We start from the raw sequence: 72,089 nt of genomic DNA on the forward strand, positions 1-72,089 counted from the left end.
TCATCCTATTATGATCGGCCACTTCACAATACCCCATGACCGCAGGTCCATTAGCCGAGAGTCCATGTTGAACTGATACGTCTTCCTACGTTTATCGTGCACTCCCCACATGAAATATGGAATATATGGGTCTCTGGGCATCATCATTCCACACTGACAGATATTAAATACGACCTTAAGTAAAAAATCTCAATGAATATCATTGTGCCAAACTCAGTGCCATTCAAGTATGGTATAATCCTATGGTCAGGAAAATATCTCGGAGCATGGAGTCGAGGCCTCAAGACTGAAGACCCAATACCCGTACTGTACATATTTTAAGTTTCATAATTAATGAATAATTATTTTTTTAAAGATATTGACTTCAAAAACATTTTTAAAAAATAAATTATGTTGTTTTATTTAAAATTGACTTGGACCACATTTATCGACTCGTTATCATAAGTGTTGTGTGGTTGGTAGCTCGGATAAGAAAACTCATTCCGATTTCTGTATAAATGTCAATTAAATTATCAATCATCATACAAAATAACGACAAATAATTGAACAAATCATTCAAATGAACAACATGCTAAATTACCTTAAAACTTCAATTTTAATACACGGAAAAAAAATGCAAAAAAGAATCTAGTGAGTGGTCGGCCGATCGGTGGTAGGTGATGGTGGATGGGTGGGGGACCATTGGCGCGCGCGGTCGTGCACACACACACACATATATAGTGGGGAAGAAAGAAGAAGAAAATGAGAAAGAAAGGGGAAAAAAAAGTTGGATGAACAGTACTGCAGTGGCCATTAGGTCAAATTGGCATCAAGTGACATTATTTAATAATATAGCTTTTCAATTAATAGATTTGTTTAGCAATATTTAATACGATTTTTCCGTTACTTGAATATTTGTTTAATATTATAGTTCGTATTTATAAAAAAATAACAACATTTTGTATATTATTAGTTTTTAACCATTTTTTATATTTTTAAAAACATTACGTCATAATTTTTTTATTATTCTCGATTTTATATCAATTTGGCTACTGATAAAATTTATGAACTTATGAACAATAAAATTTTTTATAACTTAAAAACAGCACCTTCCGTTTTATCATACTAACATTTACATTAAAATTTACTCAAAATTTTATTTACCTCTACTATTGTCGTTGTTTTATAAAATTTGCCTAACTAATTTCATAATTTATGAAAATTATCCAGGTACAGTAATGCTAACTAAATTTGGATTTATCAAGCTACACGGTTTGCTAATGTATTTTAAAAGTATTTTTTTCAGCAAATTCATATTCTGTTAGAATTAGGTCTACCGTTGTATTTAGTAATATTAAGTTCGACCGCCTTCTATCAAATACATCTATGTTGCTTACTTTTATTATTAATTGTGTTGAAATCGCAATAACTTCTATTATCCGATCTTCCGACCAAACAACGCTAAGTTGATCTTTAAATGGCTCCATCGAGAATCTTCTACCCCAAGTTTGGGGTTCTCGTGATACAAGGTTTGGTCCATGAAAACTGCCACCTACTCGTGTAAACTGTAACTGGCAGCTTCGCCCCTTAACATCATAACATTTGTGGATCTCGTGACAGTATATAATTCAACCTCGTCAACGCATGACTACCAATATATAATAGAAATCTCTAGTTGATGTTACACTCCCCAAAAAGATGAAAAAAACTTCAATCTCTCTCTCTCTCTTCCTATTTTTTTCTCTTCATTTTTTTCTTTAGTAGGACAAGCTCAATTTTTTTTCCCACTTCCCTTTTTATCAAAAACCCAAAGTGCATCCATGGTTGGTATATATAGCCTATTGGTGCTGGCCATTACAAACACAACACCAAGAAAAATTATTTTTTACTGCCATGGGTGTCGGCCACCATAGTGTCGACAATAAAAAATACAAAAAAATTATATTTTTACTGTTGCTTGCCACTACAATCACGAGATAAAATATTTTTTTAGTGACATAGTGTCGACCATTACAGTGTTGGCACCAAAAAATACTGATTATTTTTTGCTATATTGACCACCTAATAAAAAATTATTATTTTTTGGACCGAAGAATATCTATATGTTACAAAATAAGGGAAAAAAATACATATAAATGTCGCCAATTACAGTGGTAGAACAAAAAATATATTTTTTAAACCCCAGCAATCAGTAGACAATGATGAGAGAATAATTGACTTGGGTGCCGACCACCGCCCTCTACTATTCATTTTAAGTAACTTCCGTCGTTGTTTTTAAAATTGAGTTATTATTGTAAATATTTATTTTTTTAGGGTTAATTGAGTAAAAAACCAATACTATAGTAAGACATTAAATAAGGTTGTCTTATCATCGTCATTTACGACATCAGCAATGCCGGTATTTTGGGTCAGTAGCCACAATTTAATTCAACCACATTTATATCTACATTTTAGCATATGTTACAATTATACTTTATAATAAATTAATCTGAATATTAATTTAATTAAGAAATGATTTTTATAAATAAGTCGTATTATTTTTATATAAAATTAATAAAACTCACCTATAATTAAACATGAATTTAACTCATCATGCTTTTCTTAACGTTTAATTCTCCTATTTTAATTAAAGTTTTATTTGATTTTCGTGTAATTTTTAATAAATGTATTTTTATATAATTTTTACATACACATAATGTGTCATAAGTTAAACGTAAAGTAATATATAGACACACGTATATATATATATACAGATATTATGATATTTACATTAAAATAAGGTTTTACTGCTAAAGTTTTTTTCCATTTAAATTTTCTTATAATGAATTATTTAACTGCAGATCCATTTTTGTTGTAAGTAGCTAAGTGATAGGTTTTACTTTAAAAATCCTTTTATTGATTATTAATTGTAAATATTCTGTCCTAATTACTTAAAAAAACGATTGACTTTCATAAAAGTACTATTGATTTTTATTTATTATATTTTTGAAAATATTATGTTTGATAAATGTGTCAAATCCTAATACTTCCCCCCAAAAGAACAGTGTAACGAATATAGAGAAATGGTAGTGATAGTTAATCAACTGAAAGACTTGACTACTGATAAAGATACATCAATTGAAAGAGGATTGAAGTTATTGTAGTTTTGGGTAAAAGGTTGCTACTTACTCAAAATATCCCATTCCGTGTTTTCGTTCCTTATACAGTCTGAGCATAGTTATGTTGAAGTAGAACTTATAATATTTTTAATTTGATTAATTTATATTCTAAAAATATCATCAATGATCATTCAATTTTATGCATGGTATTGACGGGACTATGCATTTAGCTTATTAATTGAAAAATTTATATGCAACAAGCAAGATCATTATTTAGGGTAACAGAAAAAAGAAAAGAAAAGAGGTTAATGCATGACAAGTGAGTTCTTAAACTAAACATCAATTAATAATGTATGAAAAAGAAAACGTTAAAGAAAAAGAAATTAACCGTGACACAACGCAAAGAAATTCCTTCACAATCATTAAATTAAAAGAAAAGAAAATTTAAAATTTATGACGAAACACAATCAATCAATGTTATGATCTTCTTTTTTGTCTGATACAAGTTAATTTTCTTACAGAAGTTCTGAGGAACTGATTACAACACAGTTGATTAAACAAAGTAAATGACAAATACACACACAAAAAATTGCTATTATTAGTACTTTTGGTTAGGGGTAGCTTCTTCTGAGTTTCAGGGGGCTCAGAAAACCCTAAAACTCTCCTTTTTGTTTCATGGAGAATTCGTTATACTGCATTATTTAGCATCGCTTTCTTTTTTGGAACTAGAACAGCAACCCCTTGTTTCTTTCCGTGTCTGCTACGTTGCATTTCTTTTCTTTTTTTTTCTGACATTTTTTTTATTGAAAAGATCTTTTGTTCCATAGTTGAGTTTAGCATAATTTAGTTTTTTGTTTCAAAGGAATGAGCTGGGTTTGAAGGCAATTATCCATGGATAATCAAGGAAGATAATAAAGAGAGAAACAGGAAAAGAAAATAGTGCCGTGTAATTAATGAAGATTCAGGCTTTAATTACCGAGTGGTGACTGGTGAGCAAAAAGGGCTGCTTTCGAGCAATAGTTTTTAATGCTTCTTTAAAGAAATATTATTTTGAGTCGAGCTATCTAAATCTCCAGTAGTTTCCCTGTAAATTACCATATTCAATATTGCCAAGTTATTAATCTGGCTTCATCTTTATATATACTCCTTATAAAATATCAGAAGCTGCTTTTTCTTTTCCATGCATGTGATCGGAATTTTTGAAAACATTTTTTGATTTCAACTGCTAAGGAATAAAACCGAACATGCATCAGAATTTCTTCTTCTTGGGAATGACTACTGTAAACCGCTTTAAATGACATATAGCAATATAGGTTCTTTAGTTTTCAGAATATACGTATATATATATTGTCAAAAACCATAAGATGCCACTTGTTACGTAATAATTATATTATTTTAATTTATTAATTATGTGTTTTAATCTGATTAATTCACAATATATGAATTTATTCATCATTAGTGCTTCAATACAAATCCAAATCTAAAGATTTATACAAAATTAGACGATATGAAATAAATTTATCGTCTTTGACAGTTGTCTGAACTTGTTCTAATAACCGGTCATAGCTCATTTCAATGTAGCTATAGAAGGTACAGTACTAAATTTTATTTTTAAATGCTAATGTTTCATTTTAATGCTTTAAACTGATGAATCTCTCTCTATATACATATATTAATAATTAATATATATTATATAAGCTATATCCCACTGGCTTTGATGAAATACGTAACTCAAATAATAGCAAATAGCAGGTTTACCGTTCTGGTGTTGCTCTTCATCCCCTACGGCAGTTTTAGGGGCATTTCTGCGGATATTTATGATCTTCTGTCTCCATACTGAGCCTATCGGTCCTACAAGTTTGATGTATGCGTCACTACGACGGATGCTCATAAATTCAGGCTAATACTAAGAGTAAATATGAAATACATATACGTTATGGAGCTGCAAAATGTTACTCGCCTGTGCCACACCAACAGGATTGCATGCCAGTAATGGGCTAGTTTCCGGGACCTCACAACGGAGGGTATCCATGGAAACAGACAGCTTCGGTGGGGATTGGCCAATGGATGGACATATACGTGAAACCCAGTTTCTGTACAGATTTTGCCCTGCCTATGTTACTTCACCATTTTAGGCGATAGGACCATACTTTGGGGTGACCTGCCAATTTGCCAAGCTTGACAAGGAAGTTTCCGTCATCTGTCGATGAATAATAATGAGCGAGTAGAGTGACAAAGCAACAATTTTAGTTAATGCGGATACTTTGGTAAACATAAGAAATTGATATGTTAAATTGCAGGAGAGATTCAATTACCGACAAGTGGAGGCCCAAATGTCTGTGATGCCTTACACAATAAATGGACCCTCAAAATATAACTGCTCTGCAAAAAAGGCGTTTTGAAATGATATGGTATGATGTCGTCACCATGAATTACATGTACATATAGATACTAAATTCAATGCTGAATTGAATTTACTGCCTCTTACCTTATATATATATATATTAGTCTGACAGGACATACTTGTGCAGTTTAATCAATGCAGCTTCCAGCGATGAACTTTTCTTCTGCATACCCTTACGACAGTTGAAGCTAATGCTGTTTACGTGGTTAAATATAAGGAAAATTATATTTATATATTTTATAATTAAATTTAAATTAAAATATTTTTTTATTATTTTTAAATAGTGAAATGGATTATTTAAGTGTCAAGTGATAAGGGGTTAGTTGTTATTTGAATTCATTTCACATTTCATGTTAGGTTGTTTCGAGGTAAAATTATTAATATTTCTATTGGTTTTAGGATCTTAGTATCTTATGCTGAATGTTGGTCTATTTAGCTACTTTTAAGTATCTTTATGTTTAATGTGGTATAAACTATCTGTTAATAAGGTTGAAGTATTGAGAATATTGAGATTGCAAGTTTGAGTTTTCTTGTAGATGAATGGGTTTCCTTTTAGATGTATTCTAGTTATAGTGATTTAGTATTGTAGTTTAGTAATTGTAATAATTCATTTTAATTGAAACCGTTGGTATAGTTGTAACTTCAAATATTTTTACTTTAATATATATTAAGATTATGATACACTCACGATTTAGATGAAAAATCTTATATAATAATTTTTAAAAATATTAACATACAAAACAAATGTAGTCTTGGTTGAAATGGTAAATGAGGGTTGATATATTGAGTTTAAATCCTATTATATGTACATAATTTTTAGGTTTTATATAAAAATAAAATACCCTCAAAACGATATTAGTTACTTTATAATAATATTAGATCTTTAGTAATTTCACAATTAAATTGAGACCCGATTGATGGGTGACCCTAATTCAATTAAACTCTTAGATGTAATACTAGATACTAGATTATGAATTACACTCACTATGTGAATAAAAAAAAACATAATCATGTAATAAACTGTGTTGTTTGAACCGGGCCAACTGAGAGACCAGTTCGAAAAGTGGCTTTGAACTGGTTAGATCTAGAATTTATATGAATTGATTGAATTAATTTTTTTTTAAAAAATTATTTTATTAAAAAAATTAATAATATTTTAAATGAATTGGTTGGACTAACCGGGCGATCACTTATTTAGATTAAAAAACATGAGTAATAAATACATCAATAGAAAATTTATATGAAAATTAAATGTGATTAGTTGGAATGCTGAAGTAGATATGTTAAAAACTTTAATATTGGTCAGATTATATTGTGTGTGTCTTTCTAATTTTATATAAAAGATAAAAAGATAAAACACCATGAACTTTGTAAAGCAATAATATTTAATATTACTACATCAACTTTCATATATAGTGACATATAGATAGATATAATTAATACAGCCAGAATGTGTCCAAAAGGACCATTTGAATGCGGTTTAGACAGGGTTTTTGGGCCTTCTTCTTTTAGCAACTTGTTTGAGGAGTTGTTGGCCCATATCCTTCTTGGCTTTTCTAGCTCTTAATTTAAATTAAAATGGGTTGAATTTATTTATTAATTTTAATAATATTATATAAATATACATATTAATCTTAAAAAAAAAAATACCAACTCTTTTTACCTTTGGAGATGAGATTTAATCTAACAAATTTAAATATTAAAAAAGGATATATTCTTCAAAATTTGGAACCCATCAATTAGCAACTTGGTACAAGAAGGAAATTTGATTGCCTGTATTGTAATCAAGCTTTGTCTGTTGATGCTGATATCTTTGCTTCAGGCATGTTGCCTCCATTGAGGTTTCTATAAGTATCATGTTCCTTAAAATTTTAAAAACATTTGTATAAACTAAATAAACTGATCTCAGTTTCTATATAAATTTAAATACATGAAATGAACTTAAACTATGCATCTTACACTTGTTGCCTTTAGTAGAATTGCTGATGTTTTAAATATTCACAAAAGCATATACTTGGAAAGTATATCTGATAATTATATCAAAATTTAGCTTTCGAGGAAATTTTGATATTGACACTTTCTACTTCGAGGGTTGTGGTTATGAATGAGATTTAAAGATGATAAGTAGCCGCAAAGATATTTTACCTGCAAATATAATAGTAGAAATTTCTTGTTCAGTTGGTACTAATTATTCATCCCATTTTATTTTACTTGGCTAAAAGCATGTGTTTGACAGAAATATATTTAATTTATTAAATATCTAAATATTATTCGAAAGGTTAAAACTCTAAATATGTATTGAACATGAAAATTGGAAACAGTTAAAATAGGAACGGAAAATTTAAGCAAGTTAATGATTTGAATTGTAAGACTTTACAGAGTCAAAATGTAACATCAACATAAAGCAAACAATAACTAAAATTAGAGTTATTTAAGGAACAAAGGCCAGGTATGCCTGCTTAGTTTCAAGTTCAAAAGTTAGCGATGTTTGCTATATTTATTAATTGCTCTCAGAAAGTAAGTTAGTATTATTAGTTTCTACACAAAGCCGAAGTTGTGAGTTGAAAAAGAAAGGAGACCAAATAAATTGTTTATCTTTGACGGCACTCCCCCAAGTCGAAGTCTAAGCCGCCTGCTCTCTGATCCATATACGTCTATTCAAGCTGTAGTTTAAGCTTTAAAGTCTCTTAAGACATAAATAGTATGGCTGCTGTTTATAATTCAACAGCATTTGTGGGTGTCTTTGTCTTCACATTTGTCACTTTATGTCTTTTTCCACTGCCTGTAGCTGGGATCACCAGATATTACAAGTTTGATGTATGTATCCCATTCCCATCGACCACTTTAAAGTCATTGAACAGTATAAAAGAGAAGTCACTTTCATTTTTGTAGATCAAGCTGCAAAACGTGGCTCGTTTGTGCCATGCCAAGAGCATCGTAACCGTAAGTGGGCAGTTTCCTGGTCCTTGTCTCATGGTAAGGGAAGGCAACCACCTTTCAGTAAAAGTGGTTAACCATGTGCCCAACAACATCACCATTCACTGGTATGGAAGTTCTTCACTTAAACACATTGTTTATATAGTCTAGGAGGTTCCCTCAACTGTAAGTTACTACCCTTTTAGGCATGGTGTTCGACAGCTTCGAACTGGATGGGCGGACGGACCGGCATATGTGACTCAGTGTCCCATACAAAAAGGCCAAAGTTGTGTGTACAAATTCAGAATTGTAGGCCAAAGGGGAACTCTCTTCTGGCATGCCCATATATCATGGTTAAGAGCAACTGTTTATGGTCCCTTGATCATTCTTCCTAGGCTTGGTGTTCCTTACCCATTTCCCAAGCCTTACAAAGAAGTTCCCATCATTTTAGGTAATAATTCTAAATCAAGGGACATAAAGTTCCATCTATTTGTTTCTTTAAGTGACCTTACTTTTGCTGACATAAATCGTCATGGATTATGATTAAACTGCAGGTGAATGGTTCAATGCAGATACAGAAGCAATTATTAGCCAAGCTCTTCAAACAGGTGGAGGACCAAATGTCTCTGATGCTTACACCATCAATGGACATCCAGGACCATTCTACAACTGTTCTGCCAAAGGTACAAAAAGGCTAGTACTACAATATGATGAGCTAACTGAGTCATTTAACTCAGCTGGAGAACTTATTATCATCCATGACAGATACTTTCAAGCTGAAGGTGAAGCCTGGCAAGACATACCTTCTCCGCCTTATCAATGCGGCTCTCAACGATCAACTCTTCTTCGGCATAGCTAACCATACCCTTACAGTGGTTGAAGCTGATGCCGTTTACGTTAAACCATTTGAGACCGAAGCAATCCTCCTCGCCTCTGGCCAGACCACGAATGTGCTTCTGAAGACCAAACCAACATATCCAAATGCCTCATTCTTCATGGCCGCTCGACCGTATGTGACAGGGTCAGCCACATTTAATAATTCAACAGTTGCTGGCATTTTAGAAAATAAATTATCACCCAATAGCTTACCTTCAAGCATCTCAGTTAAGAACCTTTCTCCGTTTAAACCAAAATTACCTGCTCTAAGTAACACTTCCTTCGTAGCAAATTTCGCGAACAAGTTGCGCGGCTTAGCTACTGTACATTCCCCGGCCAGCGTACCCCAAAACGTAGATAAGCAGTTTTTGTTCACAGTTGGCCTTGGAACTAGCCAATGTTGGCAAAACCGAACCTGCCAGGGACCTAATGGAACCAAGTTTGCAGCTGCAGTCAATAACGTATCTTTCACAATGCCAACCACAGCATTACTCCAGGCACACTTCTTCGGAAAATCACATGGGGTTTACAAAACTGATTTTCCAAGAGAACCTAAAATCCGATTTGATTATACAGGCACTCCACCCGATAACACTATGGTAAATAATGGAACAAAACTACTAGTCCTTCCTTTTAACACAAATGTGGAGCTAATCATGCAAGACACCAGCATACTGGGAGCTGAAAGCCACCCTCTTCATTTGCATGGCTACAATTTCTTCGTTGTTGGCCAAGGTTTTGGGAATTTTGATCCACAAAAGGACCCTAATAACTTTAATCTCATTGACCCTGTTGAAAGGAACACTGTTGGTGTGCCAGCAGGAGGTTGGATAGTTATTCGTTTCGTAGCTGACAACCCAGGTGAGGAGAAATAGCAGCTTAGTGCAATTGCTTCATTTTTAGTGTATGTATATTGTACCCTAAATTGCTTATTGGTGATAACTGACGACAGGGGTATGGTTCATGCATTGCCACGTTGACGCCCACCAAAGTTGGGGCCTGAAGATGGCTTGGATTGTGTTGGATGGAGATCTACCCAATCAGAAGTTGAGTCCACCCGCAGATGATCTTCCCATGTGTTGACAATCCTCAATGTCTTGGACTTCATTCACTAGGCAGAGAAACATTGGTGAGGGAATATTTTTGATAGTTTCAGATTCAAGAGGCAGGTTCCATAACATATAAAATAAGGGATGTTTAGCTTTTTCTTTTTTAAATTATTAGAGATGATTAGTGTTTAAAATTAAAAATGTTAATATCATACTAATGAACGTACGTATCGTTATTATATTGATGGACGTATTGTTTTCATTTTAATAATGATACGCATCAGTATTAGTGTGTTTTGACCATACATAAAATTTCATTTCTTTTATAGTTATTATGTCTATAAATATAAATTTTGAAGAAACATTATAATCATCACTTGATTAATAAAATCTCTTTGCTCACTAATTTTTTTTTTTTTGTTCTTTCTCTATATTTGATAACAATATATATCTACATAACCTAGCATTGACCGGGGTTATTGACTAAAGGGGCCAAGAGGCCACGAGGCCCTAGAAAGAGCCCGTTTTACTGTAAAGTCTTCTCCCCTGAAGTTGGGTAGTTAGTCTAGAAACAGAGAATTACAGCATGATCTATAAACCCACCCATTCATCAAAGGCAGTTCCTACTTCGTTCATAATCATGCATATGCATCTTTCTTTGGTGTGATGTGATGATATAAAATCGATAGAGAAGTAGAAGCAGATACTCCAAACTCCACCATTCATTATAGGCTACAAACTAAGATCTTTCCTCTGCATTACAATGGCCAAAATTGATTGTGCATTTTTAGCCTTCTGCCATTAAAACCAACAGTCAGAATCTCGCTAAAATGCCTCAAACCAATCATTTCTCAACTTCATTTTTAGCGTCCTCCTTTTTGTGGCACTGACCAAGAGTTATTTTCACTTCATTTTCATGTAAATTTTCAATCTGTTTGCCACTTTTCTCCTTATTATCTTATGCTTCATGAAGTATTATCTTTCTTCCCCATATGTACCCTCAATTCTTTTTTTTTTTCTTCTTCTTGTTAACTTGTGGTGCAAAAAAGAAAATTTAAGAGAAATAAGATATAAATTTGGCATGGTCCACTATCTTTTAAGACTTTAATTTTGCTTCTAAGACTTGAAACAACGAAAATAGAATAGAAAAAATAATATTCTTGAGTTTTATATAAGCACATTGTCTTTTTCATCAAAGAAAATGTCACTTACTATATAACTTATAGTACAAGTTAACATAGTAGCTTTCCATAAAAGGAAAGTCATGTTTATTAGAATAAATTTTTTCAAATGCACCATCATTTACGAATTTCTTTTGGAAAGTTATATTTATTCGAATAATTTGCACCACCAAATTCAAGTTAAGTGTCTATCTTTTTTAAGATTTGGGGTTATTTGATTGTCATTAGTGAATGTTTTAGTTGAGGTAATGCCATCAAGATGTCAAATATCTTGTGTTCATGCATTAACATTTTTATTTGAGCTTTCTATATGGTGTTATGTTGGTGAGTAATGGGACTAAATTGAACAATAGTAATTATAAATGTTGAATTATCTACTTTGACAATAAGAGTAATGGCCATTTTAAAGAAAAGGAAAAAAAAAATGTTTTATTCGTGAGAAACTTTTTTTAGGCATATCAATAAAGTAAATCCTAAAGAAATAGCTATATAACAAGCTAGTGCTGATTTTATATATGAGCATAAAATCTAATGCTAAATACATTACAAAAAGTTATTTATTTAATTCTTTATACTATATATTTATTAGCAATGTTAGATTACAAACATTTTAAATTAATAACACTTTTTTTGCTATCCATTTTAATTATCACCAACATCTCTAAATTCATTCACCTATTTCTTCTTATTGTTTGTATGTTTATTTCTACCAATATCATTATCTTTACAATCTGTGACTCGCCTCCTCGTTAGTAAAATAATTATGAAATTATTTTCTTAAAATTGATTTATACTCAAAAGCATTTAATGATTTAATTACTATGTGCTTATTAGCTTTTAGGGCTTAACAAAATGTTACTTCATTATAGTGAATTTTTATATATTTAATATATTTTACTAATTAAAAGAAACGATTAAATATTGTTATAAATATTATCTTATTCAAAGCTTCTGAAGTGTGAACACTAATTAATATATTTTTATAGTTTGAGTGATTAAAAAAAATCTATACTTGTAGAATAACACAAAATATACATGCAGCTGCAAGCCAATCAATCTCAGAAAATATTTGTCTGTAAATCTTGTAGTTGAAGGTGTGAAAGTTGATCTTCCTTGAGAGCTCCAGGAACATCAAGCTGAGGCGGATTCTGTGGCATTAATAAATCAAAACTTATATCCTTATATAAGAAATACGAATTTGCTTAGAGGAGTTGAAGGGATTGGATATAATAAATGTACCATGCAGCGCACAAGAGCCCAATTTACACCTTTGAAGAACGGGTGTCGCTTGATTTCATTCGCACCTTCACGCCAACCTAATCTGCTTTTCGGATCTCTACCTAATAATCGAAATATTAACTGCTTTGCATGCAGACTTACCTGCACTCATCCAACATATATATATGTGTGTGTCAAATCTCCCGTAATACGATGTGATATTATAGTTCTAAACATTTCTTCAATCTTACTTTTTATCATATTTATGGATTACTTTGTCTCATATAACTACCAAAAGAAGCACAAGGAATGAAGTGCTTCAAGATTGATTCATGCTGTCAGCTGGAAGGTTTAAAATTTGAATCCATAACTCGCTATATTATATGCTACCCTTTTTAAGTCAAAAGGTAGTAAATGCAAAAGAGAAAGAAGAGAAGGTACTTGTGTGCTTCTTGGAAATTTAAGATCTTTTCGAAGAACATTGGCAAAAGTCTTCTGTCTTGTCCTTCCCCTGAATGGTGAATATCCATACAACATTTCATAGACAAGAATGCCTGAAAAATACACAAATAAATAAAGGCTTATTTTGCATCCTAAATGTTCCTTATCCCCCGTATTTATCATTAGCAAACAACCAAAATGCGTTTATTTCTAATTAGACAAAGGACATGGTTTCTGATTTTCTCTTTTATTATTTTTATCTGCAGAGGAAATGAATTTTCACAAACATCTGGACCATGTTACTCCAACTCCTACAATATTCATAGCTTTCCGATTATGTTACTACTTTATAGGAAAATGAAATCTTACCAAGTGCCCACCAGTCCACTGCACTGGTATGGCCTGCACCAGTGATAATTTCCTGCAAACAACACCATAAAAATGAGCACTCAATAGCAAAATATTACCGGGAAACACGCATTTGTTTAGCAATTTAAAAATTAATAAATAAGTTAACCGGGGCAATATACTCTTCAGTCCCCACAAAAGAATTCGATGCACGCATAGGTTCTGCCATAAATACTGGTTTTGGCTGACCTTTCTGGCGTTTTATCTTTTCATCTGCTGCTGGAATCAGCAGCTATAAAACAACACTAAAATTTATCAGATCAATTTCCCAAACTTCAACTACTCTGGTGAACAGTAAGAACAACTTCCTTAGAAACAAAATCAGAAAATAGCAATTATAAATAAAGCTTTAGATTACCTGGGGTTTGCAAGATGTCAGGCAAGATAAGTCAAAATCGGTCAAGGCAACATGTCCATTGTCCTGGAGAAGAACATTTTCAGGCTTTAAATCTCTGTATATAATTCCTGTGAGAAGATCAATAGATTAACTCAATGACTTATTCATCACTTAAATGACATACTGATTAACAAGTTTTGGTTATTGACTTTAACCTACCTTGACAGTGAAGGTACTCCAATGCAACAACAACCTCCGCAGCATAAAATCTACATTTTAAGAGGTTTTATGTTAATTCCAACCCAGATTTGGCAGTAAACTGAAAACCCCACAAATTTTGTCTGAAGAGTTATTAGATGATTAGAGATTTTTCCGAACAAAGTTAAGGTAGAGTTCAGTTATGGTTAGAAGATAATTAATTACCTTACAGCATCTTCCTTCATGACCTTCATCGGTTGTCTGTCCAAAAGCATGAAAAGTTCTCCGCCAGGACAGTAATCCATAATCAGACAAATATGTGTTTTGGTCTGCAAAGCACCATGACAGTTAGAATTTTGATGTCTTCACATTAAGAAAGCAAGTCAAAGAATGAGGATTGAATCTGCAATGGCCTTCACAATTAGAAGAAAGGCAATGCAAGTAAGTTTCTTCTGAATTCTGATTAGACATTGAAGCATTTCAAACTAATATTTAGCTAATCTTGTTAAAGCAAATCTGCATTCTAACTCATGTCAGTTTACTGACCTGAAATGATGCATACAATGCTGGAAGAAAAGGATGGTCCAACATGTCAAGAATCTCTCTTTCTGCACAAGCTCTATGCACCTACAGCAATGGAAGGCATCAGCTAAGCAAAAAATGAAGATTGTGCATTGTTCATGGAACATGGAGGGAAATGAAACTATACAGCTAAGCAAAAAATGAAGATTGTGCATTGTTCATGGAACATGGAGGGAAATGAAACTATAGGAAATTTGGACAAGCTAAAAATCGAACTTTTGAGCTAAAAGGAAACTCCTCTCCTGTAGGCTCTTATCATTAAATAGCATACAAGTAAATATCTGAGTATCTTTTTTTGGGTTTTGAAGCTTAATACTCATAATCGATGCAAAATATCAGATACCTTGTTCCGGTTGAGCATAATGCCTTTATCCATAGCTTTCATCGCAAAGTACAGGCCAGTCCCACATAGTTCCACCAAATGTACACTGCCAATATAAAAAAAAACAATGGCGGATATAGAAATTTGTATGACAAAACATAGATTTATTACACTGGAAAAATGAGTGTAAAAATAGGAGAGAATAATTGGCCCAACCTGCCAGTGTCACCTGTTCCCAGTGGTTTTACTGGCCTGAAATGTTTTAGGCCTATCCTTTCTCCACTGTCAAGAATCTACAGGTTACAAGAGATATATGAGATGTAAAAATCACAAATATATTTAGTTAAAATACTCAGCATAGAGAAAGGATTAAAACAGAGAATGACACTGAAATATCAGTTCCAATTCTTCTCTTAAACCTTTTCTTTCTCAGAACCAAGCTTCATCAATCATTACAACAGCATCTAAAGCATTTCAAATGAAATGTTGATCTGCTTTAAATTCTGCTCTGATACATGTATTTGAAAGATAAATACCTTTTGAATAGCATTCCAAGAGGGACTATCCTTCCTGTGAGGTTTAGGGTGAACCACCTTGGAATGATTCATCCATAGATCTTTGGGATTCTGCAGGTTGTGAAACTTTTTGTAAGACAAAAGAGGGTTTCTAAACAGTGTTAATCGACATTCAAACATTACCAAATTGGCATCTGGAAGTTCCCTCATCGACATTTTCTGCAGTTTGTTTCACCTGCAAGCAGTGATTACGTTTATAAACAAACCAACACATGTATAAATGATTTGATAGGATATACAAATATTACAGCTCTTCACTGCCTAGTGTAGTTTTCTAATTACAGATTTATATAGATTTTGATAATTAATGAAAGAGGAAGATCAGCATCCAAAAGAGCTTAAGAAGGTAAAAATGGAACTTGGTTAAGACCAGTTGTTCACTCTCTTGTGCAGCAATATCTGGAATACAATTACAAAGTGGGTCAACTCTGGCACTGCCATCTAGCTGCACTCCAATGAAATACTGGACTTCACCCTGTTTCATAAAGGCCAAATAAGAAAACAAAAGCAGAGGCTACAATTTGATTATCTGCTTCACAAAGGAGTTAAATAGGCAAGATTCAACATTCAACTCTGAATATTTGAGGATTTTACCTTCTGGTCACGCATAGGCTGCAGATGAAACAGGTTCCAGAACTTCTTGCCTGAAATTCGTAAAATTTAAAAAAGAAAAGCTTTGAATAATTATATGAAATAATGATGTATAGACTGTACTTTCAACTACTGAAAGAGAAAAACATCACATGCGTGACATGAATCTGGAAATCGAAATATTAAGGTGTCATACGAAAATCTAGAACTTGAATAGTATTAAAGCATACCACTCTTTGTGTAGTTGATGAGCTGCACAGTTACTTCTGTTTGGTTATCAATGGCCTCTCGAATCTTCCTCACAGTAGCTGGATCAGTTTCAGGGCCTTGGAGAAACCTGTAAGGATTTAAAAATCACTTAGAATGAAATGGGAATGGAATTGCTTGAAACATACATAGAGAAACATTAAATTCAAGGAGATGTCCAGAAATACAGTCATATGATCGCTGCTTTACTATACCAGCAATCCTTTTAGTTCAAACCATATTGGCAATTTCGAGTTCCAATCTGAAGCTGATGTTTAAGGTTTAAGCCTTAACAATGGCGGGAATGAGCAAATCAAAACACTTGAAACTGATAACCTCGCATGCGAGTATATGGAATTTGAGTCATATACCTGCAGTTTCTGCCTAAGATTTCTTCACGACTGTACTCTGTCAGCTCCAAGAAGCTATCAGATGCAAAGATCTGAAGATTAAAACAAGTGCACCATTAGTTTCTTACAAATTAACCTCTGATTGGCATGATCTAATGTTAGATATTAGAAAGTGGAAGTCTTACAATGGGATTATCAGGCAGCCTTGGATCAGTAATGACAAAGTTTTTCTCTATACGTTCAAGTGTGGTGGCAAGATCAATACCCTTTCTCATTTCCTTGTGTCTATTTTTATAGTCAACACTGTCTGGCCTCTCATCCTCATCACGTTCATCCTCATCGGCATCCATCAGCAGACTATTATCAAAGCTGTTAGCAGCAGACTGACTTTTCCTCCTAAGCCTGAAGCATGGAAAAGTAAGCTAAGGTAAACTTGACTCAGCAATGCATGATACCAACACCATAATGAAAGTTTTCTTAATATCTCTACCCCATGAATGAAAGGCGGCTAGATCTTCGGGGTTTCTTTTCCGGCACCTCACTGATACGTTCCATTGAGATTCTAACACCCCCACTTGAGTTTCTTCCTGCACTTTCTGAACTTCGCCTTGTCATAGCTCCCGTTCCTTCTTCATCTCCACTAACACCGGATTTTCTAATGAAAGGGTTATTTGATGATTCACTAAGGGAACGAGGTTTCCTAACAGCTTCCACAAGTTCTGTAACTGAACCGGCAGCCATGTCCTTTTGCCGGGCTGCAATAACAATATACCACAGTGTGTTGATCAAATTAATCGACTTCTGTCGTTTGAGTAGATATTTTAGTAACTGGACGAGAGCCATTACATTAACAAGATTAATGATGTAATGAAGGACATTCAAAACTAGCTAGCTTTTAAGTCACAATACTGTTGAGTGATTCAAAACTACCACCGATAAAATTTGATATCTTACTTTACTTAAATGTCTTTTTAGCTCAATTGGCATGTGTAAAAAAACTTGTGATTAATGCGTTGAAGCACATAATTCTCCTATTTATAAGTACACTCAACACTTGTTGGTATTTAGATTTTTATTTTAATTACTTATGTTTTAAATAATTCAATTAGATTTGAAGAATAAATTAAATATGGATAGATGTATAATAATAATTTCATATACTTGAAATTTAGTAATATAACAAAATTTTATTAATACCTAAAACATTAATTTTAAAATTATCCTAATATAAATTTTTCTCATTTATTATATTCCTATTTTTTACTGTTATCCATATTAGTGAGAGTAGCAAAATATAAAATAAAAATAAAATAAAGGACATGTTAGAAAGAACGTAAAATATATACATGCATACCATCGTATCGAATCAAAGACTCGGGCAACCCATTGGGGCGCATCGTCTTTTCCTTGGCCCCTTCTGTATGCTTGCTTACCTCTACTTGCATTCTGCCAAATCAATCGTTCATACAAAAAGAATAATAATGAATTCTATTCTTCAATCCAATCGACCAGTTAGGAGTGTGTAAAATTTGGTTAAAACTGAAAAAATTCAGTTAATTGATCGAATTCGGTTAATCAGTCGATTAATCGAATTAATTCGGTCGGGAATCGGTTAATAATTTTTTGAGTTTTCGGTTAATGGTTAATTCGGTTCGAAAATGGTCGATTAATCAAATTTTTTCGATTTAACCGAAAAAATAATAAATAAAATTATAATATATAAATAGCCCACTATTCACTCAATCCCAATCTAACATAAACCCAAATACCCAATTTAATATAAATTAACCTAAGTACCCAACCTAATCATAAAAATTACAAATAATTTAATAAATAAAAATAAAAATATAAAACTAAAAATAAAAATAAAAACATATAATTTTATAAAAATAATTCGGTTAATTCGGTTAATTTGGGTAATTCGGGTAATTCGATTAATTCGATTAATTCAGGTAATTCGGTTAATTCGGGTAATTCGGTTAATTCGATTAATTCGGTTAATTCAGTTAATTTTATACTTGTTTTAACCAAAAATAAAAATATATATAATTTTCGGTTAATTCGGTTAACCTACCGAATTAACCGAAAAAATTTTGGTTCAGTTAACGGTTAAAAATTTTGAAGGATCAGTTAATTCGGTTAATGTTATTTCGGGTCGGTTAACCAACTGAACACCCCTACGACCAGTTGGAAACAGCAGGCCCATAGGATCCCATAATCATTGTTGAGTCTAGTAGGTGATAAGGATATTACATTCCATGTGAACCAGCCCCGGCCCATAGATTTTTCTATTTTTCTTTTTGCAATTATATGATGATTTCTTTTTGCAATTATATGATGAGATATACTGGGGGACAATAGAGGTGACCATGGCTGGACAAGGCCCAACTATAAGTTCAATCTCGTTTGCTAGGTCCAAGCCCCGCCTGAAAAATAGACTTAAAATTTTGCCTAAACCCGACCCAGATAAAAATGCTAAAATTTGAGTCCGACCTGGATAAAAATGCTAAAATTCGAGTCCGACCTGACCTGCCCATATTAATTTTTATATTATTTTCTATATAATTTTAAAATATATATAATACATCAAAAATACTAAAAACATCAAAATAAATATTTCCCAACAAATTGAAAATAAATTCTAAAAAATATGTATACTTAAACAACACTAACATAGATGCAACTTAATAAGCAAATGTCTCTAAAATAATAACAAAATTAACAATAAAATAAGTTTTATACAATATCCAAATAATAATAACAAAATAATAGCAACATAATAATAAAATAGTAGTAAAATAGGGAGAAAATAACAAGAAAATAATATTTAAAAAATTAATTTTTTTGTCTTTTAGTGAATTTGGGCCGGGCTGGGTCAAAAATGCCTTACCTAAGGCTCGACCCTTTTTTGAAATAGGCCTTATTTTTTTGTCTAAGCCCATTTTTGAGTCTATATTTTTATCCAAATCCTCCCACATTTCGGACAGACTTTCAGGTCGGACCAAGTGGCTCAACCCATGCTCGGGACAATAGCCATTTTCCATTATTTCTTGATTTTTGCTGCCACTATATGAATTAGTTGACATCACATGTTTTAGGGATGAAAGTGATAATTAAAAAAAAAATTGTGAATGGTGTGTGAAATACTAAGTCAATCAGTTGCATCACCGCATGGTAAGAGAAGTAAGGGCTAGCCTATAGATTATATAATATGGTTGTAAAGCTATTTAAGTGAAAAATGAAAAATATTAATAAAAAGATAATAGGAAACTAACCCAATAAATTTTAAGACTTTTCCATTTTCGTCCTTAATGGGTGCTATAGTGAGAAGATTCCAAAAAGGAGTCCCATCTTTCTTGTAGTTCAACAATCTCCCACAATAATTTTCCCCTGCCTGCAATGCCTGCCTAATCCTCTCCACATCTTCCGGATCCGTACCCTCACCCTGTAAAAACCGACTGGATCCCCGACCCACCCACAAACAAAATGGCAATATTACCCCTCCACGACTAATAAAATAAAAAAGAACAGAAAAGCTTGACATTTTTTACCAATTCTTGCCTATGACCTCTCCAGAAGTGTATCCGGTCATCTTAAAAAACCCGGCACTTGCATACAAAACCGGGTAATCGGGTTTGGTAGCATCCGAAACAACAAAAGTTTGTTGAAACGTTGACAAGGCATCCTTTAAGTCCTCGGACACTCTAGGGAACCCTCTGTCTTTGCTGAATTCATTATCTGAAAATTCGTCGGAGCTCCGGAGAGAATTATTCGAGTTCCTACAGGAAGTACCGGGTTTGATATGCGGGGCATCCCCACCCGAATTCCTAACAACCACTCCTTGCGGTTTGCCAGTTTCATCATCGGTTTTCAGTACTAGCCCCCATCCGGCGGCTCTCTTTGCAGCCTCTCCAGATTCCTCCGAAGGCTTCGGACTGACGGATTCGCCGCGACGTTGGTCATTATCGGCAGTGATCTCATGAAAAAGTGGTGATGGTGATGGTGGATATGGATCAGGTAGTTCCTTGAGTGCCATCCATTTTTTTTCTTCAACCCGACCCGACTTGGATGCTAGCTCGGAATGGTCATCTTCTTTTTGGCTATCAGTACCACCAAGCTCTTTCAAGTTTTGATGCCATGGTGATTGCGAGCGAAATACGGGGTTAATGGGTCGGGTTGAGAAAGTGGATGGATTAAACACTTCAAGTGAGCCTCTAGAGTCCCTTGGCAATGGTGGAATCAAGTTCGATTGCTTGGCTGATTCTTTTGTTGGGTCCATATCTGCATAAGTTGAAAACCGATACTAATCCAAGTCTAGTGATCTCTAGACATAGTTTCCATTTATGTCTAGTCAAGCATCAAAGGTAAGGGCGAAACTTGAAAAAGAAAGAAACCCCACAAGTCCACAATAATTCATAGCCATGCAAATATGTTAGAAAAGAACCCAATTTTTTTTAAAACAGAGTTGAAATTTATATATGATTGCTTCCTTTATGTCTCATATGCCAGTGTTTCATCAACATCAATGGTGGGACATTGAAATGAGCCGGACTAAGAGGCTGGATAGAGATGCTTCGGAACTGAATTATATTAATATACAATTCTTTAATAATAATAAAAATAACAAGGTATGCATGAATGTGTGATAGAGCCAACCTCGAGTGAATTAAGCTCAGCCTTCAGAATCAGATCCTGCTGGGTTTTCTTTTTTGGGGTTGCTGAAAGAAACTCTGACGAAGACAAGAGAGACAGAAAGGAGACGAGAAGATAATGGATGAGAAACTACCTTTTAATGGCAAATGAAAAGGTTCAGGACCTGAATTTCACATTGCTTCTCAGATTATCAGCTCGTAACACAAGATTTGAAAACTAGTTTTCTTTTCTTCTATCAAAATACAGTGATTTTGTTGATATTTACAGTCTGGAAATGGGTTGTCCACATAAAAGAACAATAACAACAAAAGCAGATTTAAAAACAAAGAAGAAGCAAGATTTCTGAATATCACGTAATCTTGACCGTGAGTTTCTTCATCAGGCAATGCTTTTTCATGTTTTCTTGGTGTCTCTCACTCTCACAAGCAGAAGCAGGCAGCCGAAAACAACTTTAGTTCTTTGTAAGGGCAATTCATATATCTAAAAAACTTATCATCATAAAGATAAAGTAATAAAGAAAATATCTTTTTGAACTTCATTGCAATTTGTGTAGGATGATGATGAAATGGTAAGAAAGGATAACAGCTGGTTTTTATATAATCTTAGATGGAACGTGGCATTGTTGGATGGTATATGATTTAGTCCTTGTTTTAAAAAATAAACCACCTCTTTTTTTCTTTTTTAAAGATATACATACCCTATTTCAATCATTAAAATAATTATTAATATTTTCTGAATAAATTAACTAAACTATTTTCATATGATATTATAATGCAAATATTCAATTAAAACTTTTTTAACTTAAACTGTAACAAACTAAACGGACTCAATTATAATTAAGGTTTGAATCACAATTATATAAAAAAATATTAAAATTCTAATATATTTAGATTTTTAAATAAAAATTAAATCTCAAAATTTAACCTACATTGTCACTAAAGGAGAGGATATAATTTGTAATTAAGAGATTACTTCAACCAACACCCAAAACGAATTGAATTGTTTCTAAAGTCCCTTGTAGCGGCTGAAAATACAACAACAATACCATCAATCAATCAATAAAGCACTTTAATTGCTCTGTGTTGACAAAAGTAAAAGTGGTATTAAATTTTTACATATATCCGCACGTTGTAACATCAAATTTCATTTTTAATGCCATGAGAACTCGTTACACTGGAATCTTTGGTAATCGTAATAAATGTTCACAGAAAAAAGTTCGGCACTGAAGCATTTACTTTCAACCCTGAAAATGTACACATGCTAAATAGTTTGTCTTTCTAGATTTCTAAGGTTGAAAAAAAATTAAGGTCAATGGACCGTGATCTGATAGATTTATACATAATTTAATTATATTTTATATTGATTTAAATCATTATTTGGGATGAATAATTTTGTGTTTATTTTTTTAAATTAATTTTAAATTTAATAAATTGTCTTATCAAAATATGAAATAGACATTTATTCTTACATTGAGGATTAATTTTTTTCAAGTTAATTTTAAATTTGATTATTGTTTTCATAGTAAAACTTAAATGTGACAATTATTTTTATTTTGAGACTTAAATTTCAAAATCTTTAGAATATATCAAATGTTTACTTGATAAAAATTAAATCTAATATAAAAATAATTTTGAGTTCAGAAATTAATTTAATTTATATACTTTTAGATATAATTATAATTGTAAATTATCGGATACTATGAAAAGAGCATAACATGCAGTAGGGCCCAAAGACATGTGCAGAAACGCATTGGTAATGTAGCTTATCCACTAACAGGTGAATGGAGGCGGTCACCTTTCAAGCACCCCATCCCATCTATTGTTGACACTCTCATTGAATTGATAACCTCAAATCTTCAATAAATATCAAGTCCCTTATATCGAATCTTTGCCTCCTGCCCTACTTTCTCTCATTTTGTTTGTCCCTTTTCCCTTAAAATCAAAGTTATCTCAAGTAAATCTATTGGTTGGATTAAGAATTAGTTAAAGAATCAATTTACTGAAAAATATATAATCTATTAATTCACGAATTGACATAAAATATTAATTTTTTAATATTTTAATAATTCACTCAAATAAAAATTAATTAATGATCTGACCAATTCAATTATCAATACAGTTCCAGAAACATTTACTAGATTTATGCCATCAAATATATTTATTAAGGTTTTGAGTTCAAATGTCTATCATTGGTATGTATTTTTAAAATTTTATATAAAAAATAAAAGATATTGTCAAAATTATATCTATTGCTTTATAAAAATATTGAACATTCTGATAATTTCACAACTCAATTAAGACTTAATAAAAATAATATCAATTCAATATTTTGATGAAAAGACGGTTCGCATCCTATAATTATTATCTAAAAATAACTCTCCCATAATTGGTTGGGACTATTTATATTCGTATTATATTTCTCTTAAAAATTACCGAATCGAGAAACACTTTTGGGAATCGTGTTCTCTCTCCCCCCTTTTTTTTAATGAAAAACAGAGGGAAGATGTATCATGCTCCTCGTGCAATTAAACGCTCTTTCATGGCTTATGTTCCTCACAATCACTACTTTTCACTATCTAAACGTGGGGAAGCATGATTTCCTTTCAGTTCAATTATTTTGAGTTCCGGGCAAGTCGGATATAAGTTCTAAAATCTATTGTTTGTTTTTCATGCGATATAGAAACTACGTCAACGTATTAATTCCCAAGACATACAGCCACTGCTCATCTTATGTACGCAATATTTTATAGGCATGGGAAGGGGAAAAGGGTAAAGTTAGTAATCAGCAAACCTTGCCTGTGTTATCTTAAACTATCAGAATATCTGTCTTCAGATGTGAAATCGTAACTCGAATTATCTTTTCCTCCTTCCCAATCAGAACTGAAAAACAAATAGAGGGGATCAGAGACCAGTTTAGAGTAGTAACCATGCAATGACCAATAAATCATATACATTAGACTTGGGAATATCATACATGGTTCGCCGCACAAATTGCCCCTTCACACGGGGTCGTTGCTCTGCCAACTTCTTCCTGCTCTGATACCGTACCTGACAAACAAGAACCATAGAAGAAGGCCAACTTCAAGATAAACTCTAAAGCAGAAGAGGTAAGTGCCAACTTCAAGTTGTTTTATTAAAAGACAATTTGTGCAGGCCATCAGGATATGGTTACCATGCAATCCCCATTGTTCAAACAAACAAACAAACAAAAAAATGAAATGAACAAGTGAATTACCTTCTTTTCAAAACATCTTTCTTTCCTTTTCTGGCGAAATTTGGTCAAGGCAGCCGCTCTCTGTGCAACCCGGTCTTCATTTGCGCCACTACCACCACTTCTCCCACTCGCTGTCCCATTGCCATCTTCCATGACTGCATGTTCAGCACGTAAACCGGTTTCACTCCCATTATGTCCATTGCTACCATAGTTGCTCCCGGAGGCACTCCCATTTACACTACTGGATGATCTACATTGTTTATCAGTTATTGCCATGATCTTCAGCGAGGTATCATGACCAACCTGCAAGTGATAATGTTCATTCTCAGTAGGTGCTGTGAATGAAATACCCAGTTTGCACTTCTTAATTGTGAATGAGAAGTTTAAACTCAGTATCATTTACCGTTTCAGGTGACACTTCCTGAGATGAACAAATACAACATCCATGCATTGGTTGGAAGGAAGAAGAGTGAAGGCATTTAAATGTTGAAATGGACCCAGACTTGTCAACCAAAGCTTTTGGCTTTGGGCCGACAAATTTAGCAGTAGTAGTCATATCATTTTTGTTGTTGCTTCCTACTGATGACTGATTCAAAAGAATACCATTGGAATGTGATGGAAAAGTGCACATTATTTCAGTCTTCTTTGTGACAGAACTATGATCAAGTGGAGAACAGCTTCCTACATTCCCTGTGAGAGCCTGGAATAATGGCTAGAAGAATTAGACCTACTCAAGTAGTCTTGTCCCTATGGACCTACTCTTTCTAATGTTACTGATCTCGTATCATTGACAGCAGAATAGTGAAGTAGTGTGCAAGCCATTGATCAAGTAGAAAAGGGAAAATGTTGTGAATTTGAGTGATTAAAACAGAGGCATCCCTTATACTTGTTGCCTCAGTGCTATGGACCATACCTGCTTAGCTGAAGATGCAGTACTGTATCTGCATATCGAGTAAAGGCAGCAAGTAAAAAAGAATGATTTCAAGTTTGACTCTAACAGTAAAAACGAGAAATTCAGTTTAAATTCTGCAAATAACATTCTTACTTTGAGAAAGCTGATGAATCAGAATGTCTCAAAACATTATGCCCATCATTTGCAGCATTTCTACCATCTGATGCTCCTTGCCACCTCTTAAGAGTCAGTTCAAAGGATAGCTTTTCTTCAGATCCATGGCAAGCTCCATCTTTAAGTTGTGGGACATCAGAAGGGCCGCCTGGAGCATCAGATGCTCTACATTCAGCTTGTTGTAATGTGGCAATTATATCAGGGATTCGATCCTTGCCAGTAATGTTCTCATCCTGGTGCTCAAACCATCCCCTGTCAAATGTCTTAGAGGCTGCTTCTGCCAGGTGAGTAGGTGAATTTTTGCATTGATTGCCACATTGCCATTCATTATTGCTTTCAACTCTTACTTCTAAGTCCTTTCCCTCAGTGGCATCAACTGGAAAATCAATTACTTACGGTAAGAAAAAGAAATTGTAAGAGAAAGATCTAAATGATCAAAACACATCATGACGCATACGAAGTTGTTCATGCTGTTCTTGGCATTCTTTTCTCTGAGTAACACATGTCCATGGGCTCCTACGTTTTTCATGCTTCACATGAACCACCTGGGCACAAGTGCTATTGGGAGCACCAGGAAATCGATTTAAGGAAGACATCGGCTGAGAACTCTCACCTTCAGCTGCCCTTTTTGTCCATGAACTCTAGAAAGAACACAATCATCCTCAATCTTAGATGCTAAACAACGAAAAGATTGATAATTGCAGTAACAAACCCTCTCCCTCATCTAATCGTAATTAGTTAAGTTACTTAAAATGACCTGGGTGCCACTCCCATTTTCGCTTCCATTACAACCCACTGGAACATCACTGTCATCATCATGTTCATCACTGTTGGCAGCATAATTCTCAGGCTCATCATTAACTTTCAACTTGATTGACTTTTTTGACAGTGTTCCGCTTTCACTGACACTGCCACTAGACTAAGAGAGAATGAGAAATTAATTCAAATAGAAGAGATGCTTTAAAACACATTGCTTTCAATGAACTGAATAACAACAATAAAATCGGAGATAAGACATGCAATTCCACTACAGAAAAATTGCAATTGATACAACATCGGCTTAAAGAAGTTGAGTCAATTCCTTTTAAGAGAGTTCAACTTTACTATGAAATTTTGTGTGGCATTACTTTCTGAACTCCAATCTCAATCATAAGACAACATCACATTTGAAGCAGAGATTAGAGGAACTCACACTGTGGCATCTCCTCCAAACATGCTGCCAAAGATTTCTAAGTTCATTCTTCCGAATAGGTTTTACTAGAAAATCAACTGCACCCTTTGACAAACACTTAAACACTAGATTGATGCAATCATGAGATGACATCACTGCAAAATATAGAATGTCACCAATGATGATAATTAAATATACCATGTATGTAAATCAGAAATCATCATTAAAATTAGACCTTACATCTCAGTTAAAGCAATTTTGAAATGCCAGTGTATGAAACTTACTTATCACAGGGATATTCTTCAACATTTTGTGGTTCATAATCATGCATAAAAGATCACTTCCTGATAAAACAGGCATGTCCTCCTCTGTCAGGACAATGTCAATGTGGTTAGTTGGATCTTCTAGAAGTTTCCATGCTTGAAGACCATTTGCAACAGCCACAACTGCCAGTAAAACACGTACATAAGCTAGTCTTTCAACTTCATATAGCTTATAATAACATAAATGTCAAAACAAGTACTTAGTCAACGGCACATCAAAATCTTCTACAAGTTTCCATGCTTGAAGACCAGAAAATCATTCATATAAAATTTTAATTAAAACTAGTTACAATGGCTCACTCATTGACCACATTTAAGGCCACCCAATTTGGCCATCCAAATTAAGTAAATATCCCTAAAATTTACTTCTTCAAACAAACAATAGATTATATTCATTCAGAAAGAAAGTAGAAAGAAATTTTTTGTTTCGCCATGAGATCCATTCTACTATCTAAAACCTCAGGGAAACAATAGCAACATCTTTTAAGAGTTTAAGTTCTCAAAATTCAACAGACCAATGAAATAAACACCAATACTCACCTTCATAACTACAATTTTGTAGTAATGCACTAACAAGATGGCGTGTGAGGTCTTCATTTTCCACAAGGAGAACTTTGATGGTCCTGAACGGGAGAAACCTCTCCCAACGTATCATGGAACCTCGAGGTTGTCGCTGAGGAATTTCTGACACGTCATGCACCTCAATTGCTTCCAAGGACCCATTATTTACATTTAAAGTTCTCTCAACAATCCTTGATCCATTTTCCCCAATTGAGCCTGAACCTTGCCCATCTCTCACTACTCCATGCCTTGCTTCTTTCTGCTCGTGACACATACCGTTGTCCACCTTTCCTTTATCGACAAAACCATATCATTCACACTGTGAATTTCACAGAAAGAGCTCCCATCAACTAATTCAAAAGCATCAACCATAAGGAATGCAAACAATTGAATAGATAAGATGCTCTCGTTTGGTCGTAACTCATAACAGTAAATTAAATAAATGAACCATCTACAGTCTGCTACATCCACTACAATATGCTAAGAAGCAACAAAGTAATAGAATCTTTATACATCCAAGGCAGAATTTACATTAACAAAATAGCAGTCCAAATTCTAAAATATTATATTCAAATTGCTAACCATCTCGGAAGATGAAATCAACTTAAGATATCTCTACTTTAAAATTTCAAAAGTGCTTGCTACCTGCAGCAAAATCCACTGTCTAATAGCTTCTAAACAAGCAATAAACTATCCATTCCATCCCCGAATAAATCAAATACTTTTACAAGCAAATTTCAGATCTAAGCGAAAAATTCTTGAAGTCACACTTCAAATAACCAAGTCAAAGGGAAACATTTTTTAAGAGAAAAAGATGTAGTGGAAATGAATATGTTTTTTTATTAGGAAAAAAAGAGAGGAAATCGTAGGCAACAAACAAGTGAAGCTTCAAGCTTTCTCACTTGTTTCATTCACCTTTTCCTCAGCAGCCAAACATAGCATTGAATTATATAAAAGAACAGGGTCCTAGTAGATTTACTCAAGCGGAAAAACCCCATTCAATTTTCTTTAGAAAAATAAAATAAAATTTCAGCAGAGAATTGGACAAAAATGGATAAACTAAAAAAGAGATGGACATGAAAGTTGATACCTTTACAGCTTATCCATGGATAAGTAAGCCGCCATGAGAATAATTCCAGATTACTTGGTTAGTGGGGTTTTGACAAAAATTATATAACGAGTAAAGAAAAATGCTTGACTGACATTGAGAAATATTTGAAGGGGGAAGAAAAGATATTATTAGAGAGGGAGGGAGGTGCTGACGTGTAAGAAATGGCGGTGTGGAGCTGCTGATGACGTGGCAAGTGCGAAATTACACATGTCAAAATATGAGCCATGGATGAAATGATGAGTTGGATAAAATCAAAAGCTGAGAGCATAGCGGGGAAGAGCCGAATCTTAGGTCGATACTCGTAGATCTAGAGAAGGAACACGTAAGGCCCGTTTAATGGTTTTTGTTTTGCGTGTCAATGGGAGCGGATGAGACGCCCTAGGTGGAAACGATGTCGTTTTGAAGTTTTTTTAATGCAAGATATGAGAAATTAATAAATTTAATTATATTTAAATAAACTAAATAATATTTTTTATAAGTCCTCGAATACTTTTTCCTTTATTCATTGATGAAATATGAAATAATTTGATGTGATTGATTGAAGGTACAAGATGCAACATCAAATATTATCCCTGAAATAAATAGAAAATTAAACACAATTTTTCCGTAATCTTCTCTTTTTCCACTTTTTATTTCTCCCATCCAAGAGATAATAATTTACAAAAATAAAATAGTAGTAAATAAGTTCAAAACTTTAAGATGTATATTATATAAATACATAATATATCCTTAAGGTATTCTTAATCATCTTCGCTATCACTCTTTTATCGTCATTTCTACAGTATAAAGTATAAACAAAATGTATAGAAACAATATACAAATAGATCAAATACCATATAAAGAAAAAAGGCTAAAACACTACTGCCTTTGACCCAAACCCAAAACAAATAAAACTCGAAGTTACTTGAACTCGAAAATTACTCAAACTTTAAAACTTCAAATCATTCTACCCAAAATAACCCGACCCGTCTAATTGACTGGTCTAATCACAATACAGATCACCCTCTTTTCATGGTTGGTAGGATTCCAAATACTGTATATAATGATTCCAACACTCTCCCAATGGACCTAGAAACAGAAAGTCAAAAACATTTCCCACCATCTTAAATCTCAACACCTCCAGGGAGAACCTATCTCCCTATTTATATTTTGTATTTTTGGGTTAGTACCCGAATAGTCTTGCGTTTATGCAAAAGCTAAGCTTCTTCATGAAACTCAACCTTTGAACCAGGACTTCAATGGAGCAAAACCATATGAAAGAAGTCGTATACTTTTTTACTGACTTCATTCCGGCATCTTATCTTGATTGAAATTCAAAGACTCCCTCCATATTAGCTCTTTTATGTCTTCTTCGTTCAAGGTCATCTGCTCAAAATCGAAGACGAAAGGAGATGGACAAGTGGGCTCTTCATTGATTTCATGAAGACTTGACAAATATGGGTGATTCAGCGCTTCCTCAACTTTACATGCATCATACAAAACAGATGTTTCTTATAAGAAAATGAACAAAGAAACTGACAAGAAAAAAACATTGTAAATTCCCTTGCCAAATTTACCAGTGATACGCTTGCTTGGATCAAAAACCAGCATTTTTTCTGCAAGGTCAATTGCCACAGGAGATACGTCTGGAAACTTTTCAGCAAAAGGTTGCTTAGGGAAATGAGGAAGCTGCTTAACATACTTTCGAGCATTGTCGCTCCTAAGGAATCCGAGATCCGAATCTTCTGGCGACCCTAGTAGCTGTTTTATGAAATAATCAGAAAAGTGAGATATTTATCTAAACATGTCTTATCATCATGCATTAAATGTCCACTAAAAATTTACAACCTGCCTCATTCTTTCATTGTAACAATACCTAAAAATGGTGATTATATAACATTCAGTGCTCTTCTATGAAACTGAAGAATTGAGTTTAGGTTTGAGTGAAAACCGAAGGATGAATACCTGAGTAATAAGCCCCAACTGCTGAACATAATCTTTACCAGAGAAAAGTGGCTCCCTTCTAATTATCTCCATTAGAATACAACCAACTGACCAGATATCGATAGCAGCAGTATACTCTGAACAATTGAGAAGCAATTCAGGGGCTCGATACCATCTGGTTACAACATACTCGGTCATGAAGTCTGTCTCTGAGGTGGTTCTTGCAAGACCAAAGTCACAAATTTTGAGATCACAGTTTGCATTGAGAAGCAGGTTGCTAGGTTTTAGGTCGCGATGCAGAACATTTGCCGAGTGTATGTACTTAAGACCCCGCAACAGTTGATATAAGAAATACTGCAAAACAATATAGTTACAGCCCAACTTCAGAAAATACACAATCATATTAAACTACCATTGGTGATTCGTGATATCGAAATATGTTTATTGCAATCGACTATGACATAGTACACAGGCCGAGATAGACTACTGATGCCACCAGAAACATCACAAACTAGGACCTTAATAAAGGGGAAAAAAACTAATAAGAATGGTATATAACCCACCTGACAGTGATCATCAGTGAGAGCCTGGCTAGACCGTATTATCTGATGCAGATCAGTGTCCATTAGCTCATATGCAATGTAAACATCATTGAACTTTTCCTTCTCTGGCGGGATTATTATGTCCTTGATTTTGATAATCTGCAAAAAAGGTAATGCAACACTTCATATCCCCTTCATAGTATAACATGAAAAGAATAAGCAAACCCAAGAAAATGTATTAACAATGAGCAAACGAGTTAAGAATCTAGTAGATTACATTATCATGATCCATGTGACAGAGGAGCTTGATCTCACGGAGTGTTCTTTTAGCATCAATCCTGTTGTCGAATGCATTCGCAATCTTTTTTATTGCAACCTCTTCCTTTGTCTCGGAATTTGTGGCACAGCTGCAATTATCACAGGATTCAATTTCATTGTGACTCAAAATATTGTTTTGAAACTTTAATCTCGTGGTCTCTCTTTTAAAATTAAGGCTATCTGATCAAAGTACCAAACCCGTAAAAAATCAAAACCAAAATTATTACTGAAAGTATAGTAAAAATAGTAACTTCTTCAAACATCAAATTGGAACGAACCCATAGCTCATTTCTGAAATTTCTGTAAAAGGGCACAAAAGATTTCCATTTTCTACAGTTTTAATTAGCTCTTCTGCTTAATCACTAAAATCCCAAACAATGAAGGAAAAAAATCCAAAAATTCAAGCAATTCAATGAGTCTGTAACTTAAACTCTCATCCAACGAAAACCCAAAACGGAAAAAGAAAATAATAATAATAAAGCAAATTTTTGCATCAAAGGTAGAAGAAGGGAAAGAGAATCATACCAGACGATGCCGTAAGCGCCACGACCAACAGGCTGAATAGGAGGAACATATTTGGAAGAGACTTCGAAGATGTTACCTAAGATGTTGTAACGTACATATCTGCCATCGTAGGTTGGGGTCCCTCTGAGATCAATCGCCGTTCCTTCATTCTCCATCTTCTTTTATCACTTCCCTTGAAAAGATAACAGTGGTGCAAAAAGAAAGGAAAAGAAAGGCGTGTTTTTATGGAAGAAAGAAAGAGAAAGCAACAGAGCGGCCAATTGAGGTTTGCTTTTGTTTGTGGATTTTGAAATTTGAATGTGGAACCAAAAGTGAATGGACTGTTGACCATACAAAGAATGGAAAAGTCATTGGGAAAGTTTTACTAAAAGTGACTTCCCAAGATAACTTGACGAGTGGTAGGATTTTGTTTGTTTACCAGGAAAATAGTTTACAAATAGCACTTGTTAGAGGTGTCATGACCGGGCGGGTCTGTACTAACAAAAATTTATATTAGGTTAGGGCTGAACTCGGATAAAAAAGTAAAAATTTAACTTCGATTCCGTGTATTCATATTAATTTTATTTATATTATTTTTAAATATAATATATTAAAAATATTAAAATAAATGTATACTCAAATAACAATAAGATAAGTGTAACTTAATAAACAAATATTTCTAAAATAGTAATAAAATTAACAATAAAACAAGCGTTATAGAATATTCAAACAATAACAACAAAATAGTAATAACATATTAGTGAAATTGTAGCAAAATAATAAGAAAATAGTAACAAAACAGTAAAAAAAAAGTATATAAAAAAAAGAACACTCTTTTTTTACATATTTGGGGAGGGCCCAGACCAAAAAAGCCTTACCCGAGACCTAACCTGTTTTTTAAACGGGCCTTATTTTTTTATCCAGACCCATCTTCGAGCCTATATTTTTACTCAAACTCTCCCACTTTTTGAGCGAGCATGGAGAGGTCTAGATAACACTTGTTTTTTATCCCACACTCAATATGTAATTCTTAAATTTAAACGCTTTCGATCACACTCTTCTAATTCAAATTTCGACTTTTTTTTTCATTTGTTATCAAAATATGCTCTACACTTTAATTTCGTTATATTTTTTAAAATTTTAAATTTTAGTCTTCACCAAATGATAAGATTAAATTTATTAAGTTTCAATATTTTCAAAATTTGATGCGACAAATATTTTATCATACATATAATGTCATGTCAACTTGTTATTTTTACATATCACTCACTAAAAATTCAGTTAATAGGCTAACTATTGTTTACATACTAAAATTTTAAAATTCGAAAAATATAGAGACTTAAAATGACCCAATTGAAGAATACGGTAATTGTTGGAGCAGGACTAAAATTTTAAAATTTGAAATATATAGGGACTAAAATTGATCAAATTAACGTTTAGGGACTAAATCCACAATTTTCAAAAAGTAGAGGGACTGATACTAAAATTTAACCTACGTTGAGCCCACTTGATCATAAGTGGGCTGCTAAATAAGCGCAAATGTGGGCTAAGGCGGATCCCAGCAAGCTGCAGAGCCCCATCTCACAAATACGTGGATCCATCATGTAGTCCTCCTTATGATTTATGAACATAACATATTTCTCGATATTTTGTCGTATTTATGGGCTTTTTTTTACGTATTTTAACCTAATTTTAACCATACCCCTTAGTGATTCCACATTCCCGCTCCCAGCCCCTAATTCCCAATCCCTAATTCCCTTTACCGATTACAACCCCTAATTCCCCTTCCAAATCCCTAATCACTCATTCACAGAGACGACACCTCCCCCACCAATCTAGGTTTTATTTTTGTTTCTTCGATTCTTCATTTGTTTTTTTTCCTCAAAAAGAAGATTTGTTTCGGTTTCTTATCAACATTCATACGAAGACGGAGAAGACGAAGAAGAAAAAGAACATTCCCATTCTGTTTTTTGGTCAAGCTTCAATCAGGTTCTTTTTCTTTTTTTTGCGTGTTTCAAATTCTGGGTTTTTCTTGTTTTTGTGATTTTTTTGTTAATATTTTGTTATTGACCCTGAAATCTAGTCAAGACTTTTTTTTTCCATATGATTTGCGCATGGCGTTATCGTTTTTCTGGTAATTAATTAATTGATTATTGTTAAAAGATAATTTCTTTTTGGTATATTCTTGTGCGTGGGATTCAAAAACTGATGGGATTCAGATCTATATTCCTAGTAACTTGGTGTATGTTATGCATACATTTGTGCTTTCATTAATGGATGAACATTAAGGTTCATCTATGTTTGGGATTCAGGGTCTAGATAGTTTTTTTTTTTGTGTGTGTGTGTGTAAAATGATCAAATTTGGAGAAGAAACTAGATTTTAGGTGATTTAATTGAGTTATATACACGATGGACATGGGGTATGAGTGTCGGTGGTATATAACTTCATTTTATAGATCCGTTTGTGAATATATCTTCATGTTTTCGATCTGAAAAATATTTGTTGAATTTGCTTGTTATGCTATTTACCAAGCTTACTTCCACGGAGGATGTAAGTTCTTGGAACACCCACATTGCTGCAAGAATGAAATCTAGGCCTTAATTCTTTGAGATTGCTCCTATAATTACTTTGTCTTACAGTGACAAGTTTATGGCATCTGTTGGATTAATAGGGAAGGGCCGCCTATGGAAGTTGTTTGCGATCTGAATAGAAACTGCAACACCAACTTTACTGGATCATTATTTTACGGTTTCAGCTTTGCTGCCGTTAATATTCATAGAAATCATTCAGACAACATCTGCAATAAACACGAAATGAACATCTATCTAAATAGAGAGAAAGGACAGAGAAAAAATAATAATACGGGCTGGGCCCGGACTTAGCAAATATAATTTGTGCTGGACTTGGACAAAAATCTAAGCTTTTTTTTGGGATGGGCCGAGTCTGGGTCTATTAATTGGGCTTAAGATTTTGGTTGGGCTTGGCCCATGGACACCTCTAGTGCCATGGAGGCCCTCGTAGGAGGCCATCCGATTGCATTTTGCCTCCTCCACTTAAAAAATGGGCTAACTAGTCTTTATACAATAGATCAAACAACAAATTGGTCTTGCTAAAAATTTCATCCATTTTTACTGATGAACATTGATAGTGGGTGTTAGAATGAGGTACAAATGGCACACCACACAATTATTCTATCAAGAACATTAGTTTTTACTGTAGAAACTGATAAAATTTTACCAGAAATGACCAATTTGCTTTTTAATTTAATATGCAGGGGGACTAATTTGTCTGTTTTTTAAGTAAACGGGGAAAATGTTATTTAACTCCTAATACAAGAGCCTCCCTGATACTTTTACTACTTTTTTGCCTCTGGACGTCAGTCAATGTTGGCTAAGTCTAAACACATTTCAATTTAATCAAATTTCTTTGCTTATAGGACTCAAGAATGGCTGGGAAGGCAGCACAATCTGTGGTGAAGGCAGTGGGAGAATACCAATATCCATGGCGTGAAAAGTTGGCGAAGTACAAAGTAGAGTTATCAAAGGGAGTATGGGGCTATTGGGAACTTGGAGCCTGGAAGCCTCTAGGCATCAGTGCCAGACGTCGAGCCAGACTCCGAAAAGAAATGCTTCTAGCGGGCCAAGATTGGCCATACGATCCAGAGAAGAAAGAGATGAGAAGCAAGATGAAAGGTCACAAATGCGACAGAATAGCCGCGGAGAGAAGGGAGAATACTGCTAATTTGATGCAGAAAATGCCTGAGATGTTGCTTGCTTATAAGAAACGCAGATGGGAGAAGAAAATGAAGGAAGAAGAGAAAGCTAAAGATAAATAAATCTGCATTTTTTTCTTATTTGGGTGGTTGAGAACAAAAGAAAAATGTTGAATCTTGTACTAATGAATTCAATGTTGGGTTTTTTGTTTGAATTATTATGTATTGGCTGAATAATGTTGATACATATGTTACCAATGAGATGGAGCTATGGGTTCTCAGGGTGGATCTCAGATAATGAATTAGGGTTTGATATTCAAGCACACCATTGTTTCTTTTGCGGGGTTAGTGTTTTGTATAGTTAACAAGTTCAAAGAATAACATGGGATATTAGGATAACATCATTTTGGAAATGGTTAGCTGGTTTTAGCTTTTCTTTCTTTTTAGAGTTAGTATATAGTTCTGACCATTTATATTTTTTTGTTACCTAAGTATTTTTTAAACTTATGAGCCTAAAAGGATTCCAGTTTTCTTCATCTTCCGCTTACAGCTCTTTTCGTTTCAGTTTCAATCCAGAAAAACCCTAATCCCTGAATTTGAATCCAATAAAGGGAGGTGTAAGGATTCAATTTTATGAGCTCTCAAGAAAGGTAACTTCATTTAACTTGTAATTCTTTTTCATATCGTGTCATTAAATTTCATACTCTGCCTAGTTGATCTCTCTTCGTTTTACTTCAAACCCCATAAGAAGAAAAATATTATTTTCCCTTTTCTTCTTTGTTGGGGTTGATTGGATTTTCTGTTCAATGGATGTTTCTTTGATTTGGTTCTCCAATGTTTTTATAATATAACGTTGATATTTAACATTTTTTATTTGATTTGATTCTTGTAAATTGTTTGAAGAATCCTTAGATCTTGTTTTCATAGTAAAATTTTCTTAAGCAGTTTGCCAAAAACATGCAGTGAACTTGAATCTTAAAGATATTGAATGAGGAACTGTTGCTTAGATATAAAATCAAAATTAACCATCTTTACATATAATATAAAATCATTACTACTCTAAGACATTTACTAATTTAAAATGTTTCATTCAGTTACTCTAAATCTCTACTAATTTAAAATATTTGAGTTTGTGTTATAAATTAAATCTACGTTAATTCAATTAAAATATTATTTTATTTAAAAACAATAATTATTATTATAAATATATCTCTCTTTTTTAAGACTTTATTTTAGGATATTAAAAAACCAATTAATTTATTTAAACATTTCATTCACAATTATTACATAAAAATTTATAACTTTATTTTTATATAATTTTGTTTACTTAAATTGTATTGTAGTGATATAATTAGAATTGTCCATAGACCGAACCCTAATAAAATTTTAGGCTAGTTGGTAGGCCCGAGCTTGGCTTAGCTTGAAAAATCGACCTAAATTTTTGCCCAAGCCTACTTAGATTATAGATGCTAAACTCAAGTCCGACCTATGTTATAGCTTATCGTATCGGTACAATAGAGAATGTATGAATACTTGCTATGAGATGTCAATACATTAGGGAGGGTATTGATACTTGGGCAATGTTTTTTTAATTTTTAAAATATTAAACTTTAAAACAATATTGATATTTTTGTGAAAGGTATCAATACTTTCAGCCCAAGGTCAGGCTAAAAATTTTTTACTTGAAGTCTGACTTGTTTAGAAAATGAGTTTTTATTTTCTATCCAATCTCATCTTTCAAAGTTATATTTTCATTTAAACTCTCTCATATTTCAAGTAAACCTTCATGGGTTGGGCCTCAGCCAAAACCTAGAACAAAGTTTAGATATAAATTATAGTAGAGTGATAATAAGTAATTCATTGAATAATGTGAGAATTGAGGGGGCGGTCATATGAGAGCAAAGCGTGGAATCCAGTTGTTAATTAGCGGGCCTCACTTCTCAGCTAATCCCACTTAATAAAGACTTGGTGGGTTCTTTGTGGGTCTGGGGTCTTTCAGTAATTAATTATATTAATTAAAATTACAATAGATCCGCCATTTATAACTTTAACATTTTTGCCCCGATATTAAAATAATTTTCTATATTATCTAGTTAATGAAATTTCATTTAAAATTATCTTTTTTTCTAAAAATAAGCATTTCGAGAAGATACATACACTTGTTCTTTTTCTTTTTTTCAATTCGAGAGAGTTTTTTTTTTTTTTTCCTTTTTTTGGTCCTTCTTAACATGTCGTCGAATGAGATTTCTAGACGTATTTCAAATATTATTATTTTAAATAAATTTTCAATAATTTCAAACAAAACGAATGATCCTTATGATGGTCTGGCCCCAAAATTTTAATAATTTTATATATATTTAAAAAATTAGAAAATTTCAAATAGGCCCTCGAATTTCTCATTATACATTTTTTAAAAATTTTAATTAAGATCTATTCAAACTTTTGAAAATTCTCATTAATCTCATAAAAATTTTAATTAAACTCCCAATTTTTATTTTAAGAAAAAATAAAATCTCATTACAGTCATAAAATTTTATTAAATCTTCTTAAAATTTAATCGCATAATCCGATTGATCCAATAAATTTTTACATGTCTGGTTTGATATCTTTTAAATATTTTTCACGAAATTTAAATTCAAAAATCAACTGACGTTAAAATTAAAATTGTTGTGTTGAATGTTTTAGTTTGAAAAAAGTTGTGACAAGATTTTATAAAATAAGAAAACTATATAAAGCAAAGCCATGTAATTAGATAAAAAAAAAGATTTGAGAATGAAATCGTTGACTTTGACAATCACATACAAATACCTCAAGCAATAAATTATTCGCCTTTCTTAGTGTGGAAGACATTTGGGTTTCTAGAATAATGAGCTTCACTGAGTAAAATTGTCAAATAGGAGTCCAGAAGGACAGCTGTTTTATCACTTTGACACCCTGTCTCATTAAAACTTCCACATTTCATAATTAACTTCATTTTTTGTATAACACTAGGAAGGATGACTTATTTAAACCATAATAAAAGCAAATGGTAGATTTTTATTTTATTTTATTTTCGGTTTACAAAAACATCAATCACTTCATTTAATTTTCTTTACAATTTTTAATTTAATGGGTCCATTCCGTTCAAAAATGACATTCTCGTTAATTTTAAAATTAAAAAAAAAAAAACCATTCTTTAATTTAACTTGGCCAGTTGTTTCCTATGGTCATAGCTTGTTAACAAATGACAAAATGGGGGAAAATTGGCGTACACCTGTTTTTCATTTTTATTTCACATCTCTTTTCCAACATGATCTATAACCTTAATAGAAATGTTAGAATTTCGTTCACCTCTTAGTCATTCAATTATTAAATCTCTAATGATAATTATCTTATTCACGTTACATCATTGTAGAGCTCAAATTTTATCCAGGCTCAACAAGCGAGCCAAAAACACCAAATAAATTAACACTCACTAACTTCATCACCCCACTTGCCTGCAAAAAGAAATGGGCAATCAGTTGTAAAATTTGACTATAAAAGCCATTCAAAACTATTGCAAAGGGGGTTCCTTTTTTTGGGAGGAAAAAATGAGAGAGATTCGAATAGAGATTTTCAATACAAGAAATATACGAGATTAATCAAAAATCAAAACAAAAGAGGTTTTTTTTTTGTCTATTCCCGTTTTAAGTTCTTTGTTTATTTTATTTTTTTATATACAAAAGTAAAAATAAAGGGGAAGAAGCTTACCTATTTTAAAATTAACGAAAAATATTTTTTTTAAGGTCCTGCCGCCGCATATGGTGACGCCAACAGCGACTTGTAGGGGTCTAGTGACCGGAGCAAAACTGGACCGATGGCCGGATTTAGAAGGGAAGGGGAGAGTGTTATTTTTAATATTGTTATTATTATATATTATTACTTATTATAATTATTATATTATATTTATTTTATTACTGTTACTATTATTTTATATATATTTATTATTATTATTATTATTATTAGTAACATATTGTTATTTTATTATTTTATTATTATTATTATTATTATTATTATCATGGTACTATATTAACTAGTTTTGTACTGATATTACTACTATTATTATATTTTCATTCTATTTATTTATTTATCTAAAAATCTTATATACTTTTATTTTATTTTATCATTTATTTATATCTTCTTATATAATATTTTTCCCTCTTTATATTATTATTAATATCATCATTATTTTTAATATTATTGTTTTTAAGTTTTTTACCATGCTTATTTATTTCTTTGTTTAATATTAGTCCTTTTCCGTTTCAAGTTTTAGTTTTTATGCTTATTATTATTTTTATTTCTATTTTTGGCTGATTTATTTTATTTTATATTATTTTTCTCATTTTATTGTTATTTACATTAACGTATTTATTATTCTATTATGCATATAAATACCTAATTTATTTTCCATTCTACCACGAAAATCATGTTACATTTTACCTAATACATTTAAAATTATGTTTTTTTTAAATAAGCATTATTTCGTATTTCAGGATTCGAAAAATTGTGCCCTAACTTACTGAGTTCCAATTTTCCTTGTTGAATCTAAGTAACCGAGTACCCTTTTTCAATCAAAACGTAAAAGTTTCAAATAAAAGCTTATTCTCAGGAATTCGAGGTGTTGTGTCCTAACTCACTGGATATGACATTTTGTATCTCGAGATAATGATTTCTAAAAAATAAAGGCAATATTCTATGTTTGGAATTTTGAGAAATCGTGCCCTAACTTACTGGTTTCCATTTTTTCATTTGACCCAAATAATTGAATATCATTTTTAAACTTCACTGCATGAGTTTTAAATTAAAAGACAAGCTTAATTTTGAGGGTTTAAGATGTTGTATCCTAACTCACTGGGTGTGACATTTTATTTCTTCGAGATAGGATGGTCTTAGCATTCAATTTAATTTATTCAAGTGTCATTTTTTTAAATAAAAGGATCATATTCTAAAATCTTTTCAAACATTCGACATTAAGACATTAATTAATCTATTAGGTACCAATTTTGGGCGTTACGAGGGTGCTAATCCTTCCTCGTACGTAATCGACTCCCGAACCTTTTTTTTTCGAATTTCGTAGACCCAAAATCATTGTTTTAATAAATCAAAATGTTTTATTAGAATGATTAATCGCAAGGTGATCCAATCACACCTCGGAAAAAAATCAGTGGCGACTCCATTTTTTTAGTCGACTCCCGTTTTTCTAATTTAAAAATGATTTCGACAATCATATTTTTACTTTTTCTATTTTTATCACTCAATTTTTAAGTTGCATTCATTTTGGTCACTCAAAAAGTATTCTTATTCTAATATTGGCCAGGGTAAAAGAATTAAGGATTAAAGTGAAATAGCGATAGAAACTAAAATAATTATTTTAAAATTGTCAAATTGTAATTGTTTATTTCGTTGCCGAAAGTTCTAGATTTATTTTCTTGTTCAAAATTGAAAATTTAAATTTCAAAATATCAAAATCAATTAAATAAGCTATTGATTCTTTTTATTCTTTGATAGTGTCAACCGATGGCGATTTATTACTATAATATTGGAAGTAATTAAATAAATTAATTTAGTCTCCTTTTAAAATTGTAAAATTTAATTTATGTTTCCAAATTAAAACCAACTCAAATCAATCATTTTAAGGATTCTACATGGAACCTAAAATTTATTTTGATTATAAGATCTCAAGTCTTTCATACTAAGCTAAAAACAAAGAAAAGTCCTTACAATTAATTAAATTTATCTTCCATGGAAAACAAAATCCATAATTTTTCCTCACTTCTTTACTCGAAAAAGAACAAGCAATTAATTTAATTAATGGCAACCTTTTTCTTTGCATATAGCTCAAGAAGGAAGATTCAAGATTATATAATAAAAATAAATACAAGCTTCACAAAAAATTATTAAATTTGAGTTATCGAGTTTATTTCGTTAATAATAATATGAAAAGCATAAAATAAAATTTTAAAATTTAAAAGGAAATTAATTTAATTAAATTTAATATTATAGTAACAAAAGAGGCAACATTAGCACTAGATAAAAAGTTTTTAACATTTTATTTAATTGATATTGATAACGTTAAAATTAATATTAAAATATTAAAAAATAAATTTAGAAATTTAGGCAATGCGGTAAATAAATATAATTTGATAAAATTTTAATTCATTTTTTAATTCCTTTTAATTCTTAATTTTTTACGCTAAACAATATGTTATAAAATATATTCTTTTAAGTGACTAAAATAAAATAACTTAAAAATTATATGACCAAAATAAAATAAAAATATGATATAACGTGTACAATTAAGCATTATTAAAAATTGACAATTAGGCAATTAAAATAAAAGGCTGACAAAACATCCTAAAAGTTGGATGTGTAAGAAACTAACCGTACGCTTGTAATCGTATGACCAAAAAAATAACACAAATGTACACATGATATAAAAAGCAATATAAATATAATATGAATACAAGAACATGACAAAACCTAGACTACATAAACTCTGACATGTATAGTTGTGTTTTTTTCATATTTAAAGTCATATTTAACATATAGTTGTGTTTTTTGTTATTCTAACACTTTAAAAATCTATTTTTAATGTTAGAAAAAAAATGAACGGGTAAGGAAAAGAAGAAAGATAAAACTAATTTGCTTGATTGGGTGGAAATAAAATTTATCCTATAAATTTTATTATTTTAATTTTATCCCTTCAATTTTTAACCAAGAAAGAAATTATCTTTTTGTCCATTTCCCCGTATTTTTATGAAACATTCGCACGAAATGAAAAATTATATTTCACAATGTTCTATTATTCCACCCAATTTCCGTTTTAAAAAAATTACATTCTATCAAGCAAAGTTTTAATCTTGAATTTGATAATATCTTTTCATTTTAGTCTTTTAACTTTTCTTTATCCATATTTATCTTGTAACTTGACAATTTATTTCTAATTTAGTCCATGAATTTGCTCATATTTAAAGTCATAATGTTTTGTTTTTAATAATGCATGTAAAAATAAAATAAGTTAATATCTCTTTTTCTGAAACAAGAATTTACAACTTTTTGGATTCGTTTTTTTTTTTTAAATTCCAGCAGTCCAAATATAATCTAAAGAAAAGTGAAAAAGGTTAAAAAAAAAAGAAAGTAGTTCAAACTTCAAATCCCACCATAAATGTTACTGGGATTAAAAGGAACATGACTTGAGATTTATGTCTGGGATAAGTGAACATTTGTGTTAATTGGTGACATCATCAAGCAATATTAGCAGATGGCCAACCATGAGTGTCAGCATCTGACCTAAGCTTATGACAAGCGTCGATTCTGTTGGGTGCATCAAAATTTAGATGCGCAAACAGAGACATTTGTAACCCAAGGTTAGTTTAGGCTCGAACATACCCTAACCACTAAAGTAGAGCCAAGTGATGGGTTTTGAAATTCAAGCTAGTTACAGTCTAAATTCAGGCATACAAACAGCGAAAGCAAGAGTAAAACATTTAGGACGACATGTCGTGTTTCAAAACATGGTCCAATAGATTGAAATTTCGAGTCTTTAGAGATTTTTTATTTTATTATCATTTCAAGAATTTAATTAAAAAGAACAATGAATTAATCATAATCTTTTCCATGGATTTGGACAAAATTGGATTCTAGCATGTTGTATACATCAAAACCAATACAGGGTCTGTAAATAAGAACTACAATCCCTTACACAAGGAAAGAGCAGAAAACAACAAAACACCCAGAGGCAAAAAAGGGCAAATTAAAAGATCAGACCACTTAAAATTTGAGTTAGAGACCCTGTACAAAAGTATGGAGAATTTTATGACCATTTGAGATGAGTGATCAATCAGAATTGTAGGCAGTAGGGGTTGGAGCAGGTGTAGTGGAGGTTGAGCTAAACCCTGGACCAGTTTCTTTCATCTTGCTGGGCATTTTCTTGGCTACCGACGCCATTGAAGTAACTGATTTGAAGAAACCCTTGATGATTCTCATCTTAACTTGGCCTCTCCTAGGCGGGAGACTTTGTTTTTGCTTCTTGGTGGGGCTTGTAACAGTGAATTCCATTTCTGCCAAAATATGGGGGTTGCAAAGCAGAGGAGTATACCAAGGAAAAAACAAGAGTATGAAACTGTTTAATCTCTCTGCTTCTCTTACAAGGCAGAAGGAAAAAATGGAAGAGGGTTTGTTTCGTTTTAAGGACAAAAATGATTAAGGGAGTTTTGGGTGTTTGAAGAGTGTTAAGAACTGAGACAAGTGTTTCGAGTGAAGCAGGGATTTATGAAGAGAGTAAAGCCTTTCCAAAGGATCAAAAAATCCGGTTTGTTACTTGGAGACCAAGTCTGAGGCTTATGCTGAGTTGGAAATTGTACTGTGGGGAGAATTTGATCAGGTGTTCCTAACACCATTAAATCCGGTGGGGCTATGATTTCATTAGAACTTTAGAAGCATCGGATTTTGTGAAAAAAATATTAATAAATAAATGGAGCCCTACATCAGCAAGTATCAGAGAAGTTATGTAAAGCCAAATTTGTGTCCGGAATCTCTTTGACTCTCCCTTTGTTTTTTGCCCTGCAGAGATTTTGACCATGTCACCTAATCACGTTCAACTAGAGAACCAAATTACTGCCTTTATTTATCGTCCAAGATGGAAATCATAATTCAGAGAGAAGAGAAAGAGATTGTAATTATTAGATTTAAATTTTTTTTATCAATTCAATTCTTACAGCACCTTAATCTTTTAGTTGGTTGTCCATTAATGATTCTTAGCTTTAAATGATTCATTATAATTATAACAATCAAATTACGGGAGGGTCTAAAAAAATGCAAATCTGAGTCACAATACAATTAGAATTAATCTAAATTAATTAATATATGAATATAAATGTGAACTCTTTTTTAAGGCACCTAAAAAAAGCTCGACACTTTTTGTCCCCTGCTTGTTTAGTAAGGGTTTTTTTTTTTTTCAACTTGTTTCAAAAGTTCTTGGCTTCCACTTTCTCTTTTTCTAGTTTGTTGGGGCTTTTATCACTCCGAATTCTCCATTCTCCTTTGCCTGCCCCAATGGAGGCTTCTTCCGGCTGGTTTGGGATTGCGAGTTTTATGCTCTTTTTGTTTTGTTAGGCTTTATGGTCTTCGCTTAAGGGTAAACATTGGGTCTTTAGCAGTGTCGAAGTAAGGGGCGATCCGGACCTGGACTAATTGCCATTCATTTGAAGGCAAGGTGAGGACAAGCCTAAGAGCCTGCCAAGAACTTGCAATACGGTGCGGGCTAAGCCGTGCCAAGAGCTGGGGTCATAGGGTAGGCTTGAAAATTCTGGTTTGACAGCTGACAAGCTGTGATGGTTCTTTTTATGAATTTTAGTGCATCTGTTGTTTTTGGTCAACAACATTTCCGTTTCCACGGCGGCGAAGGCTTGGAAAAGGACTCTTTGCATAATAGTGACTCACATTTGTTGTTTTGCCTTGAGTTCTCCTTTATCAATAATGGAGGTCTGATTAAAGTGTTGGATTTTCCTGTATTGCTCAACTTAGAACTTTAAGGTTATTGGCTAGTTTTGGGAACCATGTCCCCGACTAAATGTTGAAAAGTACGAGCAAGAAAATTGAAACCTATTTACTTGAATTGATGATTAATCCTGAAATCGAAATTATAACCACAAGACTTACAAAAGCCCATAATTTCAAGCGCACCCCATAAACAATATCATTTTCCAATCCTTCGAAAACAGCAAAAATTGAAGTTTAGAGACCGACCATCCACCGTGGACCTGCCTAACTTAATTACGCTCAGAGACAAAGTCAACAGAGGTAGTTAGAAACAATAAGAAGAACAAAAAAAGGGGTCAGCTCACTGACAAACAATAACAAAAGAGTACTTTGTTCATCCGGCTAAGCTAAGCTACAATTGCTAGAGCAGGGCACGACTTGACTCGAAAAGTCCATCATTACATCATTTTACCAAGCATCGTCCATGCATCAGAATGGGACCTAACTCAGATGCCATTACAGCACAAAAAATTATTGGGCACAAGTTATCTTGATCAAAACAATGTTATTTTGAGAATAAAAAAGAAAAAGGAGTGGAAAGATTTTGCTGTTAACATGTAGGAGTTTGGGGAATTTTGGGTTTCATATCTTGGCGCGTACAGCGCACCGATCAGCACTCAGCTCCCTCCAGTTCCACAGTGGATGGAAAGCGTTGTTCCTTATTTGTATTTGAACAGCGATTATATTTGCTTCCTTTTTTTTCGGCTTTTTTATTAAATTAATCCAAAAAAATAAATTAATTATCAAAATAACTTACTTTTTTAATTAAATACAAAAATGATCCGTTTTTTACAGTAAAAAGTGGTGGAGCCACATGATATGGCGCTACCACAGTGTCACGTCAGCAAGGGGTGTTAAAAAATTATTTTTTGGTGAAGCCATGTTGAATGGCGCCACTAATATAAAATACCAAGGAAATACTTAAAGTTCTAAAAAAATGGAAGACTTAAAAAAAATTTATCATTTTTGGGTGGAGCCATTCTAAACGGCGCCACCACTTTTTTGCCTGACACATTCTCTTTTTCTTTTATTTTCATATTTCTTTTGTTTTTTTTTTATTTTCTTATTTCTTTTTTTACTTTTTATTTTGTTCCTTAATAAATTGTCTTTTATTTTTTCCCTTTTGATTTTTTTCTTATTTCATTTTTTTATTTTGTTTTATTTTTATTATTAACTTTAAAAATTTGTAATGTATATTTAAAATGTTTTATAATATTTTTAAATTTTAATTATTATTTTTAAAAATATTTTTTAACTTTAGATATATATTTTTGAAATTAATTTTTATATATTTTAAAAATGTATTTTTCAAATTAATTTTGAAAATTTTAAATATTAATTTTAAATATTTATCATATTTTAATAATATAAAATCATTTAAACTTTTAAAATTTGTAAATACAATTTCTTTAATTTCTTTTTAACGTAAATTTTATTATTATTTTCTTTAATTTTATTTTGTTTATTTAATTTATATTATTATTTTCTTTTTCTTAATAAATTAGGATTTTTTTATTTTTTCTTATTTTATTTGAAGTAAATTTTAAAAACATAAAGTAAATTTTAAACATAATTTAAAAATTGTATGTAAAATTAATAAAATATTAAACATACATTTCAAATATTATAAAACTAATAATTTCAAAATTAATTTGAAAAATATATATTTAAATTTATAAAAAATAATTTCACAAATATATATCTAAAGTTAAAAATAATTTTAAAATAATAATTTAAATTTATAAAAATTGTAAAACATTTTAAATATACATTACAAATTTTTAAAATTAATAATATAAATTAAATAAACAAAATAAAATAAGAAAATAATATAAAACTTAAAAAGAAAAAAATTAAGAAAAGACAAAATTAAATAAAAAGTAAAAAAAAATAATAAGGGTTGCAGAAAGTGGTGGCGCCATTTGAAATGGCTCCACCAGAAATGAAAAATTATTATTAAGGTCCCCAACTTTTCAAAAATTAAAAAATTAAAAAGAAATTGTATTTACAAATTTTAAAAGTTTAAATGATTTTATATTATTAAAAATATGGTTAATATTTAAAATTAATATTTAAAATTTTCAAAATTAATTTGAAAAATACATTTTAAAATATATAAAAATTAATTTCACATATCTAAAGTTAAAAAATATTTTTAAAAATAATAATTAAAATTTTTAAAAATATTATAAAACATTTTAAATATACATTACAAATTTTTAAAGTTAATAATAAAAATAAAACAAAATGAAATAAGAAAAAAATCAAAAAGTTAAAAAATAAAAACAATTTATTAAGGAACAAAATAAAAAGTAAAATAAAAGAAATATGAAAATAAAAGGAAAAAAAAACAAAAGAAATATGAAAATAAAAGAAAAAGAGAATGTGTGAGGCAAAAAAGTGGCGCCATTTAGAATAGCTCCACCTGAAAATGGTAAATTTTTTTTAAGTCTCTCGTTTTTTTAGAATTTTAAGTATTTCTCTGATATTTTATATTGGTGGAGCCATGTTGCATGGCTCCACAAAAAAATAATTTTTTAACACCCCTTACTGACATGGCACTGTGGTGGCGCCATATCATATGGCTCCACCACTTTTTACTGTAGAAAATTGGTCATTTTTGTATTTAATTAAAAAGGTAGGTTATTTTGATAATTAATTTATTTTTTTGGGTTAGTTTAATAAAAAAACCTTTTTTTTCTTGGAGGTTGCCAGGTAAATGGCCGACCATTTATCTTTTTATCATTTTGTAGCTGTTAGCCAGTAGCGGTAGCACCTGGTCCTGGATATTGACCTTCTTTTACAAAAGCTTACATTCTGCTGTATTAGTCTCTATACATTGCATTTATTTTTATTTTGCTTTTAAATTTTATTTTTGACCAAAAATAGCTGTTAAATTAATTAAATTAATTTATTACTTTTAAATATTACAAAAAAATAATCTGAAGGCCAAAATTTCAAAATTAAAAAATCTATAAGAACTATATAATCAAACTGATCATTTTACTCATTTCAATTAATAACCTAATTTAATCTAACATAAAAAAATAGCATAATTTAATCTTTCCAAAAACCCATGGCCTTCAGACCACTGTCATTTCATCTTTTACCAACTCATTTCAATTAGTGGATATATTTGAAATTAATATAATGGATATATATTTTAACAAAAATATTTGAATAGATAACTTAATTAATATTTTAAAAGTTAAAATATGATGCAAGCTTTATAATCATTCTATATTTGAAATTTACTCTCTTTTTTTAAATTTTAAAAAAATTAGATCCTATTATTTGCATATAAAATTTGAGTTTAATTATTAACCTCCTTAAATTCTTCTATTAAATTATGGTTTATTACAGATTAAATTTTTTTGTTACATGACTACTAAGTTAGTTTTCTTTTTATTATTTCAAATATTTCTCTAAATAATTTAATAGGTTGGATATAAATTTTAAAATTAAAAATAAATAAACTAAATTCTTAAAATAAAATTTTAATTTTAAATATAATTAAAAATAAAATATTTAAGACATATTTTATTATTTTAATTATAATTTTTCACATTAGTATATTTGATAAAAAAATATAAAACACGGTAAGTTGTAATAATATTATTATCCTCATTTTATTTTTATTTTTTTAATTGAGATACCACACAAGAAGGTTGGATCCAATAGTATAAAATGAAATAAAATTCTCAAAAAAAAAAAAAAAAAGTGTAACTTTATACGCCCTATATTGGATTCTGAGTTTTTGTGTATGATTCATATATAGTTTATATATGCATGCAACAGGAATCTAAATTTTCAAATATTATATTAAAACTAGATCCTTTTATATGTCAGTTGGATGTTTAACGATATCCAAATTTTCAATATTAAAATTGAATATTGAATTTGTTTGCTACCAACTTTGAAACGGGATTAAAAGGAGAAAGATTGTTATCTTATATTATTATATCTATATACCACTTTAAATGCCTTATATATAAAGTTTATACCATCATAGATACACCAACAAGTTTAATTTTATTTAATCACCCAAATTTATTAATATCAAAAAGTTATATATATTCGAAACTTTATAAAAAGTGATGCAGTGACAGAACTTAGTAGGGACTTAAGTGTCATGACCCTTGGTAAAATTTTAATTTTAATTTTTATAATTTATAAAATTTTAAATTAATAATAATAAATTTATATTTTAATCTCTTAAAAATAATAAAAATTTAATATTTTAAAATTTATAAAATTATATTTTAGTATAATAAAATATATAATTTAATTTTAATCCATTTTTTTTTTTTAACTCCATCGATGAAGTGATGATGAGATTTCTAGAGAAGCAGCGAACGGTAAGCATTGACAAAAGCATGACAAAAGCATCAAAACTCTTGCTCCAACCGTATACAATGTGAACGACCGTGGTTACAATTAATGATGTGACTCATTAAATAGTGCAGAAAATAGCATCGAAAGTGCAGTGTTCTTTTCTTTATTTTAACAGTACTTTTGCTGTGCTTTTCCACGAACAAATGAAGAAAAAGTGCAACTTCACCTATTTTTTTAAACATACGATCTGACAACAATTTATTATAAAAAAATCATCAAAACCGACCGAATCCTAGTATTGGTTGTGGTGAAAGGGCCTTTATTCCTGAGCCATCGGAGAATTTTCACCTTAGGTCTGCACTTGAACGACTTTTGTCAGTGAGGGCTTGGTGTTTGTTTTCTTAATATATGATTAGATTGAATTTGTTAAACATAAACTTGGTTATAATCAGTAGAATTCCCCCTATTAATGTTTTTACTAATTACCACGCTTTTCATTGGTTTTCTTTTTCACTTTTTCAAACACAAGAAAAATGATGAAGTTTATGATAACTAGCTTGACTCTTATGTCGCTTCCCAAACACCATGTGATTAATGAAATAAGAGATTGAGTTGAGTTGACCCACGGAATTTGCCTTGGTGTCTACGCAAATTTTGATAGTTCCTCGTGGTTTTATAACACACAAAGTTAAGTCAACCAGAGATCGGCGGTCGCCGTTGGTCTTCCCCCCCTCTTATCCCGCTTCTTTCTCTTTTCCCATTCTAATAAAAACACGAAATGGATTTTTTTTAATTATAAAAACGGAACAGATTATTGAAACTTTGGGTCTTTCCATGCAAGGTTATTGAGTTTCAGTTTCCAATAAAAGCACGGAATTTCACTTTTTCTTTTGGTTTGGCAATCAAAGATGGTGTAAGAGGAGACTCAAATCCCACTAAATAAAAAACGTGAGATAAAGTCATAAAGATACTAATATTTATTATTTATTTTATTATTTTATTTACTGCCTGGAATGTATTTTAAGAAGAAGAAAACAAAAAGCTGCCAACCCATAACTTTTCAAACAATCATGGCTCCATCTCCCAAAGAAAAACACAATCCATATCCAGAACTCAAAATTTGCAGAATATCCAAAAGTTTATGCAAACATGAAAATCTTCAGACTACTAAATCATAGATTCATAGTGCATCAACTACACAAACAACAGATGGGCAGTAGCAACAGAATGACAAATCAAACCCCGAAACAAACCAGCCTCACCATGAACATCATCTCCTCTCAAAAACTAGTAGGAAACAACTATGGAAGAGGGCTTAAACCACAAAATACAAAAACAAACAAACGAACATGGGTTTATATATATCCCCCACCTTAACTGACAAAAAACACGAGTTAATGTAGGGTTACCCTTGTTGAGAAACCAGACGGAAAGCTGTTACCTGAATCTAAAATGTCAGGTTTTGAAAAGCCTAGCTACAAGGATTTCAGAAGAAACCTTGTTTTATTCATGGGGTTTTCTGGATACTGCCTTTTCCCGGGGGGGGGGGGGTTTAGAGAAATATGCAGAGAAGGGGGCTTGAGAACCATGAAACATGTTTCTCAAACTCGAGGATTGGGACAAGAACCACAAAATAGGATGATGATTGATTTCACCCTTGACTGAGATGGTTGTTTTCTAAGATATGTGGCCATTTCCTTCACAGGTATAGCCACTTTGTGGTGGAGTCGAGGTTGTAGACGAAGACGAACAACTCTTTCCATCACATCCTTCACTTTTGTTCTTCCCCATTTCTTCTTTAGTCTTGGACGCTGCAGAAACAACGGTCTTCACTATGCTCTCAAAAATCTGAGCCTTCACTCGCCCTCTCCTCGGCGGGAATTGGGTTTTCTTCTTCTTCGTTTTCTCGGGACAAGTCGACATTGATGTCGAAACGGACGATTCTGCAACCGAAACAGAGAAGAAACAGAGTAAGAGGATGGAACACAAACATGAATCGCAGAAATATAAATGATAATAAATCGAAACAACAAAATATGCAATCAAAATTAAATGAAATGAAAAGAAGGGAAGGAAAACATAGGATTCATATAAGAAAAACAGAATGAGATAAACATTTATACTTGGGGATCGAGATACAAAATTGAACTTTAATTAAACAGGGATCGAGCAGCGTTTGCACGTAACAGCTTACAACAACAAGGGAAAAAAAAAACAATAGTTTTACATATGAAGGTTAAGAAAAGGGGAGATGAAGCGGGAGTAAAAGAGAGAGGGAGGGGAATGGAGACGGTGAAATGTTGATAGTAATATTAATAGATGAGAGGGAGGTTGTCTGTTTATTTTATAGACCAGAAATTGAGATCAAGTTGCGGGTAATTACATTGATGTTTCCTTGCCCTATTATATATACAAGTACATAGAAGAAAAAGTAAAAAGGATTGGGGTTTAAAGGATTTGTCAAAATGGATGAGAAATGTGGCTTCTTGGCAAGTTCTTATGGTCAGAACTGATAAATAAGAAGAGTGACACTTGATTGATCTAAATGGAATCTATAAATATTCCGGTAAAATGTTCCTTTTTCCTTTGTTTTTCCTGATTATGTACTTGGAGAGTCAAGTAAGTTCCTTTCACACCAATGTTTGGATCATTCAAGGGATGTAATAGAAAAGAAATGGTTTATTTTACTTCCTTATACAATTAGGGACGAAAATAAATGAACAGCAAAGCTTGGGATGTTTGCCATTTACCCCTTCCTAGTTCCTACGTCATTCACAAAGGCAATTGTTTCCGGTTTCCCTTTGAAATTTCATTTCCATGAATTTAACAAGTTTCCCTGGGGTTTCCACAAGAGTTGGTCTCAGCCGCCATCACTGCCACATCAGACCCCAGTAGTTGATGTGTAATGATAAAAGTACAAAAGCAATAAAACAAAATATGCCTCTGGGAATTGGAGGAAAACATCAAATATTATGTGGCAGAAAAGAACCTTTTTTGTTTATTTATTTTTCCAAAATGATCTCTTTGTCTGGACATCATGGGAGAAAAAGTGCTGGAGGATTAAAATATTATGGTACTTCTCGAACTAAACCTGGATAGATTACATAATACATACCAACTAAACATTAAATATAAGGAATTGCGAATGACATTTTGGTAAGACATATAATAATGTAATTCATGCCTCTCTTCCTCCATTGGATAAGTTTTATGTTTGAAGTTACAATATAATGAGAATGAAAAGGGTGGAAAGGCAATGGCAAGTGTTAGATTGAATAGGGAGTTTTGTGTTGAAGGTTGAAGCAAATTCAAAGTCAAATCAACTAGTAGTATTAATGCTAACACCATTATTTATTTCTAAACACTGAATGGGTAAATCATAGCAAGATTGAATGAAAAGTGAACTGAGACCGCGTTATCTTCACTGTAAAAAATTTAAAAGGGGATAATTATACAAGGAATTTGATTGGCAAACAACGGTGCTCACGGTACAAACACGGAATCAAGTGGTCAAAAAAGCTATTAGCTTAATTAATAATGACCCATTCCCTTGAAAGCCTAAAGACTGAGCTGCACACACATGCTATCAAACTTCTTTTTAGATGCATATCAACCTACTGCCACTTGTTGGCATATTATGTTCAAAACTTACAGTAATACAAAGCTAATTTGATTTTTTTAAAGAGCTTTTTTCTTAAAAAATCAATCTTTTGACTACCCAACCTAAAAACGAGTTTTTTTTAATAGTTTGAAAATTAAGTATAGCATAAAATGATTGGTTTCTCCTCGCCTTTATAGAATTCTATCATTTAAAATATACCTGTTGACATTATAAATACATGATTCAATTAAACACATTAATGTGGTCATTGGTTTTAAATGAAAAAATTGCACTACACACTGAAATAATCAGTTTTTGAGTGGAAAGCTTAATAACCTTTAAATTAAAAGAAAATTTGATGAGCATATTTAAGTCGTTATTCAATGTATCTTTGTAAGCTCCTTTCAGCTTCGATTTTTGCTTGAATATTTGCAGATGTTGAAGAGCAGGCTTTTTGTAGTTTATAAACTTTCTAAACTGTTCTATGTATATCTCAGCTCTCTTGTGTGCAGAGATGATTAATTCTTAAGGCCCATCTTCTCAGGCCTGACTCTTCACCCACTTCTCCATTAAAGGCTGGGTCAATGGGAAGGCCCAAAAACACACATTAAAATTGTCAATTTCACACTTTACTTTTAATTGCTATAAAGGACTTGTTGCTTTCATTTCAAATTAACAAATTATACTAAAACTGAATCTTTTCTTTTACAGTTAAGATGCAGTTCACTTATTCTTGGTTTTTTTGGGGTTAAAAATAGTGAATTTTCTTAATATGTGTCATTAAGAACAATTAATATATTGGTTATAGTAATATTTTAATATTAAACTTAATAGTTAATGCATGATGACGTGAATCTAAATATGCAGAGGATACGATGTGTTTCTGTGTATTACCTTTGTCCACAAGTCAATTATGGGGATAATAAAGACATCAGAAAAAAATAGTAAGTTAGAAATGATGGCAAATAGACATAACTTTTATATATTTGCTATAAGTGAACATATTTATAGTATCCTGACATGGTACGTAGATATAAATAAATCTGACATGACGGGTCATATACACGAATTACTAAACCTGAAAGTTGAACCAAAATCAATGATATTTATTATAGAGTAATAGATGTTAATTTCCAAAACAAAAAGGCAAACTCTCCTGTCATATGTTTAGTTAAAAAGCAGCAGCTTAGCTGTTTTGGTATCAGAAGATATTACCCCACTGCCCATCATCAGCTGAACCTACCCTTAGATATAAATGTTTTGGCTTGGGTTTAGGGTTTTATTTAATAATAAACAAAATGATATGTGAAACATGTACTTGTGCATCGGATCTTTAGATTTTTATTCTGCATTGGAAGATGAGATTATACCCCAAAGAAGAAAAAGGGAACAGAGGTTGGTGCAACGAAACCTCTTCATTATGATTCATAAACCAGGATACATGAATGTGGAGAAAACTAAAATTTAAGTAAAATAAACAAAAAGTGGATCATGGGGGATGCTTCGGAATAATTAATGATGTTCAAAGACAATGACATTGTAAAACGTTTGGTAAGGTTGTTTATGTAACTAAACCCCAAAAAAACAATGTGAGTATGGTGCGTGATGGAGGTTTTATGTGTCTCATTTCAATTTTCTTTTATATTTACTTAATTTAATATTTATTATTTGAATTCTTATCATTTTTTAAAATTGCCTCTACAGAACTGATATTCCAATAATAAGAATTAACCTTATTTATAAAATAATATTTGTTTTATATTTTCATTTTATTAATTATATTTGCAAAATTTATTTTAACAAATTCTGTCATCAGACAGAGTCTAATATTCCAACAAGGCTAATATTATTTAGATAGAATTAATTAAAATGTGATCTCATTTATGGCATGATTTTCCAACATATATATATAATTAGTTTCTGTCACTGCGGGTTTCCATTTATTCCGTTGAGAAATTTCAACCCTACACTGACATTCTCTTAATTTGGATTGGACACTTTTTTAAGCCTTGTATGGTGATTATAACTAGGTGTGTTTTTTATTTTCCACCAAAAAATTTGTGCTTCTTTTTCTTAACTACATTACCTTCAACATATGAATTTACCTTTTTCTACTACATTTCCCTAAGGACAGATCACACAATAAATAACAAGGGACCATAGGCCCTCCATTATGTATTTTAGCTATAAATTTTTCATCCTCCAACTTCATAAAAATGATCATTTTAGTTTTTTTATAAATATTATTTAACTTATATATTATTTTTAAAACATCTCAAAATAAATAGAAATTTTAATATTTATTAATTTTGTTTACCACATAGACGCCACATCAATAACTAATTAATTTTTATAATTTAAAATTTTAAAAAAATACAAATTTTAAATTTATTGAAAATGTATAAAATATTTTAAAATTTTAAAAAAAATTGTTAGATTGTGTATGTTTACATTAGCAAAATTAACAAACATTTTCTTTCATTTTAGATAGATAAAAAACCAAAAAAAAAAAAGAAAAACTAAAATAACATTTTTATAAAGAATCATTATACCTAACAAATTATAATAAAAGGATGTAATAGATAAAATAAACAAATCCAGTATCAAATTTCATGAGGAGTAAATCAAATTGAAACAAGAAATATAAACATGATGATATGTATGTTATTTGAGGTTGAGTGAAATCTGTACCAAGTATATATTGCTTACATTCTACTCCACATCAAGATTCAAGCATCTACCCTTGTGCTATGAGCTTTTAATTTTTTAATCAACCCATAATCAATAAAATACTTTACAACTTTCTACCCATGGTTTTATTATTCGCATTAGCTACATATATATATATATATGTAAAGAAAGCAGTCTACAAAACCCTTTTTTAAGGTATGGTGTTTGAATGTAGCGACCCATTAATCGTATCTATTTATTTATACAATATGATTCATCTCTCTCTCTCTCTCTTATTTATTCCTCATGCAATTATAATTTTGTTTATTTTTTAAAGAAAAAAAAAATAGAAATTTGTGCTGTACGTACAGTTGGTTTGAATGGTGAATTATCCAGTAAGCACCAAGTCAGCAACCTGACTAAAACCTAAACAAATAGTAAAAAGGGATGATGATTCGAACCTTGTCGGATTTGTCTCTATTTTCAAAGCCAAATTGGGTTTTAATGTTTTAAAATAGTAGATACAAATCAAACCTTAATGAAGAAACACTAGTTAAGATTATGTCTGGATTCAGTTACTAAACTAATTCAATTCACTTCCATCTTTTTCTCTATTTCTTTAACCTTGGTTTCAGCATCTTAATCTCCTCGAAATTTTATTCCTTTTATCTATTTACTTCCCCATCTTTACTTTAATATTCAAACAATATCATTAACTACTCACATCGTATCATGGGCTAATATTATAAAATTTTAGAAATTATAATCACTATCTCAAATTAGGGTATTCAAACAGTTAATTGATTAATTATTTATATATATATTATTAACGTTAAATGTCTAATAATAAAATAAAATAAAATCCTTATTGAGAGTATGAATGAATAAAGTATTCATTTCAAAGCCTAAAAATGGAATTTTATTCAAAAAAAAAAAGAAAGAAAAAAAAAACCCCATTAACAGTGGGTCCTTTGTAAGAATTATTTTTTCATTTCATTCTAATTATTTTATTTTTGGGTGCTATCCTTTTGCTTCCTTAAACGTGTGCTTTTGAAGTATTGTTTAGATTTTAACATTTTCCTTGTTTGTTTGATTGTTTTTCTATATAAAATTTTGACATTTTTAATACTGTTATTGATGTTACATGTTTGGCGTGATTTACGTGACTTTGTACTTTGTAAAAATATGTATATATGTATTATATATCCTCAATTATTTTTGCATTATTACTTTAAAATTTTATTTTATAATAAAATATTGTCACGTTGTTGGAGCCAACCGTTTTGTATGGATAAACAAATATGATTGAATCTGATTTAAATGTAATTAATAAAATATATTTTTCGTATTATTGTTTTGAAATTTTAATTAATTTAATAAATTAGAAATTAAAGAAAAACTATATTTAGAAACAAGTCACCAAATCCACAAACCGCCTACCACATCATCAATAATTAGTTTATTTTGCTAATCAATATCATCTTTTAACTACATTATAATAATATAATTAGATTGATAAAAATACTTCGACAAATTTTAAAGCACTGTTATTCGATATATTGCAAGTGCAAAATTAAAATTATTTATAACGTGATAAAATTTATTTTATGATAATAAGATAAGTAAGTCTAGTTTCATGAAAAATTAGTGGATCTTAATTTCTAGTTCTGTAGCTTAAGATATAAATAATTTAGTGACTATGACGCAAATGGACAGTTTTGAATATACATAAGTAAATAGTGAAATTATTTATAATGTTACTTGTTGCATGTTATATAAATTAAGAATGTGGAATAGAGAGGAGGAGGGGGGAAATATGTATGAATGAATATTCAGCTAGCATGGCTAATTTGTATGTTTTAGGCTCATGGACTAAATTGAATAAAAGTAAAATTTTATGGGCAATTTTGTAAAAAAAAATCTTAGAAATGACCAATTTGCATGAAATGGATTATTTTATTATTTAAATTACAAAATTGAATGAAATTATTAATTTAGCTCAAGATCAGGGAAAAACATGTTTTAAGGATTAAATTGAAAAGTGTTGAAATTATGGAAAATTTTGACATTTTATAGAATTCATAGGTTGTTATCAATTTGTGTGAGAATAACGGCTGGAAATAAGGATTAAATTGTAATAATTTTATTTTATTTTAACCTAAGGATGAAATCGTCATTAATTAAAAGTTTAGGGGTAAAATGATAATTTTGTTTAGAGCATTAGTTGAATGTATTATAACATGAAATAAATGAAAACGACGATCAAATTTTTTTATAAAGATCCTGATGACTTGAATACGAGACTTGAACGTGGAAAAGAAAAGATATCGGATTAATGAAATATCTGATAAATGAATCGGTAACTCCGGTAATGCTCCGTAACTTTATTCCGGTGCTGGATTCGGGTTAGGAGCGTTACATTTATTGGTATCAGAGCTAAGGTTTAGTCGGTTCTCGGACCTAACGTAGCATATGTGAAGTCTAGAAATACATACCATTATATAACTTGTGATAAGATAATTTAATATCTTCCAGCTCTGATGAGATTTATTTTACTTAAAGATAGAGATACTTTCCCAACCGAGCTAATTACGATAATGTTGAAAGCGATACTCAAATATGTGAGCAAAAGTAGATTATGATGAGTCGGAACTCATAAAGGTATGAATAAATGTTATATTTAAATTTATGTGTATAGTAAGTAAAATTTTAAGGTAAGTATAAATATTGAATTAAATTTGTATGGATATATGTGATTGATGTGGAAATAGAATTTTGGATATATGTTATATTTGAAAATTTTATTGATTGGGAATGTGATGAAATTGATATGAATATGTGATTAATTGAAATGTGTATTGATTGGAAACAAAAAAGTGAATTGAATACCCTGTTAACTATACCGGACTGAGTCGGATATAGTTGGCATGCCATAGGATTTTGAGAAGGGATTTTGAGTCAAATTTTAACATATTTAACTAGACCAAATTTAGACAAAAATTTAAACCTACATTTTAAACTTAATCCAAACCTAAATTTATATTGAAACCCGACCCACCCATAATCAAAATACTTCCTCATAAAATTAAAAAGGAAAAAGTAAAAAAGTTTAAGTACGCATTTAGAAGTGGTAGGCGCGTGATAAAAACCTGGAATCACGGAAGAAAGGGGCAAAAGACGAGGTTTCCTTAAAGGGAAGAAGTAGATATGAGAAGGCAGTGTTTTAAGTGAGTGGGTCCCCGTAGAATGGGGTGCGTTTGATAGACACGTTGTTCCAAAGGGCGACTTTATATTTCCAAGGTTTTGCTCTTTGATTCTTTCATTGCAAGAATAGCTTTAAATAATTTTCCCAATCGTTTTGAAGATCACTTTAAACTTAGGTCACATGTAAAATTTTGTTGTTACCATCACATTTTTAATTTTAAAAGTAAACTCAAATAGAATAGGCAAGAATTATTTAAGTAAGATTTATTACTCCTTATTAATTTATAATCAAAATATTACTCATTTAAACATTGGTTTAACAAGTAAGATTAGATATGAAGCACAACTTTTGTTTATTAAATGTCAACGCCGGAAGGTATTCGTTTTTTAATCAATTTACTTTTTCATCATAAATACTACGCCTAACCATCTCTACGTATCACACTTTATTTAATGCTTTTGAGTATATATTATATAAAAAATGTAAATAGTAGAACTAGTTTTATTTTTCTTCAATTTAGTGGAAATAGTCTCACCAGTTATCAAACTCTTACAACATTGAAAATTTTTAAGCCAGACGTTAGATAAGGCGATATATAATATAAGTGATGCATTATTTGTTTATCTTAATTTTACTACAAACAAACCAGAACCGTTGATCAAATAAATCATAACCTACAATCAAAGGTGAAAGTTCGATGAGGATAAAAGAACACGTGGCAAGTGAGAATTGGTTGGAGGGTGGATAAGGAGGATAGCTTTTGGGGACGGGCAATGGGGTATAGCCGGTGGAGCAGTCGCAATCATGGTGGTGGGTTGGGCCAAAGAAAATGATTGATTAAAATCTTTAAATTTCTAAAATTGGAAAATCAATTTTACAAAAGATTTTAAGGTAAGCCGATTACCTTAATGGGAAGGCTGTCAACGCACTAACAGCATAACTAACAAAAGCTTTATATTGACTTGGTTTATTTGTTTATCTAACTGCCACGTGTAGGTAGATTTTCTCCATCCTTTTTCCCTTTTAATTAGAGATCCACGTTCGATTGAATCGAATAAAAATATTTTAAATTAATCGAATTGATAAGTCTTATTTTATCATTTTAATTCAATTTAATTTTTTTTCGAATCAATTCGAGTTGAGTCGAATCGAATGAAAATTTTCAAGTTAAATTTAAAAAGTAAACATGTCAGATTAAAATTTTATTATAATATAACTAATCCCATGTTTAAGCGCATAAATTTGGAACCATATATATTTGAAAACATTTTCAAAGCAAAATAACAAAAAAAATTAGTATAATAAACTTGAATCATTAATTAACTTATTCAGGTCCTAAAATTATTATCCTAGAGAATTTTTATTTTTAACTTTCTTTATATATTTTTAGAATTTTTAAAATATATTAATTTGGAATTTTATACATATTTTTAATTTTAAAATTATTTTGAATTATGTTATAATTCTTCCGAGAGAAAGATCAATTTACTCATTTTCAAATTGATATAGGCCAAAAGGATATTTACACTAATCATTATTCAAATTATTCAAATTGTAAAATTCAACTCAATTTAAACTTAAAACTCTATTTTTATAGAGATATTTTATTTTCCTATATAATAAATTAATAAAAAAAGGTGTTTATAATAAAATTCAAACCCAGAACATGTACCAAATCATCAATTCGTTATAATGTAAGTTTTTAATAAATATCTCTATTTGTTACATAATTTTTAATAATTTATATTTATATACATGACTGACGCAAAAGTACTATATATATATATAATCTATATACTATAGATTTTATCTTCAAAATTATTATATTAGTTAATTCATGATTGTTCTTAATATACTAAAATGTATAAAATTAATAATCAAATATCGTAATTATTTAAAAATTTAAAGTAATAATATAACTAAGCTAAATAATGATATATTTTTTTAGGTTTAATTCACGATTTAGCTCTTAGAATATATCTATTTTCAGATTTTGATACTTCAATTTGATATATAAAAGTACACTCAAATTGATATCTAAAATATGCTTCAGTTTTATTTATTAGGCCATTTTTTGGCAAACTTAAAATATTTTTATAACCAATCGCAAAACTCTACGTAGCATCTCTATGTAAAATTATAAAAAAATAAAAAATATTAAAAATTCAAAATATATATAATCTAGAAAAACCATATAAATTAAAGAATATATGAAAATTAAATTTACAATATTTGAAATTAATAATATTATTACAAAAATGTAAAATTGTAAAATAAATTTAAAAATGGTTTTAAAATATACTTTTAAAAAGTTTTTTGTGATTACTTGATTTTTAAATACTTTTTTTTGAATTTTTATAACATTTTCAAATTTCATATGTTATTTTGGCTATTTAAATTTTATAAAATATTTTAATTTATATATATATATTATATGATTCTTTACATTTTATCAATATAATATATAACACTAAAAAAAGATATGTGGTATATTCTAATAGTGTCACGTGACTAATCAATACCAATTAACAGTAAAAGTCAAAAGTATTTTTAATATTTAAATATTTTGTATTATATTTTTATTTTTAATTTAAATTTAATATTTTTATTTTAAATAAACTTAATTATGATGTAACATTTTTCCATTGGTCAAAATATGTTATATGACATTTTTTATTGGCCAAAGTTGTCTAACTATATTTTAACGTCCATTAGAAAATAGACCAAAATAAAAGAAATTAATATTTTAAGTACCAAATTGGTAAAAATAAATAAATTCCAAAATAAAAATATAATATACTTTAAGAGCTAAATCATAAATCAAACCTTGTTTTTAAGGTAGTTGTTTTTGTATATTATGGTATTTGGAAAACAAGTTATTCTTTGAGGGAAATGACTGAAGTACCCCTTAAATGACGACAATTTATCATGATTTTGACCTAAACTTTATCTTTTTATCAACCCCAAAGATATGTCATTCGATTCTTCAAATATGAAATCAAATTTTAATAATTATTTTATCTTAGAAAAGTTAATTATTGACTAAACTTAATTGTTAAGTAGTTTTAAGCCTGTGGCACGGCAACGTATATATTTTTTTGGTAGTGGTTAAGTATAAAAGTTCAATATGATATAAGTATTAAGTTTTATAAAAAAATTAAAATTTGTATGTGAATAGAATGTACCTAAAACAAACCTTTTTTAACAAAATAAACTCTTTTAAAACAATTAATTTAATACATTTCTTATCTAAAATATAATATTCACATAAAATTTTGCTTAAAACTCTTTAATATTTTATAAAATTTAAATATAGTGACAATAATAAATGATGTATCGGAGATAGAAATTTAAGTAGATTCCAATATTGTAGTATGAAGCATTATATTGATGATATAGCCGAGGGTCTCAAGCGGAGAGTAGGATACAAAAGTTTCTGTGGTACATGCGATATCATACGGAGGATATTCTTCGTGTTTGGGACTGTTCGACAGATGGAGATATTTGGATGCAGGTTATCTCGGATGAAATCAATGGCAGTTTTTTTTTCTTTTTTTCGCAGAGGACCTCCTCTAATGGTTAAAGTTTAATTTACAGAGCCCAGATAAATCAGGTGTCGGTAAGGTAAATTGATCATGTTTATTTGGTTTACTAACTTGACGAATTTGAAAAAATCAAAACTTTTTTTCCTTTTCAAAGTATCTCTTATAATACAGGTCATATTATAAGGATTTCATATATTTGGGTAAAATAATTTACTTGGTTTTATTAGGGAAGATGTAACTAGGCGGATGGTGCATGTTGCAACTATCAAGATACCAAAGAAATGGATCATTCTCTGCAATGATTGGGCGGTTCAACTTGCTTCTGGAAACGCTGCAATGGAGGGAGTCATAAAAAATTGAGATGGGGAGTGGATCATGGGATACAACAGGTTTTTGGGTTAATATTCAGTCTTTAATTCTGAGTTGTGAGGTATCTTGGATGGCTTGACTCTCATCTAAAATAGAAGTTTTTATGATAGAAACAGATTGTTTAGAGGTAGTCAAGGCCATTTAGGATCCCTATCTGTCAAGTTCAAACTCTGCCCTAATTAGATGTATTCCCCACTTATTGGTGAATAGAGGTGTTCATGGGCTGAGCTACCCGGCCTGCCCGAAATGTGAGAGGGTTTGGGCAAAAATATAGGCCCAAAAAATGGGTTTGGACAAAAAAATAAGGCCTGTTTAAAAAATGGACTGGGCCTCGGGTAAGGTATTTTTGGCCCGGGCCTGGCCGAATTTACTAAAGGACAAAAAAACTCTACATTTTTTTTAAATTTTGAATGTTATTTTCTTGTTGTTTTCTCCCTATTTTGCTACCATTTTACTATTATGTTGCTACTATTTTGTTGTTATTATTTGGATATTGTATAAAACTTATTTTCTTGTTAATTTTGTTATTATTTTAAAGGTATTTGTTATTTTTATTATTTTAGAGTCATTTACTTGTTAAGTTGCATCTATCTTAGTGTTATTTACCTCTATATATTTTTTAAAATTTATTTTCAATTTATTGAGAAATATTTATTTTGATGTATTATATGTATTTAAAATAATATAAAAATTAATACTGGTAAGGGGCTGGGCCCGGATTTTAATATTTTTATTCGAGTTTGGTTTAGGTAAAATTTTAGGCCCGTTTTTGGGCCAGGCTCGGCTTGGACCCAATAAATGAGCATGATTTTTTAGTTGAGCCTGGCTCGGCCCGACTCATGATCACCTCTACTGGTGAAAGCCGAGTTTTGGAGCATTCAACATTTTCTTAGAGACCGCAATAAAATTGTAGATTCCTTGACCCATATGGCATTTGATACATATTAGGGACTAAAGATATTTGAGGAGATTTCAAGGGAGGTGCTACCTATTTATCCTAATGTTCAAGCAATTGATGTATAACGGAGCTATCATCATCTACCCCATAAAAAATATATTTTATTGTAAGATGTGGAATGGCAAAGAAAAAAAGAAAACCACCATAATTATCTACACCTAATCCATAGTTTCAAACGTCAATTATGGATTTATAGAAGTTTCAACCCAAGAGATTAATGAAGATGAAATAAAGTAAGGTGTGGAGCCGCGTAATGATTTATTTGGTTAATTAATTTTATAAAAAATAGTTTAGTATTAAATTTATAATTTTATCAAATTATTTTAAAATGAATAAAAATTAACATTTTTAACATTGTCGACGTTTAATTAATTTTTAAAAATTTTAAAATTTAAAAAAGTAAAAAGTGTGAAAAATAAGTTTTAAATAACTAATTAAATGCTAACATGTGATTTGCATCCATATTTGTACCATATCAATAAAGATAAGAGATTGTATGAAATTGTGATTCTACATCATTTTATTTTTCTCCAAAAACTTTAAATTCAACTAAAAATACTAAAATTAGGAGGAAAAATCTTATTTATTATTATTCTATTAAAAATAGATAAAGATGACGTGAAATCACAGTTTGATACAATCATTTATCATTAATAAAGTTAAAACATGTAAAGTTTTATTCATTTGTTTTAGAAAATAAAAATTAAGTAAATGTTAAAATAAATTAAATAATGTTAAGTACAAAAATTAAAAAATAAAAATTAAATAAAAGTTAAAATGAGTTTTTTACATAAAACAAGAATGTAAAAAAAGAAAAAAAAAAAGTCATTATGCTGCTGCATACTTTGACTTTAGTTGAAGGAGTTGCGTTAGCCTCACTCACGGGCATGAGAGATGTTGATGATGTTAAGGATGCCCCAAACATTCTCAATCATTTACGTTTGCACTTTAATCAATTTATTTCGACTAACCCATTTTCTACTTCCATATGCATGTCGAAGCATAGTTTAACAAAATTATTATTATTTTTTCCTTTTTAAAGTTTTCTAGTAACATTACCAGCAATAACCTCAAACATTTGGACCAAATTAGAATTCATTTTGTCTAAATAAAATTATATTCAAACAGTAAAATTAAAGCAAATATTTGTGATTAACAAATATATATTATATTTTATTATTACTAATTTTAAATAATGTAGTAAAGTGTTATGTTACTCTATTAATCCTTTTCTTAAAATAAAATAATTTCATATGAACACAAATGTCGGTTTAGCTGCTATATTTTCTTCGAAATTGAGTGCAATTAAGATCTTTAATTGCCTAACACTCATTTTTTTTTTCAATAACATATATATTGTGCTATGTCCAAATGCATTGCACATATTGATGAACCCCAAAATCGTACCTTCGGCTTAGGACGCTTTGTCAAAAAAATAAATTTACTGTCAGATTTATTTTATGAATAAAAATTCAATTGTTGAATAAAATAATTTTAATTTTATATCGGTAAAATAAATCTTCTTTATATTTATTTTATATATTTTAAATTTTAATATAAATTATTTTGGACCGACGGGGAACTTTTCTAATAAATTCTCCGGTTAGATGTAAATACTGATGATAGTGTTGTGTTAAAAAAAAAAAAAGATGTAACTAGTTAAAAAAGAAAACAGAGAGAAAAATGATACAATGAAGAAGGCTTGAAAGATGGATATGTTCAGAAAGCAAACCTGCAAGTACTCGACGTCCCACCCAATATGGCTCGTACTTTAATTGATAGAGATAAGATTTCAGGCGGTAGTTTTGTTCAAGCGTTAATCTTGTAATTATTTAGCGTTGTCTTTTTTCACCAAAAAAATAAAAAATGAATATGTTCAAAAGTCAATTGAATGAAACGCTTTTTTGGATCTAAAATTGAATGATTAAAAAAAAGTCATTCCTTCATCTATAAAATACAATATTCTATTAATAAAAAATTAAAAGCATTATATAATTCATGAATTGATTATGACAAAAACTCAAATAGCATGAATCATGATTTTATGCACCGCACTGGATTCCAAGATTTAAACAAATCCCGTTTGAGGACCTTAAAGAAAACAAATATCACGTGAATAAAACATTTTGATTTTTAAATTACTTGGTAAAACCCCCAAGGCAATGGCCGACACCAAAACCAATGTCCATATTACATAATTGTAAAATTTTCATCAATACTTCAAAATAAAAATACAACAAATTCAGAAACCAATGTACGCTATAATGTTAATGCCAATTAATTTTTTTCTAAAACAAAATAATCTGATTAAAACATAAAAATTAATGGCTAAAGTGATAACAATAAAAATAAATAAAACTATAATAACAAAATGAGTAAATGAGATTCATTTTTAAGTAATATTTTTATAAAAAATTATATTTATTTAGTGTTAATATTCTTAAATAAAAGAAATCTACTCGAACATTGTAAACAATGATTGAATTAAAATTTTAAATAGGCGTAAAATAGATTAAACTGATACAATATATTAAAATGATGTTTTAAAATATGATGTTTCGTATGATAGGAAGAACAAAATTTCCAACTTCCTAGATTTAGATACATTTGCTCAAAAAGTGATTCCCATGCTCAAAAATTTCAAGTATAATTTATCTAAACTTAACGCAAAAGTTTGCGATTCTTACTATTTTATATTTCTTTTAAGGAACCTGTCCCTAATCTATAAAATTCGTTTACGATAAACATATAAATAATTACTTTATTTCTCTTTAATATTGAGGACATTTATGATCAGTTATTTATTTACAAAATAAAATAATTTAATTCATTAAAAGCTCTTTTTCTTTCTTTTTCTTTTTTTAATAGTTTGAAGGGAGGGTAATAATGTACACATCCATTTCTCATGCAAATCATGACCTGAAGCGTAACTATCAACCCAATAAGAGAAACTAGAAAAGGGGAAAAAAGGTAAAAAGACTTAACCACGTGCTTTTTGTGCTGTTGGAAGGACGGCAAGGGGTACAAACGGAAATTTGAAATTTTAACGAGGGTATAAGAACGAAACAGAAAATGAAAAACTCCAACAATAGCTCGATGGTTGGAGTGGGGCAGTAAGGGCAGGAAGTGATTTACAGCTGGTCAGCTACCGGCAGCCGTCGACGTGTACCCTTGCTGTCCACTCTATCACATCAAATTTTTAGGATAATAATGTGTAGTAATTTGAGGTCTATTTATTTTATTTTTTATATATTAGAAAAAAAAAAGAAGAAATAAATAAACGGAGAACAAATAGAGTACATTTAAATGAATACAAATGGGAGGGATGATCCATGAACGTAGGATTAACTGACCCAATATGAGTAAGAGCAAAAACTGACCGTTAGATGAAGCGACATGGTTGGTGGGTCACAGAGACAGTACGATTTGATTGGTATATCAGAGGCATAATCTCGTGGTTCCGATACTATAGAAATTGACGGCTCAGTCGTAAGTTTGGACGGATTTTTTACCCAATTGGGTTAAAAAAAATTTAAAATACAAAAATAGAGTGTCAGATACATTATTTACGGAAATGGGTTGTTTTTTTAGGTCGCGCCTGTCAGGCAGGCTCGACCCATTTTTTTAATAATATAATTTATTTTTTTTAAATATTATTATTTTATTATATTTTAATAATTTTAAAATTTTTAAAATTCAGTCGGGTCAAAACCGGGTCGAGCCAGACCTGGAGACTCGACCAGTCACTCCTACTGCAGAGGCACGACTCCCCTGCAGCCCGCCACGTGTCCCTGCCCCCCAACTCCCATGCCACCTGTAGAGACAGAGAGAAAAAAATAAAATTTTGTAATGGGGGACCATATAAGCACCGGTCCCCAATTTTTGAATGCAAAGAGAGAAAAGAAGAAGAAGAAGGAGAAGGAGGAGAAAGAAGAAAATGTTTGTAATTTTTTATAATTATTTTAAGATTAAAATGTTAGTAGTTTAGTGTTATGTGATAATTTTTAGTATTTGTAATTATTTTAAAATTAAAAAATTACATTTCTAAAAAAGTAAAATATTAGTAATTTAAGAGTGTTATGTAATTATTGTGCTTGAATATAGTTTATTAATTGCTAATTTTTGTTTTTGTTTTAATACTACTTGTCAAGTCTTGCTTAATTTGTTTTTAATTTAAACTTTTTTGTTGAATTTTTAAGTCCATGATTTTTGTTTTACTTTTATCTAACATCCTATTTTGGTGTTTTAATTTTTTTAATCTAGTTGGGTAAAAACCCCATTATTTTGCCATTGATGCTCGATTTTGATAGCTTGATGGCAGCCTCCCTTTTAAATAAATATATAAAAAAATCAATATTTTGCCAGTTATGGCAGCCTCTGAGAAAGGCTCGATTAGTCGTGCCTCTCAAGTAGGCGTAATCTGTATTCGTATTTATACGCAAGTCATACTAACCTTAAAATAAAAAAATAATATTTTATTTAAAAATTAATATAAAATAATCATTTGCTTTGTCGATAGCGCGAATGAAAAAACCCAATTTTCGTATATAATTGGACCGACAACCTATTTGATAAATAATTTTTTTAAATTTATTTTAGTAAAAAAACCCTAAATAATTATTAAACTTAGGCTCCGTTTGTTTGCAGGTAAAATGTTTTCCGGAAAATGATTTCTGAAAAATAATTTCTTGGAAAATGATTTCTGGAAAATGATTTACTTTTCGGTGTTTGGATGAATCTGTAAAATATTTTCATTGTTTGGCGATTTCAAAATATTTTCCTGAAAAGTCGTTTTAATAAAAATTTATATATTTGAGAATTTATTATCTTTTCTTTGTTTGATTGAGTTTACTTTTTATATATATATATATATATATATATATATTAATAAATTTATATTTTAAATTGTTTTTACATGTATTGTAATGATTTATTTATAAATCATTTTAAATATATAATAATACTCAATTATTATAAAAAGTTGTTGGAGTTTCAACACACTTTAACCGGTAAAGTAATAATTTCAAACAGCACCAAAGAAGAACGTATTATACCCGGGTAAAATATGAAGGAAAAATGCTTGAAGTTCAAGCTTTTAGCTACTGTCAAGAATGGAGAACAGAATTTAAAATTTTTAGAAGGCAAAGGAAGAATGGAGCATAAGATTGAATGAAATCTGATAATTTTCATTAACATAAACAATGGCATATTGCCAATACCTAGAGGATGCTGTGGAAGTGGAACCCTTTGGCGCATGAGATCTTTAAACAAATTCCCAGCTATCCTTAGAAAAAAAACGTAAATCGCAAAGATGGGTAAAAGTGAAAAGAAATAATAAATTCGATTCTTTGTATTGAATGTTCGAGAAGTGAGAGCTTAGGGAGAATAGAAGAAGAAGAAGGAGAAAAGTTACTTGGATGAGAAGAAGAAGGAAGATGAACGGTGCACTGAGCTTGGAAAATGTCTTACAGGAAAAAAATCTGTAAGACATTTTACATAAAAAGCAAGCAATTTTACCCGTGTTCCTGAAAATGTTTTCCATAGGTAAAATGTTTTCAGGTTACCAAACAACGTAAAACCAGGAAAACATTTTCTGGAAAATGTTTTCCTGGTTGCCAAACGGAGCCTTTAATAAAAATTTTTTCTTTTCTCTCAGGTGGCATGGGAGGGTGCAGGGCCGAAGGGTGGGGGCAGGGACACGTGGCGGGCTGCAGGGGAGTCGCGCCTCTGCAGCAGGAGCGACTGGTCACGCCTCTGCAGCAGGAGCGACTGGTCGAGGCTCCGGGTCTAGCTCGACCCGGTTTTGACCCGACTGAATTTTAAAAATTTAAAAATTATTAAAATATAATAAAATAATAATATTTTAAAAAATAAATTATATTATTAAAAAAATAGGTCGCCCCTGTCAAGTAGGCTCAACCTAAAAAAACAACTCATTTTCGTAAATAATGTATCAGATACTCTATTTTGTTATTTTAATTTTTTTTAACCCAATTGGGTAAAAAACCCAAGTTTGGACACGAGGCAACTGATTAATGGAAAGTAGAGTGGCTACGACTACTTGAATGCATCCTCATTAAATAATTAACACGTGGAACACGAAGAGGAAAGGCAAATATTTGGTACAGTCAGAACCAGTGAAGGACCATATGAAATTGGCTATTCAATTTTTGTCGGAATATCTAATTAATTGGAATTAAAGTCGATAAATTTGTATGTACCATTTATTATTATTATAAATTAGTAGATTGAGAGAGGCTGAAAGCTTTCCTTTCAAAAAAAAAAAAAAAGGTTGCTGATTCTTTTTGGTTTTATTTTAAATAACGTTTGAGGAAATAATTGGAAAAATAGTCAATTATTTATATTTTCCTACAACTGTACGATCAATGTAGGTAGAAGGTTGCTTCCATTTGTAATCCATATATAAAATTTCCGTTTTATATTATTTTCTTGAGTGCGCAAAGAGAAACTACTTTATTTTGAACAAAAACTATTAATAAAGATATTAAATGTACAAACACAATTATTATGATCGATACAAACTTTTATCAGGAAAAAAACCTTATCTATGTACTTTCTATTTAACTTACAAAATAAAAAAAAATAATTTCACTTTAAAGTGCTATAAAAATAATATATTTTGGTTTCTTTCATAAAATATTTGATTTTGAATAATTTTATTAAATTATTTTTTTATAAATTTAATTGGTTATCATTGTTTAGAAAATTCTAACTGACCAAAATATAAAAGCTAAAAAATGAAGAAAAGAATTTCTCTCAATATAAATTTTAACATGAAAAAATATAATTATCATCGACAATAGTTATTTAAAATAAACTTAAAACTATATGAAAACAATATGTAGGTTCTTAGTCTATAATTATTTTGGTTTACATCCTACCATCTGTAGACAATTTATAAATTTTATTATTATATTTTTGTTATTACTAAATCAATATAATTATGCTTTATGATAATTAATTTTACTTATAGTTATTATTGGGTGATTAGTTATTACTATCAGTGAGTGAGGGATAGTTGATTATGAAAAAAGTTATTTTATAATATAATAATGAAATTATTTTGTAATTAATTATATTGATATTACTATTTTTAATTAAATTTATTGAATATAAAATTGAATAAATAAACCTTACGAATTTAGTGGTTGTTTTCATCAAACTTTAAGGAGAAAATGGTGAGATTCCAAACATAATATTTACTAGTTTATGTAACATAACCAGAAAAGGAAATAACCTAAACATTGTGAAACGAACCGCACGTAAAACAATCTTAAGATTTCTAATTTAACCAGTAATTTATTTTAAGCTCTTTTATTTTTTACTTATTTAATTTAAAGAAAAATAAAATTATGTAATCTATAAATACCTGTATTGACATTGCTGTCTTCTAATAATTTTATAAAAATAATATATATTTAAAATTTAATTAACTCTGAATTGGAGATGTATTCATAGAATATAGATGTTGAATTTTTAACAATATCAGAGAAACCGGTAACCGCATAATCCGGTGCCCAAAAGAGTGAGAAAATGTTTATATATTACGCTGCACCTTCTTAAAAATGGAGTCTCTATTCTGTAATGCTCTTTCATACGTCCCATCGCCTACTCGCTCTCTTCTTCCTCTTCTTTGTCGCGGAATCAGTTAGTCGACGATCATCTCCTTCTGTTATAAGATGATCGCCGAGTAATTGAATAATGCGCGCCTCATTTTAAAATTCCTTTGCTTCCATACGACGCCGTCTGTCCTTTCTTCTTCTCATCATCCTCCGTCTAGCCCAAGGGAACCCAAGTGTTTGTTTTCTTATTTTTTCTTTTTTTGAAGCTGCAAGTCCGGCGTTTTTTGTGATCGAATCGGTTTCTCCCGTAGGATTTGATTATTTTCAGTGGGGAAAATAAAGCCCTGACTCCTGACTGATTATTTGTTTTTGAAGCTCTGAAGTTAAAAGGATTTT

General features: G+C 30.7%; 6 protein-coding genes and 1 long non-coding RNA gene across 13 annotated transcripts in view; 3 read left to right on the top strand and 4 right to left on the bottom strand.

Moving 5' to 3' along the window:
• The first annotated feature begins 8,184 nt into the window (after nt 1-8,184).
• On the top strand, nt 8,185-10,356 carry LOC108451510 (laccase-17-like). The gene is made up of 6 exons (XM_017749193.1): nt 8,185-8,298; nt 8,374-8,525; nt 8,604-8,848; nt 8,952-9,080; nt 9,163-10,134; nt 10,226-10,356. The coding sequence occupies exons 1-6, from the start codon at nt 8,185-8,187 to the stop codon at nt 10,354-10,356; spliced, it is 1,743 nt and encodes a 580-aa protein (XP_017604682.1).
• A 2,068-nt stretch (nt 10,357-12,424) lies between these two features.
• On the bottom strand, nt 12,425-21,350 carry LOC108453288 (phototropin-1-like). Its single transcript, XM_053028896.1, is given in 23 exon segments — nt 12,425-12,651; nt 12,743-12,883; nt 13,163-13,275; nt 13,532-13,583; nt 13,680-13,802; nt 13,929-14,035; nt 14,127-14,176; nt 14,331-14,434; nt 14,652-14,732; nt 15,031-15,115; nt 15,226-15,302; nt 15,546-15,635; nt 15,708-15,732; nt 15,734-15,759; nt 15,955-16,059; nt 16,179-16,228; nt 16,406-16,512; nt 16,793-16,863; nt 16,957-17,173; nt 17,262-17,526; nt 18,126-18,217; nt 20,047-20,229; nt 20,323-21,350. Coding segments are annotated over 23 exon segments (2,982 nt in total). The 5' UTR covers nt 21,051-21,350; the 3' UTR covers nt 12,425-12,561.
• A 2,669-nt stretch (nt 21,351-24,019) lies between these two features.
• Nucleotides 24,020-29,190, bottom strand: LOC108453682 (two-component response regulator-like APRR3). Of its 4 annotated transcripts, none has more exons than XM_017751942.2 (12): nt 28,849-29,190; nt 27,738-28,044; nt 27,159-27,320; nt 26,896-27,029; nt 26,461-26,622; nt 26,161-26,344; nt 25,683-26,079; nt 25,551-25,578; nt 25,041-25,337; nt 24,659-24,940; nt 24,398-24,471; nt 24,020-24,303 (listed from the first exon to the last, which is right to left on the bottom strand). In XM_017751942.2, exons 2-12 carry the CDS (start codon nt 28,030-28,032, stop codon nt 24,225-24,227), a joined length of 2,094 nt encoding a protein of 697 aa, XP_017607431.1. In that variant the 5' UTR covers nt 28,033-28,044; nt 28,849-29,190; the 3' UTR covers nt 24,020-24,224. The 4 variants fall into 4 exon arrangements, with proteins under 4 accessions (XP_017607431.1, XP_017607429.1, XP_017607427.1 ...); XM_017751940.2 differs by having other exon boundaries at nt 27,738-28,049; XM_017751938.2 differs by having other exon boundaries at nt 27,738-28,077.
• A 414-nt stretch (nt 29,191-29,604) lies between these two features.
• LOC108453210 (mitogen-activated protein kinase homolog NTF6-like) lies at nt 29,605-32,595 on the bottom strand. Its single transcript, XM_017751190.2, has 6 exons — nt 32,178-32,595; nt 31,612-31,741; nt 31,356-31,493; nt 30,814-31,146; nt 30,426-30,609; nt 29,605-30,329 (listed from the first exon to the last, which is right to left on the bottom strand). The coding sequence occupies exons 1-6, from the start codon at nt 32,330-32,332 to the stop codon at nt 30,154-30,156; spliced, it is 1,116 nt and encodes a 371-aa protein (XP_017606679.1). The 5' UTR covers nt 32,333-32,595; the 3' UTR covers nt 29,605-30,153.
• Nucleotides 32,596-33,818: 1,223 nt separating this feature from the next.
• Nucleotides 33,819-36,268, top strand: LOC108453211 (uncharacterized). Its single transcript, XM_017751191.2, has 2 exons — nt 33,819-34,145; nt 35,594-36,268. Exon 2 carries the CDS (start codon nt 35,603-35,605, stop codon nt 35,990-35,992), a length of 390 nt encoding a protein of 129 aa, XP_017606680.1. The 5' UTR covers nt 33,819-34,145; nt 35,594-35,602; the 3' UTR covers nt 35,993-36,268.
• A 14,632-nt stretch (nt 36,269-50,900) lies between these two features.
• LOC128293211 (uncharacterized) lies at nt 50,901-52,140 on the bottom strand. The gene is made up of 2 exons (XR_008283332.1): nt 51,886-52,140; nt 50,901-51,705 (listed from the first exon to the last, which is right to left on the bottom strand). It is a non-coding gene; the product is annotated as an uncharacterized LOC128293211 (long non-coding RNA).
• Nucleotides 52,141-71,670: 19,530 nt separating this feature from the next.
• LOC108450753 (ethylene-responsive transcription factor RAP2-7-like) overlaps nt 71,671-72,089 on the top strand; it is a 3,844-nt gene continuing 3,425 nt past the window's right edge. For 3 of the 4 annotated variants that reach the window (XM_017748511.2, XM_017748512.2, XM_053028897.1), the window contains exon 1: nt 71,671-72,089. This exon is cut by the window's right edge and continues 584 nt beyond it. The gene's annotated coding sequence lies outside the window, so the exon portion shown is untranslated. The other variant, XM_017748513.2, reaches the window with a different exon arrangement.

Source organism: Gossypium arboreum, chromosome 5 (assembly GCF_025698485.1).
Source record: "Gossypium arboreum isolate Shixiya-1 chromosome 5, ASM2569848v2, whole genome shotgun sequence".
Lineage (NCBI taxonomy): Eukaryota > Viridiplantae > Streptophyta > Magnoliopsida > Malvales > Malvaceae > Gossypium > Gossypium arboreum.

What these genes read in the sequence shown, in the direction of transcription:
- LOC108451510 (XM_017749193.1), top strand. Translation starts at nt 8,185, where the DNA reads ATGGCTGCTGTTTATAATTCAACAGCATTTGTGGGTGTCTTTGTCTTC. An exon ending in CCAGATATTACAAGTTTGAT is followed by an intron (nt 8,299 to 8,373) that starts GTATGTATCCCA and finishes TCATTTTTGTAG; the next exon opens with ATCAAGCTGCAAAACGTGGC. An exon ending in TTTCGTAGCTGACAACCCAG is followed by an intron (nt 10,135 to 10,225) that starts GTGAGGAGAAAT and finishes AACTGACGACAG; the next exon opens with GGGTATGGTTCATGCATTGC.
- LOC108453682 (XM_017751942.2), bottom strand. Translation starts at nt 28,032, where the DNA reads ATGTGTCACGAGCAGAAAGAAGCAAGGCATGGAGTAGTGAGAGATGGG. An exon ending in TTTGGAGGAGATGCCACAGT is followed by an intron (nt 26,623 to 26,895) that starts GTGAGTTCCTCT and finishes ATTCTCTCTTAG; the next exon opens with TCTAGTGGCAGTGTCAGTGA. An exon ending in GATTCATCAGCTTTCTCAAA is followed by an intron (nt 25,579 to 25,682) that starts GTAAGAATGTTA and finishes CTCGATATGCAG; the next exon opens with ATACAGTACTGCATCTTCAG.
- LOC108453210 (XM_017751190.2), bottom strand. Translation starts at nt 32,332, where the DNA reads ATGGAGAATGAAGGAACGGCGATTGATCTCAGAGGGACCCCAACCTAC. An exon ending in GGCGCTTACGGCATCGTCTG is followed by an intron (nt 31,742 to 32,177) that starts GTATGATTCTCT and finishes TGATAATTGCAG; the next exon opens with CTGTGCCACAAATTCCGAGA. An exon ending in GTCACATGGATCATGATAAT is followed by an intron (nt 31,494 to 31,611) that starts GTAATCTACTAG and finishes CCTTTTTTGCAG; the next exon opens with ATTATCAAAATCAAGGACAT.
- LOC108453211 (XM_017751191.2), top strand. Translation starts at nt 35,603, where the DNA reads ATGGCTGGGAAGGCAGCACAATCTGTGGTGAAGGCAGTGGGAGAATAC.